This window comes from Lacerta agilis, chromosome 2 (genome assembly GCF_009819535.1).
Source record: "Lacerta agilis isolate rLacAgi1 chromosome 2, rLacAgi1.pri, whole genome shotgun sequence".
Taxonomy (NCBI): domain Eukaryota; kingdom Metazoa; phylum Chordata; class Lepidosauria; order Squamata; family Lacertidae; genus Lacerta; species Lacerta agilis.
This window is the reverse complement of record NC_046313.1, coordinates 6,542,166-6,601,945: the sequence shown is the minus strand read 5'-3', so window position 1 is coordinate 6,601,945 and position 59,780 is coordinate 6,542,166. Positions and strand designations below refer to the sequence as shown.

The 59,780-nt window shown below is 44.4% G+C and overlaps 1 protein-coding gene across 1 annotated transcript; it reads right to left on the bottom strand.

The window, feature by feature from the left end:
• Window positions 1–15,279: 15,279 nt before the first annotated feature.
• Window positions 15,280–56,691, bottom strand: LOC117043012 (keratin, type II cytoskeletal 71-like). The gene is made up of 17 exons (XM_033142635.1): window positions 56,620–56,691; window positions 53,106–53,459; window positions 49,512–49,723; window positions 46,743–46,803; window positions 43,777–43,872; window positions 41,076–41,243; window positions 39,974–40,099; window positions 38,393–38,613; window positions 36,736–36,764; window positions 28,613–28,776; window positions 27,866–28,077; window positions 27,644–27,704; window positions 22,907–23,089; window positions 21,056–21,181; window positions 19,427–19,647; window positions 16,891–16,915; window positions 15,280–15,468 (listed from the first exon to the last, which is right to left on the bottom strand). The coding sequence occupies exons 1-17, from the start codon at window positions 56,689–56,691 to the stop codon at window positions 15,280–15,282; spliced, it is 2,520 nt and encodes an 839-aa protein (XP_032998526.1).
• Window positions 56,692–59,780: the final 3,089 nt, after the last annotated feature.

Genomic DNA, 59,780 nt, shown 5'->3' with positions numbered 1-59,780 from the left:
GCGGCCTTTGTGCTTTACTTTAATTAATCTGCTTCCTCAATGTGTAATTATCTTTCAGCAAAATACTTCAAGTGGCTTGTTTACAGGTGCGTTTCACTTGCAGCTTCATCCCTTTTTATGTTTAATTATGTCAGGGAACATACCATTATTGTTAATGAACAATTTTTTTCCAGGATTACCGTCCTCCATCCAGATAGAAGGACAGACATGGGGGGAGATTGCATTCAGAGTTGCCATCAGCGTTTTGCTCAAAGGAGAACCTGAAATGAATTTGAGGGGTACCTCCTTAATCAGAAGTCACCAGGGACAGAAAAAGATATGGGATTTCTCCGGGAGGAGGACTTCCAAAAGGGCCTCTGACTTGCTAGCAGACTTTTGCCTAAAGCAAATCTGGAAGTGCATCTGGAGGCTCCTATGTTAAGCAAAACGTCTGGCATATAAGAATTGGGGGGGGGGGAGTCCGGGATGTTTTGTACACACCTAGTTGTACGTATCCCATAGAACAAGGAACTTACTAATAGCAGTAAAGGGATGCTGGCTGAAATAGGCATGACCTAAGGTTGGGAGTCTGTTGCCCTCCAGATGTTGTTGGACTCCAACTTCCATCAACCAGCAGGGGCAGTAGTCAGGGATGATGGGAACTGTAGTCAGGTTCCTTGTCCATGAATTAAAGAGACAATGGAATGGTTTCAACCTGCAGATAAAATCTTCTGCTTATGATTGACAGGCACACTGTCCAATTTCCAGTGCTTCTGAATCAGCGCTCAAGTGCTGAGCTGGCTGGGGGTAGGGGGTGGGGGAATGACACTTTCAGTCCTGGAAAAATTGGGAAATGACACTTTCGTTGTTTACTGGTTCACCCCAGTTTGGAGACATGCTGGGTTGGGATGAGATATTTGCCATAACCCTTGAGAAATTGGGAAAATCTAAATAATAATCATCATCATAATAATACCTTTATTGTCAATGTACAACCTGTGTATAATGAAATTAATGGAGGCTCCCCCCAAAAAAAACACTCAATCTCATTGCACTCTGTGTGCTTGTCACACAACACACCAACCCCGAAAGTCAGTTGCACTATATTATTTTCTGTTCATCCCACGGATAGAAACTGATTTTTTAGCCTGTTGGTACAACTGATCCTGTACTAACTGAAACTATGTTGGCTTCCCACAGAATCCCTGCAGATGTTTGTCTGAATAGGAACTCCCCAAATACCACTGAGTTTTACTGGCAGTGAAATTAGTCAAGCACACCTCCCCTGCCCACCAGATTATGCTAATAAATTGTAATGGAAATTTTAACACCCCTTCAACAATTCCCATAGATCTTTTGCCTGAGGTTCCAAATTCAGCCAAGATTTCTCTTCAGACAAAAAAATTTAGGGAGTTACACGGTGTTTCCAAAGCGAGTCTTCTTGTTTTCCTTTTAATCTTGTCAGTGACTCCGTGGGCCCAGCTGAGTTCCCACATTTTACTAGGTTTTGAGGAAAAGCTAAGTACTGTTTCGTTTAGGGGGTGAGAAAAAGGGAGCTGAAATTATAGAGGTTTAGAAAAATATTCATGGCAGAGAACTTTCTCCTCCTCATAATATCCAAACTTGTGGCCACTCAAGCGAAACCAACAAAACAGCAGTCTATTAAGGCAGCCAAATACTTTCTCTCTCACACAATTAGTAATTAACTTACAGAACTCCTTGTCAAAAGATGTGGTAATGGCCACAAGTTTGAATGGCTTTTAAATTAAATGAAGATGCATTCATGGAAGATGGCTCTATTGTATGCTATGAAGCCTCCCAGTCCAGAGTCAGCATGCCTCTGAAGACGAGTCTCTGGGAATATCAGGTAGTGGCCTTGTGCTTGAATCCTGCTTGGTGGCTTCTCACAGGCATCTGGGAGGAAAGGATGCTGGAGTAGATGGGCCATTGGCCTGATCCAGCACAGCTCCTCTTATGTTCTTGTGCTCTTACGCTTGAGGGCTTCCCACAGGGACCTGGTTGGCCATAGGAACAGGATCCTGCACTGGCTAGGTCTTCAAGTTTGATCCAGATGGGCCCTTATTCCTTCAGGACAAGGCAAACTTTGGTGCTGGAGATACTGTATTGCTGGACTCTAATACACATCAGCCCCCAGCCAGCATGGTCAATGGTTAGAGAAGGTGGGCCTTCACTGTGATTCAGTAGCACTCTTTCCTCTTGTTCTTGTAGATCAAGGGAGGTAATAGTACCACTATATTCTGCTCTGGTCAGACCTCACCTGGAATACTGTGTCCAGTTCTGGGCACCACAGTTCAAGAGGGATACTGACAAGCTGGAACGAGTCCAGAGGAAGGCAACCAAAATGGCCAAAGGCCTGGAAACGATGCCTTATGAGGAACGGCTTAGGGAGCTGGGTATGTTTAGCCTGGAGAAGAGAAGGTTAAGGGGTGATATGATAGCCCTGTTCAAATATATAAAAGGATGTCATATAGAGGAGGGTGAAAGGTTGTTTTCTGCTGCTCCAGAGAAGCGGACACGGGGCAATGGATTCAAACTACAAGAAAGAAGATTCCACCTAAACATTAGGAAGAACTTCCTGACAGTGAGAATTTGCTGCCAAGGAGTGTTGTGGAGTCTCCTTCTTTGGAGGTCTTTAAGCAGAGGCTTGACAGCCATCTGTCAGAAATGCTTTGATGGTGTTTCCTACTTGGCAGGGGGTTGGACTGGATGGCCCTTGTGGTCTCTTCCAACTCTATGACTCTATGATTCTATTATTCTTAAATCTACTTGCTTATATGTCAAACATTGGTCTGAAATCACAGGAAAGGAACAAAACGAATATGGGTCGGGGCTTGTGCCCGGTTCCATTGAGAAAGTTATTACAGACACAAGTATCCGCATCTCAAAATCAAGTTGTTAGAACTTGTATATTTTTTATCTTTTGAGTTGTTGGGTTTGTGAGAAACTTTTACATTGCCAGTAAGACTTCAGGTTTACCTCCGAGTGCAAACATCCCTCTGTTCCTGGGCTAAAACTAGGGAAGTTTTTTAATGTGTGACATTTAAATGTATTTTTAATCTCTGTTGGAAGCCGCCCAGAGTGGCTGGGGGGACCTAGCCAGATGGGCGGGGTACAAATAATAATAATAATAATAATAATAATAATAATAATAATATACACTTCACTTTGTCACTCCCTGCCCATTGACGTCAGCTAGGCACCTTCGCTATAGTCTTTTTGGCTTTTTGGTTTAGCCAAGCCCATCCACACATACAGACTATGGACAGATGTTTTAATCTGTTCCCCCCCCCAAGTTCACCATTGATTTTAATTATCTTTTGGATGTTTTAAATAGTAGTTGTTAACTTTTTTTTTTACTGATAATTTCATTAATTTATTCTTTTTGTAAACCACCTCAAGGTGGTATATAAATTTCATTAAATGAATAAAATTATATATATATCACATGTCACAGATAAATGGACAATATTATGACTTTTCTAATCCCATGGTGGCTGATCCCCACCACCTCAGTCTGCACTCAGACAGCCCCACCCCCATGCCCCCGTCTTCTTACTTCCAAACCACCCAGAGGGTGGCACTGGTTGTTGCCTTTGTAGAGCTCAGCCAGGAGGATGGGGACAAAGCTAGAATTAGCTGGCTCTGCCTGCCATTGCAGCAGCTGCCGTCTGGACTCCTTGCCTACTGCCCTACCAGTCCTAGGGGCAACCCTGAGGAAGAAGCTGACCTGGATATAAGAAACAAGTCATGGAGACGAGGCTGGTGGGGCCTCCACTGCCAGCAAGCAAGGTAATCCCAAACCTATAAAATATTATTAATTTATCACGTGGAAAAAAAAACTATTGTACTAATCAATATTTATATTATATCGACTCTACATGGTTTCATTTAAGGGATTCTGTTTATCTCTTTTATTTCCAGCATTGCTTTGTCTAAGCAATTCAGGGAGTTTATATGCCTGCTACTCTCTGACGTTTTGCTGGCCAGTGTGGTGTAGTGGTTAAGAGTGGTAGACTCATAATCTGGGGAACCGGGTTCGTGTCTCCGCTCCTCCACATGCAGCTGCTGGGTGACCTTGGGCTAGTCACACTTCTTTGAAGTCTCTCAGCCCCACTCACCTCACAGAGTGTTTGTTGTGGGGGAGGAAGGGAAAGGAGAATGTTAGCCGCTTTGAAACTCCTTCGGGTAGTGAAAAGCGGGATATCAAATCCAAACTCCTCCTCCTCCTCCTCCTCTTCTTCTTCTTCTTCTTCTTGACGGTGACCTCTTCTTCCATTTCTGTGTAAGGAGCATGTGAGTGGCAACTATTAAGTTCCATTATCAGCTCTTTCTGCTTGACTCGTTCATCCAAGGTTAGGGCATTTCGTTGTTGGCAACCGTCTGTCTCGGGAGACAATGGAGGAGTGTTTCTTGGGGGGTGAAATCTAACTGTTGGAAGCACCTGCTGTGGCTGTAGAGACCAATATGAGAGAGACATGTTTTGTTGCAGCTGGGGCAGATGAAGGCATCCAGTTGGGCTGCTGCAAAGGCACGAGGGTGTTTCTTCTCTCTGCACTCCTACTGGTGGTAATTTCTCCTCTGGTCATTGCTATGGATACACGACTTCACTGTTTGTCTCCATGCACTGCAGTTACCTGCAGGGCATTTCCACATGGCAGAGTTGATGCTGCCAACCTTCATGCCACGTGCAGAACTGGTCTTCCAATGAGCCTGGCTGACATTTTAGAGGGGATACATTTGCGTCATTTTACTTCTTGTTGGGGTTTTTTAGTTAGTCAGTCTGCTTATGGGTTTTAAACTGCTTCCCAGCAAACATTTCCAAGCATTGTACAACAGTAATGTAAAATAATAATAATAATGTAATTTAAAATTCAATGTGCATAACAAAAACAACTCTCAAATTACAAAATGTCATCTAGTGCAAAATATGACATGGCTGTTTCATGATGGATGAAGTTTTGCTTTTATTGTACTGTACTCCAGCATCTCTGTTATTGTGATATACTGTCCTGGGATCTGTTTGGATGATGAGTGGATTAGATTCGAAGAAGAAGAAGAGGAGAAGGAGGAGGAGGAGGAGGAGGAGGAGGAGGAGGAGGAGGAGGAGGAAGAAGAAGAAGAAGAAGAAGAAGAAGAAGAAGAAGAAGAAGAAGAATGAATAATAACAGCTAACAGTATAAGCTAGATCTGTAATGAACTTGGGAGAAGGAATTCTTAAATGTGGAATGTTTCCATTAAATGCACAATACTTGATTTCATAACAAGATAAAAAAAAAATCCTTCCAGTAGCTCCTTAGAGACCAACTAAGTTTGTTATTGGTATGAGCTTTCGTGTGCATGCACACAAAAGCTCATACCAATAACAAACTTGGTTGGTCTCTAAGGTGCTACTGGAAGGATTTTTTTTATTTTGTTTTGACTATGGCAGACCAACACGGCTACCTACCTGTAACTTGATTTCATATACACATACATATATACGTGCTGGATTTTGGTTTGTGTGAAATTTCCTTGCAACCATATTCCAGTGTCCAGAGAACAGTTGCCTCTTTTGGAAAGGTGAATCTGATTTAAGTGAAACTAGTTCACACACACCCTGCAGATCACTCCCTTATTTGGGTAAGATTGACTTCTTTAGCCTTAGCTGAAACCTGTTCCTCGTCATCTAATTGCTTAGAAGTGGGACACATCAATGGCATTTTTCTGTTTTCTAAAGGGCTTTGATCTGTGAATGTTATGCTCAACCACAGACAGACTCATCACCACCACTTCTGCAATGTAACTGTCCTAGAGCCATTTCCACAAGCAGGTTTGTCAACAGGCAAGGTGGTAACTCTGGGTGAGCTGTGAAGTTGTTCTAGGTAAAGGCTTTGTCCAGGCTACAGTAGGATATACTGCAAGACTGCTATGGGCATGGGGGCAACTAAATTAGGAACAATTTCAAAATGTGCAACAAGGAACCATACTGATTTGTATTGGTTCCAAAATGAGTACAGGAAGTTTCCCTTCTGCAGAGGGGTGCCCCTGAATTCACCGTGTCAAGATCCAGCCCAACCCAGATCTCAGGGATACATCCTCTGAGCAAGAGGCATGGGATTCCCACAGAGGAGCCACCACAACTGAGGAACTGGAAGAACTCACAAAAGTCCCAAGATGCCCTGAACTGATTTAGCTCATGTGTGTTTCACCCGAGCCCCACAACAACCTCCATGACAATTGCCTGATCCCTGCTTTTTCCACCTGAGCTGTGAAAGCACAGAGTTGGCCTGTTTGGCTATCAGGAAATTCTAGCACCAGGGTCCTCCTCAGGTGCCAGGGTCTCCTCAATAGGAGGGAGAAGGCGGCTGTGGACAATGGCCTAGAAGCTGTGCAGAAAGAGGAGGACTTGTCAATGAGGACAGCTCCCTGTTGAACTCTGTCTTGACCAGTACCTGGGCAATTTCAGAACTCCCTGGCTTAGCCCTGTCTCTCACACTAGGTGCTGGTTCCCAGTGTGACAGGGAATAATGTTGGTGAAGTAACAGCAGCTTAAGCACAGCTCCTCCCACCCATGTATTCATTTAGGCCCCTTTGTGAATGCCTAATAGGGTTGTAGAAACTGCACATTGTTAAGGAAAGTATTCTCACCATTGCAGGCAAAAGTGTTCTCGCAAACTTCAGTGTTTGTGTTATGTACGTTGTTTGTTTTGCAGGCAGCTTTTGACAAAAGAAAATAGCCATTCCTTTCATTTTGACGTTCTCCAGTTCTGGGAGATGATTAAGAGAACTCCTGTGATGTTTTTTGGTCCAGAGATATACAGAGCTGCTCTTCCCAACCTCACATCAAGGAAATGTCACTAGTTTTATTGAATATCTTTTGGATTTGCTCCAGGCTGTTGTTTTTAGGGGAGGCGAAATCTGAGGAACAGCCCCCAGTTTCACTTCAGAGGTGGACAACGTTTCAAAGGCACTCTCTACACATCAAGAACGATTTTATTAGAATTTACTCATTTGAATTTATAGCCTGCCATTCCTCCCAAAGATACCCAGAGCAGCAAGCACATCTGCAATAAAACCTTTTAAAAAAAGAAGCATTCTAAAAACAGTTTTATAATTTTAAAAATAGTCACAGTTTTTTTAAAAAAAAAAAAAAATCTAAGACATTCCAGAAACAGTTCAAAACATTCTCTCATCCAGTGATCTCAAGGTTGCCAGGAACAGTACCCTTCAGCCATCAAATGCCTGGGTAAACAGGAATGTTTTTAAATTCCTCCTGAAATGCAGAATTGACAGAGGCAGATGCACCTCACCAAGGAGAGAAGGAGAGCATTCCACAGATGGAGAACCACTCCTGAAAAGGCTCTGTCCCAGGTCAACACTATCTGGGCAGTTTGGGCAGATACAGATTTTTCTCTCCACCAATGCTGGGGAAACTATGGCCCTCCAGATGTTGCTGACCCTGGCTGAGATTGGCAAGAGTTGGGAACTGGAGTCTAACAACAACTGGGGGGACCAAATCTTCCCCACCTCTGCACAGTGCTATCAGTTGCGTGGCTATATCCCTCCCTCCCAGGTGAATAATGACACAGGACACATTGTATCGAATTAAATGGGTGTAAAGGCCACAACTTTATTGGTTACAGATGTTGAGCGGTATTGGCTTAGGCATTGGATCCTAACCACTATATCTGACCCCCAACCCGAGTGTTGGAGGTCTGTGAAGGGTTAACCATCAAGGGCAGCACCCCTGATGCTTATCAAGGGGAACTGCCCCTGTGATCACCGTTGGGGCGTAGCTTAGGCCCTAACCTCCCTAGGCTTCAGACGGGACCATGCCCCCGTAAACCTTTGATGGAATACCCTTCCAATGAGGGGCAGGTGATGGCGCTACCTCCCCTTTTTACCTCTATTGATGTTATCCAATGCCTAACCTCCAAAACCAAAGTTGTGACGAATTGCTACGAGGTAGGTGAAAAACCCCGATTTGGCTAGTCCAAATGGGAAAAAGTCCTACCAGGCCCCCCAGCCAAGTGAGGCAACCAACCGGAGTCCATAGCAAGGTCAATAGCTAACCTAAAGGATGGGTGGGCGGGAGAACCGATGCAGTTGGGGGCAGCGAAAGGAGAGGGGGAAGGATTCCCGCCATCTCCAGTTAAAGGGCTGTTGGCCCCTCCCCTCAGCCGACCGGATTGGTCAGCCACTGGGGAGAAGCGTCGGGAATCCTCCAATCGTGCAGGGGCTGTGTATCAGCCCCTGCCCGCATGCTCGGGTTGTGATGCCCGCAACACCACCTCCTGCGTATAGGCGGAAGTGGCTTTCTACTCTTGTCATGAAATTTTCCACCTTCTTTACCTTCTCTACAGAGTCTTTTGCAACACATCCTCATTCCTAACATCTTAGGTGGCCGCCTGTGGCACCAAGCAATTTCCATGTTGTGCTTTTAGACCTGGGAGTGACTTGTGGGTGTATTCAAAACATGATATTTAAGAAAACATGAACATGTAACTGGGAAATAGCCCTCAGATACATAGGCAGAAGTACCAATTTGGTGGGGTTCCAGCTCAGGAGAGAATTTAATGTTATTCCAGCTTTGAAGATAATGTTGCCAATCACCGTGAAGGAAACCACTTGAAAATCAGGACCATCCTTCACTGGGTGGTAATTGCAAAATAAACTAAAGATCTTGACAGTAAATTACAAGGATCAAGTTTTGAAACCAGTCTAACCAAGTAGTTTACTTTTGACTTGAACAAGTGGGAAGAGAGCAGGAAAAATATATATATATTTAAATACAGTGGAACATCGTATTATGGACAGGATCTGTTTCAGGGGCCCGTTCGTAACACGGAACTGACGTAAGCTGAAGCACCGCGTCTGCGCGCACACACAGCGTGATTTAGCCCTTCTGTGCATGCACGAAGCCCGTTTTAGTGCTTCTGCACATGTGCAAGCGGCAGAAGCCAGAAGTAGCCCGTTCCAGTACTTCTGGGTTGCTGCGGGACGCAAGACGAAAACATGCAACCTGAAGTGGATGCAACATGAGGTATGACTGTAGAATGTACAGAAGGAATCTGGAGGACAATTCACTCCAATGTAGTGGAATAATTGGAGATTCACGACAAACAAAAAAATCATAGGATCATAGAGTTGGAAGAGACCACAAGGGCCATCCAGTCCAACCCCCCTGCCAAGCAGGAAACACCATCAAAGAATTCCTAACAGAGATGGCTGTCAAGCCTTTGCTTAAAGACCTCCAAAGAAGGAGACTCCAAATTTGGCAGCAAATTCCACTGTCAAACAGCTCTCACTGTCAGGAAGTTCTTCCTAATGTTTAGGTGGAATCTTCTTTCTTGTAGTTTGAATCCATTGCTCCGTGTCCCCTTCTCTGGAGCAGCAGAAAACAACCTTTCTCCCTCCTCTATATGTCATCCTTTTATATATTTGAACACAGTAACTATATATAAGGGTCTGGTGACTTCTGTTTCAGTGTATCTGAAGAAGTGTGCATGCACACGAAAGCTCATACCAAGAACAAACTTAGTTGGTCTCTAAGGTGCTACTGGAAGGAATTTTTTATTTTATATTTTGTTTTGATTATGGCAGACCAACACGGCTACCTACCTGTAATTAAATTATGGAACTTGCTACCACAAGTTGTAGTGATGGCTACCAACTTGGATGACTTGATTAGACAAATTATAGGAGGATAAGACTATCCATGGCTACTACACATGATGGCTTCATATTACCTCCAGGATCATAGGCAGCATGCCAATAAATACCAGTCATTGTTGAACAATAATGGCGAGAAGGCACTCATGTCTTGGTTGTGGACTTCCCATAGCTTGACCACTTTGAGAAATAGGATGCTGGACTGGATGGGCCTTTGTTTGAATACAGCAGGACTCCTCTTAAATACTTTTGGTGGTAGTGAGGGGGCTGCCGGGGAGAGGAAGGAGCATGAAAGTCATCTCCCACCTATTCCATTTCACCAGCACTTCTATGGACTGAAGCATTTGAATACAGCATTTCATAGAGATGATTCAAATTTTGGATGTGAGAGCTGAACAATTTGCAGGCAATCCTATACACACCTGCCCAGAATCAAGTCCGATTCCATTTTGTAGGACTGAGAATAAGCGAATATATGATTTCCGCCATAAGAGTTGTTCACATTTTTTTTAAAAAAAAAAAAAATATATGTTTTGATTTTTGGCAGGAGTCAAATATGAAATCTCAGAAGCCATCAAATATTGTTAAATGTCAAATGCTACTGCATACCGCCTCTCAGATACTGTCAAATGCTAGGATGGCAATGAATGCTATCAATACTGAAATACAACCTCAAAGTTAAATACCAGTTCTGAAGATCAGAAAACAATTTTGGGATCAAATTCATTTCAGTTCTGGTGTTAATAAATTAGATCAGGAGCTCTGAATAAACAAAACCACCCTTGTTTAACAGGAAAAACATTGTTCTGGATGTAATGTCTAGCAACCTTCTTAGGTTATCAGATGTTCTCTCAAATGTTTAAAAAGCCTCTCCCTTATTTCAACTGGGAAATGCATTCAGAGTACTTATTATATACAGATTTTCTTTAAGCTGTCAGCATTTCTTGTACTTGAAGTCCTAAGAGTACATGCTTAGCATTTGATTCCCAAGCTAACAAATATTTCCAGATTCCTATCTGAGTTTTAGGGAGATTGCGGAAAGGAACTCAAGGGATAACCACTTGTGGTTTTAAACTGATGGGTTTTGATTAAAACCTCATGCCAAGCAAAGAATGCAACTACCTTGCCCAAGGACAGGGAGCCACCCTTCAACTCCCATCTGCCTCAGTCAGTAAAGGAGGATGAGAGTTGTAGTCCAACAACATCTGGAGGGTATAAGGTTGTACCTGACTGGAATATAGATCCTCATCCCTCCTTTACAGATGAACAGGGCAGGCACATGAATATGTAGCTGCCTCCATCATGTCTTTGTAGGCCCAGAAGTGGGAGCTAGAGAATTCCCAGCTCCCATGGTTTGCACACAGTAGGCCTTCTGAGACAAGAATTTCAGTATTCAGTGCAAGCATCTGTTTAGAACGGCTATGCTCAGTCAGCTTTGTGTGGGGCATATGAGTAACAACACACAGCGATTTTGAACCCACACTGAGAACATTTCTCTTGCCACTGAAAAACCACAGCTGACTCCTCCAATCTCGTACTTCTAGAGATGCTCGCAAGTTGCTGTGACTGGCATATTTTTGCAAATGCTGCTCCTGTGAACGGCTCATTCATTGGAACATTAGAAAGTGGCCAGAGAGGAGGATACCCAGATGACTGCAGCTCAAGTGAGCAGCTTTTGGGGTGAATAGGCCAGCTGCAGTAACACCTGCACATAGGGGCCTAGCACATGCTTTTCAAAATATTTGCAATTTGATCCATAGATCCATGAGCAGAGTATTGGTTGTGGATCCTTTCCTTGTTTTTTTTTCCCTTTGCAAACAGATGGGCAGGTGCAGGGTGGAGGGGATGTTGGCATGGTGCAAATGCACCAGCAGGAATGCCAAATGGCTGCACTAGTGTGTTTGCACCATGCTGACCCTTTTGCCAATTCACCCTTTCTCCTCTCCCTCCTGGAAAGCAACATTGGCTCTGTTCCCACTACCCCTGCCCCGCAAGCCACTTCTGGAAAGAGGGTGACCAAAATTTTCAGTGTACAGGCTGAAGTATAATATATAGATTGGTTCTTAATGTACAGTAGTCAGTTTTGAGTCACTACACAAATAGGTGGGTTTTCTTTTGTAACAACTATGGCATAAAATCGGAACACCTTGACTTTTGCCAGTGGCGTAGCAAGGGAGGGGCGTAGGGGACGGGTCGCCCCGTGTTCCAGGGGAGGGGGGTGACACTCCCTGGCCCCTCCTGCCATGCCACACTGCCCGGCACCCTGCCCCTGCTGCTCCCACAGCGACCGAGGCTGCCCCATCCGTAAAGCAGCACGGACAGGGCAGCCCACAAGCCACCGCCCGCCTGGCAGTCTGCTCGGTCGCCTTGGGAACAGCGGCGCTGGGCCAGATGGGCTGCTCATGCACGTCATTTCCGCGCATGTGCAGCCCACCTTGACGTGCGTTGCAACATCACAACGCATGCGCGACGTCACACCCGGGGGGGGTGCCTCCGCCCCGCCGCCCCGGGTGGCACGGAGGCTTCCTCCACCACTGACTTTCACAACCATAACTTTAATCATGGGCTGTAAGTGGACGGAGCAAATAATTATCCAAAGTTTATGTCCTTTAGACAAAACATCAATGTTTTAATATATTGCTGTAAACCACATAGAGGATTGTGTTAGGTTTATAGTATTTGAACAACCAAGCAGTGTGTATTTTTTAAATAAATAAATAAGGCCAGGAGTTACAACTGTGCTCAGTTGAAGTGAACATTCTGAGACCAAATTTATAAAATCAGCAGACTTTTTGCCCAACTTATAAAGATGACATGAGATGACAGCTATGCATTAGAATAAAGGTCACACTTTTGTCACTTAAACTGTATGATGTGGGATCATTAAAACATCCATTTGCTTCCTTCTTTGCTGCAAAGAAGGAAGCAAAAAGAAAAAAGCTCTAGCTAAGCACATGTTTTCTTCCAGTATTTGATTCCATGACACGTCATTAGTAAAAGATCACAAGCAACAGTTTGTATATCCATGCATTTTATTGTAGAGAACAGCAGAGACACAGGGATTGCTGGGAATGCTGAAAAGCCGAATGCCATGCTACAACAATTTTACGCACTGAGATCAGAAATAACCACCAACCACAAATATTGTAGGCATACAACCTGGAAAGAACAGTTGCGAAGAACCCCAACCTCAAGTACAGAGCTTGTGTAATATAATGCATTTTCAATGATGGCAAAAAAAATGATACATGAAGAAGGCCTTTTGGTCTTACACAATGAAGTTCACTTAAATGGAGTGTTCTTGCGATGTTATGAAAGGCAACTTTTGAGGGAAACCCATCATTTGGTATGAATGACCATAATTACTACTTATAGGGCATTTAAACATTTCTGTGGTCACTTGTCATGCCATGTAATACAGAATTAACCTGACAGGGAAAGAATGTGGTGGCATAAATTGAATCTTGAAAATAAACCAAGTCAAGTTATCCACCTCTTTTTATTTATTTATTTTTGAGGAGCACATCTCTAGTCCTCATGATGATGGGGGAAATTCTGTTTATGGTTCAGCATTCAAAAGCCGGGGACACGGGTGGCGCTGTGGTCTAAACCACGGAGCCTAGGGTTTGCCGATCAGAAGGTCGGCGGTTCGAATCCCCGCAACAGGGTGAGCTCCTGTTGCTTGGTCCCAGCTCCTGCCCACCTAGCAGTTCAAAAGCACATCAAAGTGCAAGTAGATAAATAGTGGGAAGGTAAATGGTGTTTCCGTGCGCTGCTCTGGTTTTGCCAGAAGCAGCTTAGTCATGCTGGCCACATGACCCGGGAGCTGTCTGTGGACAAACGCTGGCTCCCTTGGCCTATAGAGCAAGAGAAGCGTGCAACCCCAGAGTCATCTGCGACTGAACCTAATGGTCAGGGGTCCCATTACCTTTTACCTTTTATTCAAAAGCCCTTAGAATATGTATGTGTTTGGAGAGAAGGTGGTGCTAGTGCTTTGAGTGGTCAAGATGCTGAGCTTCTCATTCTTGGTTCATCTTTCTTGATGGACACCAATCCCTTTACTCTGTCCTTACATACTGTACTATCTCTACTATCGATCTCCAGTTTTCCCTCACCCGCTTTTCACCATTGCAGCCTTTCCCAATAAATTCTATATTCCACACACTATCCATTTTGCACTACAAATCTGTTAGAAATACTATATGAATACCGTATTTTCTGGCGTATAAGACGACTGGGCGTATAAGACAACCTCCAACTTTTCCAGTTAAAATATAGAGTTTGAGATATACTCGACTGCAGATTCTCCACCCAGCATATAAGACAACCCCTGACTTTTGAGAAGATTTTCCTGGATTGAAAAGTAGTCTTATACACCAGAATATACAGTAGTTGTTGATTTTGTGCATTTGGATTTCTGAAGTTGTTTTCTGCTTGAAATATTTTTGCTTTGTATTGCAAGAGAGTCTGACAACGATGTCGTACCATTTACATAACCAGAGTAAGAGAAGGACACTGTAGTCAAAACATATGGAGGAAACAATGAACTATACATATAGCTGAGCTATACATATCCTTGTATTAGAACGGTACAGAAGCGAAGGTGTGATAAGAGTCATTTAAGGCTGTCTACATCACAAAGAAAGACTTAAAAAAAGGACCAATGCACAAAACCTTTTTAAAGAGGTACTTGGGAATAAAAAAAAAAATGATTGATTTTATTAAGGGTATGTTTCATAAAGATGTCAGTGTCAAAAATAAAAAAGGAAGAAGAGGTGGGAAAAAGTATATGTGACGCAGCAGCAGACACCTTACTTTAAGGAAGAAGTGGATTCATTAGAGTGCAACTACAGAACAGCCCAAGGAAAGGAGGAATGTTGTTAAAAAGATTTCATGTGTCACGAAATCCTATAGCACTGGCAGGGACCCTGATCACCGCTTCAGGTAGTGCTTGCAGATTGAAAGCTACTTGATTCAAAAAAATGAGGAGTTTATATGAATCATCTTAAATGGCAGTATTTCTGAAAGGACCTACTGCTCCAGGGTAGCACACCCCTACATGAGCTCCTACTGCTCCGGGATAACACACTCCAACAGGGGCACCTATTGGTCCAGGATAACACACACCTACAGGAGCACCTACAGCTCCAGGACAACACACACCTACAGGGGCACCTATGGCTCTGGGAATACACACACCAACAGGGGCGCCTACTCCTACACAGGGTTCCCCCCCAAAGCCGAAACCTCCTATAGATGGGCCACCTATCCCAGGCTGGCAACCCACAACCCCTGGGCCACCTGCAATCCTAGGTCCAAATCCAGCTCCAAATGGGATGACACCAGGTGGTCCATAACCCCCAGACAGGTAGCCTCCATCTGGGCAACCTCCTCCTATACTCCCAGTGGCATGGCCCTTGCTGGCTGATCCTTGTGCACTTCCTGAGCTAAAACCTGCACCTGGGCCACAGTCTACCCCTATGCCAGCTCTTCCTCCTGTTGAGGGACTGTCAATGCCTACAGGAGAACTTGCTTTACAAGCAGATTGAGACGCATTCTGGGAGCTGTATCGTGTTCCCGAGTAGATTTCTGCATCTGCAGAGGCATGCCCTGCATCTACGTGGCTGTCTACAGTCCTTGGGTGGTTTCCAACACTTCTGGAGTCATTGCTCCTCTTGTATCTCCCATGGCCTCCTGCGCTATAACCTCCACGATGTCCTTCACTGTGTCCTCCACTGTATCCACCACCTGTAGGACCATGTGCACCTGAAGAAGTGAATCCAGCAGAGCCCTCTGTATAGGTTGGCTTGAAAACATCTGCAAGGAGGAAACATTCAGAAGTGAGATTGGAACAGACCCAGCCAGAAAGAGACCTGATTATCACCTTATTTTTGCAACATTGTTGTTGCTGAGATGCCATGAGGTGAAAACTGCATTGGAAATCTTCCTAGCATTCTCTCTTTCTCTGTGTGTGTGAGTGAATGAATAGCAATGGCTGAATGAAGTGGATTTCATTTGGAGTAGGTCAGTTTGAACCAGATAAGTGCAATGACGTGAAAATCAATAGTTTTCTAAACACAGTTCAGATCACCTCCAACCCTGTGGGAGTTTAACACAGAGACATGCCACCTTCAGTGTTGGCACAATCATTCATTAGCTATCCAAGTGGCCAATATTGGACAAAGTTAATGTGAGAATCAGTTCTAACTCTATGATCCATCAGTGTGCTAACAGAACTGTGCCCTCATGCTGCAGACTAGGAATTGACCAAAGAGCAAAAGTGGTTAACCAGGTGGGCTATCTTCCCAGCAGGTGGGCTGCTGCTGCTTACTGGCAGAGGGAAGGTGGTAGGGAGGTTAAAGGTAAAGGGACCCCTGACCGTTAGGTCCAGTCGTGGATGACTCTGGGGTTGCAGCGCTCATCTCGCTTTACTAGCTGAGGGAGCCAGCGTACAGCTTCCGGGTCATGTGGCCAACATGACTAAGCCACTTCTGGCGAACCAGAGCAATGCACGGAAATGCTGTTTACCTTCCCGCTGCAGCAGTACCTATTTATCTAATTGCACTTTGACGTGCTTTTGAACTGCTAGGTTGGCAGGAGCTGGGACTGAGCAACGAGTACTCACCCCGTTGCAGGGATTCGAACCACCGACCTTCTGATCGGCAAGCCCTAGGCTCAGTGGTTTAACCCACAGTACCACCTGCATCCCGGTAGGGAGGTTGGTGCAGTGCAAACACACTGGCAGAACTAATTCAGTTGCACTACACTGACCTCACTGTCACCTCAGCCCATCCCCTCTCCCTCCCAGGAAGCAATAATGACCCACCTTCTTTAAAGCTACTGTTACAGCTCCGCCCAACCCAACAAACCACTTCTGCCAAAGAGTGCACCCTATTGAGATTCCTTGGGACAAAAAAGGGAATAGTCTGATCGAGTGCTAGAAATTATTTGGGGAATGCCAAATAATCACCTGGGAAGTCTAGCCAGTGAAGCATAAAAATGGCTTGGCTTCAGCAGATCTAAGCAGGAGGAAAAAGCAAGAACCTGGAGAGGGAGTGAAGTTTTACACACACACACACACACACACACACACACACACACACACACACAAGCACTCCAGTCTCCAATTGTTAAGGATGCAGAAAAGTTATAAAGGCAGCAGATGTGAAAAAGGAAACAACAAGAGCATGTATTAGGTTGCCCTAGCCCAGCACAACCTCATTGGTTTTACTCACCTACAGCAACAAGATTTCCTGTGACTATCCTGTTGCAGAAAAAAGAAAATGCATAACTGCTGTTAGTTTACCTCGATTATGGATTTGAAGCAGAATCCACCCAGGCACTTTTGCTGCACATGCCTTTTGCAAATGCAGGGTTGAAGTCGCACCTACAACATGTCTTCATTTCAATGGAGAGCACACAGCGCATCAAGATCTTGTTTAGAAAGTGCTAGTTTCTATACAATCAGACAAGTTCAATCTTAATTAAAATCGCTTACTGCTTATCTCAGCCCAGTTGATTGCCATCTTAATCTACCAGATTGCCCCATCATGGTTTCCTATTTTGATGCCTGTGTTTCACAGAAACGTTTGAGCTCGGAACAGCATGGCCATCTCCACAGCTGGAAACACCATGGATGGAATTCAGTGTTGCTCTATGGTGAATGTCCCAATAACACAAGCATTGTCGCTTGCCAGGCAGAACGATCACACCTTTACTTCTCCCATGCACTGTTCTGTGGATGGGGCTTCTCCCAACAACACCAAGCCCATTTGGGGGCATGTGAGGGGGCATGGAGGGAGGAGGGGGAAGAAAACCCCATTGCGCAAATGGAAGCCCATTTTGCTTAGGCAAGGCCTACAGCATGTCTCCTGTCCCTGTCCCTGCATAACATTTGATGATGGAAAGTGCATTATGTGACATCATCATGTTGTGAGTTGACTTACCCAACTAGCAGCGAATGGAGAACTATACAGGGGTACCTCGGTTTATGAACTTAATCGGTTCCTGAAGTCCGTTCTTAAACCAAAACCGTTCTTAAACTGAGCCGTGCTTTCCCTAATGAGGCCTCCCACCGCCGGCGCCCTTCCACCATTCGGATTCCGTTCTTAGACCAAGGTAAAGTTCTCAAACCAAGACACTATTTCTGGTTTTGCGGAGTTTGTAAACCGAATAGTTCTTAAACTGGACTGTTCTTAAACCAAGGTGCCACAGTACTAAGGTGTGTTGTTTTTTTCTAGGACTGTTAGTGAAAGTGTGTTGAAATTGAAACAACATTGAGGTGCTAGTATAGAAGTGCCTTTGGTCCCTAATTAAGTCTCCTGCCCTCAGGCACACTGTCTCGGGATGAGTGTTGAGGTAAGGGTAAGGGTAAGGGTCAGCTGCTGGTCTTCTAAATGTGGAATGCGGGGGAATTGCTCTTCACTTCAGACAGCAAAATGCCTTGGACCTACTCTGTTCATAGGTGTGTCTTCTGTGGATAGTCCCGTGTTCCAAGAAGGGCAGCCAGGCATCAGGCTGCAGCCAGAAGATCAACAAAAGTCACCAGCACAACTTCAAATCAGGGTTGCCAACTTGAATAAAATATTGGGGGGGGGGGCAAGTAAGCCCCTCCCCACATAATCGATCACACACGGACATCATTAGAATGGCAATGCCCATCAACTTCGGAGAAGGGCTGGCCCCTAGGACTTGGCTCCTATGCTTCAGATCCAGCTGTTGGCCAGGAGCAGAGTCTTTCTCATTCACAATTTGGAATGAGCTGCTAACAGAGATTTGTGTGTACACTTCCTTAGCTGGCCTTCACTGGCAGGCAAAAATGTTTTCAGCTCCATGTCTTCATGGCTGAGTCAGGAGCAGATGGCATGGTGGGGCGATACCATTCACCTGGCCATCCTTTAGCCGAGTCACTGCTGCATGCTAGGATGAAGACAGGGTGGAAGCTGTGAGGTCAGTACAGTGCAAATGCACCAGCAGGAGCACTGGATTGGCTCCACTAGCATGTTTGCACCACACCAACTTCGTCAACCCCTCACCTCTCTTCCTCGCCATCCAAGACTGCAGCAATGACTCAGCCACACATCTTGAGGGCTGCCGATTAATTTTGCTCATAGCAAAGTTGCTCTTTAATGAAACTGGAGTCAAATCAAAAATAAATAAAGGAGACTAAAATAAATCTCAGTGTGTTTAACTAACTATAGGTGGGTAGCCGTGTTGGTCTGCCATAGTCAAAACAAAATAAAATAAAAAATTCCTTCCAGTAGCACCTTAGAGACCAACTAAGTTTGTTCTTGGTGTGAGCTTTCGTGTGCATGCACACTTCTTCAGATACACTGAAACGGAAGTCACCAGACCCTTAAATATAGTGAGGGAGTGGGGAGGGGTATTACTCAGAAGGGTGGTGGGAATGGGTGATTGGCTGATGGGTGTGGAAAACCTGTTGATGACTGTTAACAACTGCAATTAGTCTTAAAGGAAAAAGCAAGGGGTGAGATGGCTAAAGATAGCTTTGTCGTGTATAATGAGATAAGACATTGGATTCTTACCCTTCTGAGTAATACCCCTCCTCACTCTCTCACTATATATAAGGGTCTGGTGACTTCTGTTTCAGTGTATCTGAAGAAGTGTGCAAGCACACGAAAGCTCATACCAAGAACAATCTTAGTTGGTCTCTAAGGTCCTACTGGAAGGAATTTTTTATTTTATTTTGTTTTAACTAACTATGTTTAGCATGTGTGCATGTGTGCCCATATCTTTTTGTATAATTCACAGTTACCTGCACTCCTCCCCTTCCAGGAGTGTCTTATATGTAGCAATCTCAATATCCAGAGCCAACTTGGTGTTCAGAAGTTCATGGTAGTCCCTCAGCAAGCCAGCTAGGTCATCCTTGGCCTTCTGCAGGGCTGTCTGCAGCTCAATATGCTTATCTCGAGCATCTTTGAGAGCACCATCTCCACGGTGCTCAACATCACAAATGGCTGATTGCAAAACATCAACCTGTCAAACAAAACAAAAACCAAAATCTGAACTGATTTAAGAGGAAATTCTGTAGGGTTATGTGGTGATCAGGGGTGGGTGAATCAGCTAATTTCTGTTACAGGTAGGTAGCTGTGTTGATCTGCCATAGTCGAAACAAAATAATAATAATAATAATAATAATAATAATAATAATAATAATAATAATAATAATAATATTCCTTCCAGTAGCACCTTAAAGACCAACTAGGTTAATTGGATTTTAAGGTGCTACTGGAAGGAATTTTTTCTTTGTTTGTTTCAGCTAATTTCTGTTTCACTCAGTTTCTCATTTTTCTACCATTCAATTCAGAGTCATTAACAAAAAATGTTTAAGTTCCGATTGGAGGGAAAGGGTCAAAACCATGAAAGAAGCCACCCACTTAAATCTAGACAGTTCAAAGAGTGGCCAAGGCAAAAGAAGAAGGAAGGTCTGAACTTTCCCCACTCTGCAAACCACTTAGATTTTGGAAGCCATCTTGGAGGCCTGTTGTCATATTTTAAATTGTTAGCTATCAGTAGCAGCACCTGTGGTGGGATGGAACTGACCTCCTGACACTAGTATCAGAGCTGTTTACCTGGACGTGGCTGGGGCGGGGCAACAGTGAGGTGAAAGTCATATGGTTGCACTGGTGAGAACACTGGATTGGTGGTGGCATCCCTGATGGTCCAACTACCCAACGCTGGCCTTCCTGACACCCACCCCACTTCATCCAGGGCAGAAGCTTTGCTCCACCATTTGCTCTGCTTCTGATATTGATATTGATGCTGATATCGAAACAATGGCAAATAAAATGACCAGTCAGATTTTGCTACAATGTTACTGAGGGCAGCTCAGTAGAGCGGAAAGAGAAGCAGGCCAAATTGACCAAAGAAGCTAGCATTTCCCCCTTCCAAAGTTTCTGTTCTCAGAAACATCTTCAAGGGGAAAACGTTCTTCAACACTGAAGATAAGGGGTGATATGATAGCCATGTTCAAATATATAAAAGGATGTCATACAGAGGAGGGAGAAAGGTTGTTTTCTGCTGCTCCAGAGAAGCAGACACGGAGCAATGGATTCAAACTACAAGAAAGAAGATTCCACCTAAACATTAGGAAGAACTTCCTGACAGTAAGAGCTGTTTGGCATTGGAATTTGCTGCCAAGGAGTGTGGTGGAGTCTCCTTCTTTGGAGGTCTTTAAGCAGAGGCTTGACAGCCATCTGTCAGGAATGCTTTGATGGTGTTTCCTGCTTGGCAGGGGGTTGGACTGGATGGCCCTTGTGGTCTCTTCCAACTCTATGATTCTAAGTTCTCAAGCAATAGTAAGGTGTTTTTGTTTAGTCTGATGTCACTTGTAGATATGGTATGGTTGACATAAAGACATAGCACGTGCCAAGTTCTCTCCTACCTGCTTTTTAATAGCATCATTCTCAGACTGCAACTTATTGACCAGCCTGGTCAGATCTGCAATCTCGTGCTGGTTTATCTTCAGATTGTCTGAGTATTTCCCTCTTTGCTCCTGGAGCTCTTGGAACTGGTACCCAGAAAGGAGAAGGATGTTAATAAGAGAATTGTCACCAAGTGAAATCTGAAAGCTCCTCCTTGGGTGAAACACGTGAAGGATGCTTGAGTTTCAGTAGGGTCTACCAAAAGTTTGTGATGAAGGGGAACTGCACATATGTAGATTGTTATTTCTTAAAAATAAATTGAATTCCACACTTATAACAAAACATATATACATCTCACCTTATAAGAACAGTATAGAAACAAAACAAATAATAATAATTGGAGAAAGTATGAATTATAACTAACAAATATTCCCAGAAAAGATTACAGAGAAACTGTTGAGGACTGTGAAAGACTTCGAGACCAACCATGTCCGCCCATGTTTATAAAACAATGAAATAATAAGTAAAGGTAAAGGGACCCCTGACCATTAGGACCAGTCATGGACGACTCTGGGTTTGCGGCACTCATCTTGTGTTGCTGGCCAAGGGAGCCAGTGTACAGCTTCCAGGTCATGTGGCCAGCATGGCGAACCAGAGCAGCGCACGGAAACGCTGTTTACCTTCCCACTGGAACGGTACCTATTTACTGTATCTACTTGCACTTTTGATGTGCTTTCAAACTGCTAGGTGGGGAGGAGCTGGGACCGAGCAACGGGAGCTCACCCCATCGCGGGAATTTGAACCGCCTACCTTCTGATCAGCAAGCCCTAGGCTCTGTGGTTTATACTGCCAAAAACCAATCACATCTACACTGGTTACCAGCTTGCTCCCCATCCCCCGCCAAAAAAATCACTTAGAATGAGATTTGGATGTTTCTTCTTGAGCAAAATATGAAAATAATTTTGAGGAAAGGTTGAGGTTGCTTTTTTAAAGAAATCTAATAATGCTTCACATTGGTAGGTTGGAGGGCTCCCACAACTTTGAAATTGGAGTGTGCTTGCAGTACTTTTGGTTCATTACCACCTTTTAATCCCTCTACATCATCAATATATGCACACTGAGAAATTGTGACAAAAAAGCAATCTTAATGGAATCTTAAGTATAGTCAGGGCTTTCTTTCAGTTGGAACTCACCAGAACTCAGTTCTGGCACCTCTCTGGTGGGCGCCATTTCCATTCAAAGAGGACAAGGGAGGTGTTCCTGGTGAGTTCTAGCTCCTCTTTTTCTAGAAAAATAGTACTGAGCATAGTGTCTTGCTGATGTGCACAGGCCCTCTTTCACATTGGTTAAGACAAAAAGCAAAAAGGTTCTTTGACCCAGCCATATATAGGACCCTGTACAGAATTCAGAAATTCCATAATGCCATTGGTTCCACTTCAGAAACATGATCAGCCTAATTTGTAATATCATCAGTTTAGATGAACTAAATTTTGGAAGCACTCCCAGACTTGCATCCAGTAGTTTTCTCATTGTCATGACAGTACATGTGTGGTCTCAAAAGAAGAGAAGAAGAAGAAGAAGAGTTTGGATTTGATATCCCGCTTTTCACTACCCGAAAGAGTCTCAAAGCGGCTAACATTCTCCTTTCCCTTCCTCCCCCACAGCAAACACTCTGTGTGATGAGTGGGGCTGAGAGACTTCAGAGAAGTGTGACTAGCCCAAGGTCACCCAGCAGCTGCATGTGGAGGAGTGGAGACGCGAACCCGGTTCCCCAGATAACGAGTCTACCGCTCTTAACCACTACACCACACTGGCTCTCAAAAGCTGCCTGCTCTCCCAGTTCAGTGCAATGCACCTCTGTCCTGGCTTACCCTGTTTTCATACAAAGCATTGACTTCTTCTTTGCTCCTTTGGGCGATGCTCTGATACCAGGCCTCAACATTTTTGATGATGCAGTCAACATCCAAGCCTCGATTGTTGTCCATTTGCAAAAGGATATTGGTGTCACAGACGTGGCCATCCAACTGTGCTAATTCCTGCAATTCACAGAAAGTCTGCATGTGAACAAGAAATCAAGGAATCTCACACTTCTAGTGTTGGTTTCTAAAAAGCGAATTAGATTGGCAGATGGCACCCACAAATCTAGAAGTTCTGGCCTAATGAACCTAAGGTTCAACAGATATGAAGTGTAAAAGCACTCTGCATTGGGCTCAACGACAGTGGTAGTAGTACTGAGGGTTTTTTATTTTTTAAAATGTGTTTTTATTTATTTTCCAATATCGTTCCAATAACATCCTCATTACAACAATACCAATTTTATCCAATTAATATAGTTATTCAAATGTCAAATTATACAATTTAATCAAACGGCTTGCTAGATTTGGTGGTTTTGTTCTTCTACATTTTTTCTGCATTCCAAAATCTTAATAATTCCCATTACATTCAGATATAATAATCCCTTATATAACAGCTACAATTATATAACAGCTACAACGCCAATTGAGCAGCAGCACCTCTTCCAGCGGGGAAAGCCGCCAGATCTCCAGTGGGGAGGAGAGGGAAGGAACCAGCCTGGTGGGGAGAAGGCTTGGGGATGTTGCTGAGACCCTGTGCTCACCTCGCCTGGCTGGCCAGGAGGGAGGCACACCATTTCTGGCCCCCCAGTTGTGCAGAGGGATGAAATGCAAGGAGGGTAGGAGGAGACTTGGGGTGCCGAAGTTATTATGCTGCGGGAGAAGCCAGAAGGGGCCACTCCCGGATTCTGCCAGTGACTGAGACAGACATGCATTTTGTAGCTCTGCACTGTAAATAGTTTGCACAATAAAACTGCAAAAGACTGTTTGGGCTCCTGCTCCATTACTCGTGAGGCACCATCACGTGAACCTTACAGTACTTTAGGTAATTTATATAATTTCAAGTGAGGAACTCTAACTGTAATCCTTCTTCTTTCCTGTGTGTGACAGTTTCCCCCCATGATGTTTTCCCGTCCATATATATATCTTTCATTCCTACAACTGCTGGTGGTTCCCATCATGCCTTGGGAGAAGCAGTTATCTCACAGTTTCCAAAAGTCACTGCGTCACTTCATCCTGTAATTTGGCTTCCAGTAAACAAACAGTCTTTGCCATTTTTCCAGCCTAGGAAGAACGGTCTGAATCCAGACTGCAAATAGTTAATCTGAAAGCTTCTATTCCCGCAGCTGGTAGACTCCTTTCCTCCCTGCCACTGATTTATGGCCAATTGTCCTTATCTCAAACATATTCCTTTGTGGATAACAGAGGTTAGGGAAGACTTTGCTCCATATTTTCAAAGCGTAGCATTCCCATCTTCCCTCTCAGTTCCCTCCTCTCACACACACAGTTCCAGTTTTGCTAAATGCCATATTTATATTCCAATTTCTTCCTTCCTCACTTGTACAGATAGTTTTTTTAAAAATTAAAAAAACTTGCATTCCATGGAGAATTGCCGTACCATAACTGTAGAGAAAAACTTTGATATAAGCAAACTGTGGGCTCCCCTCCCCACAGTGTCTCTTTCACTGAATGAAATCCCCTCTCAGTCCAAACCTTTTAAATCCTTGTAGCTGAGTTCATTTTTGCAGTTTCTTATCTCATCATCTCTAGCACACGCCTGTAGTTTACTCCAATTTTTAAAAACCCAATTAGCAGGATAACCTGTGCTTCCAACTGAAGAGGAATGCAGAAAATGCCATTCCCCCATCATTTTGTGATTCTCTCCCTTCCTCCCTCCCTCCCCCTCTCTCCAGTGTTGGGAGAGGCATCCATCCCCAGGCGCACAAGAAACAGGAAGTCGGTAGTAGTATTGCTAATGTGTGTTTGGACTGACTCTGGCTCTGAAAATATCATTTAGTTCATCTTAAGCTCCTCAATTCTTAAGCAGCTTATCTCAAAGAATGCAATTCTCCAAAGACAATTCTCCAGATCCTCCAAAGACAGTGAACTGATGCAGCCCCATACTCTTGACTGCTGATTTCATGAAGCTGTTCCTTCTCTGTTAATAAGACAGAGCTTTCCTTTTCAGAGCTGCTGTTCCCACACTAGTTCCAGTGTTCCTTATACCTGTATGTACCACCATCCGTTTGAGAGCAGCTGCTCTGCAGCATCTCCCAACTCAGTTGGCATTATAGGATACCCAGTCGCTAGGCCTGACCCACACAATTGGTCCCTGCCCATATGGTTGTGTCATCCAGGTGTAGTACCGAGCTGTAGAGGAGCAACTCACAAAGGAGCAACTCTCGCACAACTGGAGACACATCTAGACTAGGGTTCAGGAACTTGTGGTTCTCCAGAAATTGTTGGACTCCAACTCCCATCAACTCTAGCCAGCATGAACAGAGTCAGGGACGATGGGAGCTGGAATCCAGAAACACTTGTGGGGCCACAGGTTCCCCATGCCTGATCTAAGGGGTATTCACTTAGTTTCTCTTTTGTCTGCACATATCAATCACTTCTGAGAAACCTATTCACCATTTCCATGGGACACTGCCTTTCCACTGTGAGTAGTAATTCACCAAGGAGATTGCACTTGATTCTCATTCTCCCTCATTCTCCCTCTAGAAGACCAAGGTCGTTACTTCAAACAAACCTCATGTCTGTCTCCATAGCATAAAGAGCTACAAATTATGTTTACACATTCAGTCCATGAGTCTCTATATCTAAGACTGAATCATACTTACCTCCAAATACATACATCTGCGGAATTCAAATTCCCGTGTCAGCAAATCCAGTTTTCCCTCCAGTTCTGTCTTGCTTAGAGCGAGAGAGTCTACATCCTAAAGAAGATGGAACTGCTAATTAAACATGAACAATTGCTGAGATAATAATGACAAGGCCAGCTGCAGGTTGGAAATGCCCAGAACAAGTAACTAAACATTCAGAACAGGCAACTGCATATGCCCAACTGCAAGTCCATGAAGGAAGAAGAAGAAGAAGAAGAAGAAGAAGAAGAAGAAGAAGAAGAAGAAGAAGAAGAAGAAGAAGTAGTTTGGATTTGATATCCCGCTTTATCACTACCCGAAGGAGTCTCGAGCGGCTAACATTCTCCTTTCCCTTCCTCCCCCACAACAAACACTCTGTGGGGTGAGTGGGGCTGAGAGACTTCAGAGAAGTGTGACTAGCCCAAGGTCACCCAGCAGCTGCATGTGGAGGAGCAGAGACGCGAACCCGGTTCACCAGATTACGAGTCTACCACTCTTAACCACTACACCACACTGGCTCTCAAGATAAACTAAGATGCTCTCTTTTATGACTGAAATACACACAAGCCTTCAAGAAATGACAGACCCAAGAATTAGAGTGGGAATAAATACACACACACCTTGTTCAAGGTGAATATTCTCAGGGTTCATGAATATTCAACAGGTATTTGATGCTTGGCAATCCAGAATAAACAGAATGCAGTACAGGTGGTGACCATTTTGCATGGGGGTCCTATTCCTGACCCCCACACGTGTTGGTGAAGCACACATAGGTTCACCCTGTCTGTCCGTCCGTCCCCATTCCACCCCTGCCCGCTTTTCGGGCCAATTCCAGGTCATGTGCCCAGCTGTGTGTCAATCAGATGCACATAAAATGATCACTGCCTGTAACTGGTAAGCACTAACAGTAAAAGCAATTGACAGCACCTGACACACAGCATTGATTATCTGACCATCTTTCATGGCAAACAAACAGAGCCTTTGTCAGTATCTGAACAGACAGGCAGAAAGTAAACAGTATTTTAAAGAGTTTTTAAAATCTGCAGAAATATAGTCTCGGAGAGACCCTAATCTAGACGCAGGGCCATTGCTTAGCAACATAGAGATTCTAGGCCTGATGGCTCCATCTGACCAAAGACTTTGCTCCAAAGGTTCTTACATGAGCAAAAAAGCTTTTCCAAGGGTTTCCCTACAAATTGCTCTGATTTTTTCATCCTGCTGCAACCCCCTAACCCATACCCAATCCCTTGTAGTTCTAGAGGGCGTCCTAACCCTTGGGAACAGATTTTGGGAGGGTGCAGGAGGTTGGGGTGGTAGAAGAATCAGAAGCACTATTATATGAAGAGTTCTGTTTGCTCTTGTCTGGATCCAACCCAAAGAGACTTGTGTGGAGAGGCTGGAGAAAGGCAGATTAGGCCTCTGGAGCACTTTCCCATTTCCTGGCTTTTGGCCCTAACCTCAGGGAATAAATCTGGCCAGGTCAAAAGGTATCTGCATGGTGCTGAGACTCCTCTGGCAGATGGCATTCTGAGGGTGACACATAGGTGCCAACTCCCTGGGGCTCTTTGTGCCCAAGCATCCACACAAAAAATCCCCATGAAGGGTTCGGACAACTACAAATTTCAGTGTCAGGGCCATGCACGTTGCATGGCACCCACGACCCTTGTCATCCATGGTTGCAGGACCAAGCTGACACTCCTGGGGTGACGTGAGAGATTTCCTGCTCAGAGGGATGCCTGCCATGTGGGAAATGGCAAAGTGCAAGTCAAAGGTTGAATTGCTGGCAGGGGCTCAGTGTTGCCCCCAGGACACTGATGTAAATAAACGAAGGACTTAATTTGCAGTGAGACTTTATGCTCCATGTGAAAACCACTGAATCTGAACACCTTACCTTCTTGAGTAGTACAAATTCATTTTCTGCTGTTGTACGCCTTTTGAATTCCTCTTCATATCTGTTGAAACATGAAGGAAGAGCTCTGTGAAACTCAAAAGCACCTTTCTGTACCCCATATAGTAAGGTGCACAAGAGCCCTGTTCAGATGTTCAAAGATATCTAATAATAATAATAATAATAATAATAATAATAATAATAATTGCTTAAAATGCAAATTACTTGCACTTCAGTTCTTCTACCAGTTGTTGGATGGCAGCCTCTTCACTTGCTAGATGTTGTCTTTCATTCAGTAAACAGTCTAGCTCCTTCTTCATGTTGGAGAGGAAACTTTCATAGAACGGTTCAAGGTTTTTCTTTGCTGGTGTGACATGCTCTTGCAGGAGGTTCCACTTTGTTTCAAGAACCTTGTTCTGCTGCTCTAGGGTTCGTACCTGTTTCAAAACAAAGAAACACCCAAATGATACCAAAATACAGTCAATCAGAAAATAAACCAAAGAGAAAACCTGCTTTCAGAACAGGCATTTAAATTGCCTTTTTGTGTGCGTTGCATTTAAAGAATAAAGGAACCCTGTTGGATTTGTCCAAAGAGCTATTTGACCAGCTCTGGGAAATACAGAAGCAGAATATGAGCATTATAGCATTGCCCCATTGTTTTTTCCTCTTGATTCTGGAGGCACTATATATAACACAGTGACTCTGTCAGTTGCTAGTGAAAACTTTATCCTTCATGAATTTGTCTAATTGCATGAGATTATATAATTTTTTATAATTCATTATAATTTTTATAATTCATTTCAGCCTCTACATAATACCATGTGCGACCATGTGCACGCAGTTCGATCCCTTTGGTTGCTTGCATGATGATGCAGAGCAATTTTTTTAAGTGATCCGAACTAAAAGTACCCATGTCGTGGGCCTGATTAGGCTTCTTATTTCGAGTTAAGTCGAAAACATTTGTCTTCTCACCTTATCAATGAAGCCAGCAAACTGGTTGTTGAGGTTCTTCATCTCTTCCCTCTCATGATTTCGTACGACATGTTCCTGCGGATCAACTCCCAGATGTAAAGGCTTCAGGAGCTTCTCGTTGATCCTGACTCCATGGATGCCATCCCCCCTGAAGTTAGAATATCCTGCGAAAGGCCCGCAACTTCCAACAGAGTCATAAATTCTGGGGCCGTAATGACCCACCCTGCCACCAAACCCCATGCCGCCATAGCCACCAAAACATCCAGCACCATAGCCACCATAAGAAATTCTTCTGCCTCCGCCCAGGTTAGAAAGACTTTGACTGCTGAAGCCAAGGACCCCATATCCATTTCTGACTGGATGGCGTACAGAGGCGACGTATGTCCTGTGCCCGCCTAGTCCACACACAGCAGACGCCGAACTGAATCCCCTTCCTCCCATGAAGGTCCTTGCAGCAGACATGTGATGAGTCATTGCAACAAGCTGGGATAGGCTAGTTCCAAGAAGGCAGGTGCAGCAGAAGCAAAGTGGAGAGAGCAATCCTCTGGCACAATACCTCAAAGCCAACTCTTATATACAGCTGAGGAGTTGGCCTTGATTGGTCTAACATTTTAATTTAGGAGAATGCCTGGGTTTGGCCTGCCTCAGGCCCAGGAATGCCCTTCAATGTACAAAACGTAATAGTGAATGCAAACTTAAGAAATAATGAGAATTTTTTAAAAGAAATTGCTTTGTTTGCAAGCTTGGCTTGTAGGATATTACACTTGAGAATCATTTCCCTCAAATGCATTAATTATACTTTAGACAGAAAATTATTTAAGGGAGTCTTCCTCTGTCGTTGACCACAGTTGATAACATTCTGCAGAGTTGCAAGTCAAGGCTGTGCTTTTAGGATCTTAATTTTATTGCTACTGTCCCTTTCTCTCTGAGCAACTGGTGGAACTCATGTTTGCTGCTTCTTTGCCATCCATCATACCGCGCACACAAAATAGCTATCCTCAAACTTTGTTTGTACAAAAGGATAAATTAAAATGTGATTTACCACTCCTATTTGAATAAATGTAGACTTAATAAAATGCACAGGTGTGTCAAGCACTCAATAGAAATGCACATAGAACTGTAGACTAGGGAAATGATGGATTCTTATGTCCCAGTTTTATTTACAAAGCTCTTTCCTTATCAGTGGGACAAAAATGAGTGTCACATTGTGACTAAAGCAGCAATCTGTTCTTCTGTGAAAGTTCCATTATGCACAGCTTTGTGCCACTTATTTATTTATTTAAGTATCATAGAATCATAGAAGAGCTGGAAGAGACCACAAGGGCCATCCAGTCCAACCCCCTGCCAAGCAGGAAACACCATCAAAGCATTCCTGACAGATGGCTGTCAAGCCTCCGCTTAAAGACCCCCAAAGAAGGAGACTCCACCACACTCCTTGGTAGCAAATTCCACTGCCGAACGGCTCTCACTGTCAGGAAGTTCTTCCTAATGTTTACGTGGAATCTTCTTTCTTGTAGTTCGAATCCATTGCTCCGTGTAGAAGGAACGCAGGTATAACCAGCTTTCTTTGTTTGACTTAAGCCATATCTGCATTGTACATTTAAAGCCATTGTACATATAAGCAGCCATGGCTTTCTCCAAAGAATCCTGGGAACTATAATTTGTTAAGGGTGCTGAGAGTTGTTAGGAGCAGCCTATTCTCCCCATAACAACTGCAATTCCCAGAGTTTCCTGGGTAGAGGATTGATTGTTAAACTACTCTGGGAATTGCAAGGCAGGCATCTATAGTGTTGGTCCTTAGGTACCCACTTCAAATTCACTTGTTTCCCCCAGACTTTCCCAGAGGGTGATCCAGCTGTGTTCATGTATTCATCTGAATGACCGATTCGTGGTGTATTCTCTATTTGTTTTATGGTTGCAGTTTTATGGCTGATTTTTATGCTGCTCACCACCACGATAATTTTCTTTCTCTCAATAGGTTTTGTGTCTCAATGGGATGCTGTGAACTGGGTAGACTTGATTGACAGAGGCAGTAGACAATAGGTACAAAGCTGAGACAGAGGTCTGCACCCAATGGGCATTGCTGTAGTGAGAGGAGGCAGAGAAGGGAGCGCCAAACTCTAGGCTAGCCCTGACCTTAGTTAGGAAAGACACAGGGTGCTTGCATGGGCCTTCTAACCAAGTGGGGGAGGTTGGGCTCAGGCCAACTCCATTTGAATAAAGTAGAGAGGTTAATGGTGAGGATGGGGGTAGAGGTTGATGAGAAGACAGCAGCCTGAGCATGGGCCTGAGCTTGGGATTAGATCAGTTTCCACCAAACTTGGGTCTCCAGCTGTTTTGGGACAACAATCCCATCATCCCTGACCACTGGTTCTGCTAGCTGGGGATGGTGGGAGTTGTAGCTGGAGACCCAAGTTTGGGAAACACTGGGTTAGACCTACACTGGCATTATGGGTAGCATCAGTGGCAGCTTCTGAGGACTGTGTGATGTGGAACAGGAGGGCCAAGGAAAGGGCTGAATAGCTGAATTTGTCCTAGTGCTATAAGGCTTGGGGTGGATTGGTGGGAATGAGAAGATCTGGCGGTTATTGGCTGGGCAGGTAAGATGGAAATAAGGTGGGTGGGCCAGGAGGCAGTTCATGGCCTCAGTCCTCATAGCTGATTGTGTTGAGTGGGTGTGGTGAGAGTAGCTGTTCATCTTTGGATCTTTCTGTGAAATGTTCAGTTGGGTATTGGGGGTGGAGGGTTTTGGTGGTTTTTTTTAAAGAGGAGCAAGGCCAGAGCTGAGCTGATGACAGGGGTTGGTGAGCAGCATGAGCAAGGAGCCACTGTCTCCCCTGACTTGCTCAGTGCTGGTGGCATATAATTTTTTGCTAAATAAATAATTGCTAAAAGAAATGAGATGTGGTTCAGTGGACCGCTAGTGCACTGATAAAACAATGTAAAACAACAAACATGATAAATTGTACATACAACTTGGTGGTATGGGGTACCAACATTCAAGAGTGCATGCTGCAGAACAAGAAATACTGATGTGATCATATCTAGGTGATCAAGATTACTTTGTTACTGTGCATTAGGAATGGTGGCAGAAGCAAAGAAACTGTAACAACTAAAAGACAAGGGCAAACTATGCATGTTCCCAAATGTGGAATTTATTTTGCAAATCAGAGTTAAACCACAAGAATGTGGAATTTGCATTTTATTGTTTACGTTGATTCCTTTTTATTGGGATTTGTAAACCGATTCCAAATTTCTGATATGCTCTATGCAGCAGTATATAAATTAACTACATTAAAAAAAACCCAATTCATGAGGCATGGAATGCAGGGCAGAATGAATCCCCGAAGCAATAAAGGAACTGAAAATAGGACATTATCCTCTCCTTCCTAAGTGTTCTCTTCCTTTGTTTCGGTGCCTAGGACAGAACAGATGAAAGACAATTCCTCCGGTTTCTTGTAGCTCTTTTCACATGAGATTAATTAAATTTGCTTAGAGGGGGAGGCTCTGTATCTGCAGTCACAACAAACCCTAAGGTGACACGTAGGTTATTACAAGACAACCCACCCCCCACCCTCAGGTATCTTTGGAATGTTAAAATAGCTTACTGTACTGGGTGTGGACTTGGAATTAATCTGAGGACAAGAGATGGGAAAGGGAAAGGCACAAACTTTGCTTTCGATGGTGAGTTATAATATGAAACGTGTTATCATCTTGTCTGACAGGAAAAGCTGACCCACACATGAGGCAAAGTGAGGCGGTTGCCTTGGGCAGCAGGTTCTATGGGGCAGCAGATCCCAATGGAAACCTTTCTTACCTCCTGGTGAGCTCCCGTTGCTCAGTCCCAGCTCCTGCCCACCTAGCAGTTCGAAAGCACGTCAAAGTGCAAGTAGATAAATAGGTACCACTCCAGCGGGAAGGTAAGCGGCATTTCCGTGCGAGGCTCTGGTTCGCCAGAAGTGGCTTAGTCATGCTGGCCACATGACCTGGAAGCTGTATGCCGGCTCCCTCGGCCAATAAAGCGAGATGAGCGCCGCAACCCCAGAGTTGGACACGACTGGACCTAATGGTCAGGGGTCCCTTTACCTTTACCTTTCCACTGTAGATCTTCACTTACCCCTTACCTAGTGGAGAAGAGGCACCATTTTGAGGTTCACCTTGGTGCCAAAATATATTGATCTGGCCCTGCTAGGAGAACAACATGGAATAATCTGCTCTGGACATGACTGCCCCATTACTCTTTGATGATGGGGAATGTAGATATTGCTGCTGCAAATCTGTCTCCCATCTCTAGATTTACCCATCCTTAACAGAGATAAATAATAACACACACATACACAAATGAGCAGTATTGTTTCATCATATAATTTATTGTATATACAGCAGAAAAGAGTTGTCTCTTGTAACAAAAAACAGCTGGTGGTGGAGTGTTGCATTTGCAAATTACAGATGCTCACAAAGGAAAATTCGGCCTGATACACACACTGGAGATTTAAAACAGAATGCATTTTGTGCACAGAAACAACTTCAGACGTGAAATAGAGGGTGAAATAAATATTGTATATTCATTCCCCACATTTCCAATCCCAGCAGGGCAACATAGGATGGCTGAAAACATTCTTTTTAAGCCAACACTGAAAAAGACACCAAAAACCTAATAATGCAATGCAATGATGAAACAACAGCAAGGAGGTGCTTATTGTGTTGGCACAGCCCCTCCACACACAATCCTCCCGCCTTTTGGCATCACATCCTCCCGTTCACATGCCTGCCATTTTTTACGTAAACTCTCGAACTGCAGGGAATGGAAGCCTAGTGGAACAGTTCCCAAGCAGTTGCAGGTATGTGTTAAAAGATGGGGGATAGACTCCTAGAGAAGGACCACAACTAATTTAGTACTCAATAAACTTCTCTCTTTTCCTGAAAATTGACTTTGCTTATTTTGTGTAGCTGCAAATCCAGAGGGTCTGGATCAATGCTCCAGGGGGGTGGGTCACACATTTTAGAAAACTACCAATCCACTGATCCCAACTGCTAGAGACCGAGGTTGTAATGTCTCTGGGAAAACCCTGGACCTCGGCAATGAGGAAACAACATTGCCAAAGCAGTCCTTACTAAGCTGCAGCCATTGTTTATTAAAGAATCATACACAGCGATGATACCTCCCCACAAGGAGGGAGGAAAACAACTGAATGAGTGAATGGGGGGGAACAGGTTACAACTAAAATACCTGTATCCCAGCTAATAGGATTCAGGTGTACACAATCAGATTCCACACTTAAAGACACATACATCAGAGGTTCCTACAAGCCCCACAAAGTTGATGGGCATTGCCATTCAAATGGTGCGTGTGCACCATGTCTTGTGGTCGATTACACAGGGCGGGGCTTACCTGCCCCCTCCCATATTCTATTCAAGTTGGTACCTCTGTCCCATGCTTTTGAGCATGCCCTGAAGCATCGGTTCATTTTCTACTGGGTGACAAGTCAACTAGTAAGCTGAGTCATTTTTTTGTGACTCTATAACAGTGTTTCACTCCCACTTTGGTTGCAAAAGGTTGAAAGGTCAGCAAGGGGGGGGGGATGAGGAAGTACATAAGCCAGGGCTTTGCAAGCATTCATTGTGGAGACTCACATGACTCTTCAAAACGCACAATGTTTGCAAAACCTTAATGGGTTTTCAAGGCCAGAAGAGTAACATTTGGCCATCCTGGGCTTATAAAATGTTGCCATTCACTGCAGAGATTTCCACACATGCATGGGAATTCCTAAAGGGGCTTGGGGACTTTGAATACCAAGGCCAGGAAAGGGGGCCCTGGAGCACTGCTGCCAGCCCTGGGCTAGTTGGGTTATTGATGTGATTCCCTGTGAAACATTATTTGTTCCTGTTGAACTCAGGAACTCGGCCCACACATGGCAGCCTTTCTGCAAAATCATAGAACTTTTAATGGAGGTCAAGTAATTATTTTAAACCCACAATCCAGACATCTTAATTTGTTCTGGACTACCTCTTGGACAATCTCTCAGCCTCAGCTCCTCATCTGTGAAATGGGACCAACATAGGCTCCATCACAGGAGTTACTGCAGGAGGAAGGAACCACTGTGCACATGGAAATTCCTATCGAAGTTAATAATAATAATAATAATAATAATAATAATAATAATAATAATAATTCTTGTGTTGTGGTTTATAAGATGCATTTCTTATTGGAAGCCTCTTTCTTTTCTTCTTCTTACGTAATTTGGTCCTAGCCTTGGGAACTGAGCTGCTGTTCACATCCTGCTGCTTTTGCTGAAGCACGGTGACATTTTCGTACCATGGTTGCCTGAATGTGCGTGACAGCATGCACCAGCTGCGTTACCAGCACTGGAGTAGCCACTGACACATCTACCTCCTACAATGGCAGTGGTACAGCCACCATTTGCACAGTTAGCACCTCTGGGTCTCTGAGCTGCTCTGGAGGCATCGCTGTTGCCACCACCACTGGTGGTGTGGTACCCACCGCCTGGGCTGAAATCTTCACTTCCAAGGATGTACAGCCTACCCACAGTGTTAGGTACATTTCTCGATGTGTATCCTGCCACATAGCACTCTGCACCTCTGAGGTTCGACTTCTGTCTCTTCCCTGGGCCTCCAGGACTATATTTCCCACTTCTGCTGCTGAGCCCTCTGCTTAGAGAGGCATATGCTGGTTCGTTGCCACAGTCATCAGCTACTTTACCTGGGTTAGGAAGCACCGCTGCAATAGGAATCACAGTCATGATCACAATAGCATTCTTGGTTAGTTGGGTACAGCAATAATGGAACTTCCCCAGAGATCTAATATATATTTGGGGAGGCCTTACAGCTCTTTGCAGTTGAGTTTTGTATGCATTGCGTCCCACCGGTGCAAATTCTGGCATCTCAAGGGCTTTACCTTAATCTTAGAGAGATGCTGTCAGTTTGAGATAGAGAATGGTACTGTGGCAGAGACAGGGTTGCCATATTTTGAAGAGCAAAAAAGAGGGCACATTAGCCGACTTCTACTTTTAACTATGGATCACTATGACGACTCTACCCTTGAAAAACAGGACGTATCCAGGAAAAAGATGGCAACCTATGTACATGCAGCAGAACGTGGTGGTGGAATAGACCATTGCAAATCACAAGTTTTGAATTAAAAATCTAATACCTGTCTCCTCCCTGCTGTGTATCAGGGGCTGGACTAAGGAGGAATGGTGGGGGCTGCTCCCCTTCTCCTGAATCTTCCCGAGAACAAGAGGACAGTATAGATTTAGAACAGTGGTTTGCAGAAGGGCATAGTTCAGAGGCTGCAGAGGGGAAAAGCTGGGAAATATTGGAAGAGGAACAGCAGGAAGAAGAAACACCCGGGGAGAGACAGCTGACAGACTCAGTGTCTTTGGAAAGCATTCCTGACCCCCCCTCCCAAGACTAGATGGGCATTGAGGGTACAGTGGTGCCTTACAAGACTAAATTAATTTGTTCCGCGAGTGTTGTCGTATAGCGGAAATTTCGTCTTGTGAAGCACGGTCAGAGGAAGTGCGGTTTTACGGGGGGGATCACAAAACGTTTTCGTTTTGCGAGTCACGGCCATAGGAAAATTCATCTTGTGGGTCACCCTTTCGTTAGCGAATGCCTTTCGTCTAGCGAGTTTTTCATCTAGCGAGGCACCACTGCGAGGTAGAACAGAAAGCTCAGATTAGCCAATGCAGGGGTGATGTGGAATAGGAGAGATGAAGGGGGAGAAACTTTACTTGGACCAACACTATTATCTACAGAGAGACCGTATGCCTTTGTCTCTTTCTGTGATTTTTTTTTTTTTTTGAATAAACTACTTGTTAAGAACTCTTCTTTTTTTATCTGCTTCTTTGCTGCCACAGTGGAAAGGATACAATTCCCTGAAGCCTGACACTGTGCTAGCTTTCTACTTGCAAATAATGTTGATGCTGGTGTCTGTTTGTTTTGAAGGGACAATTTCCCCCTTGGCAGTCTAAAGTAGTCCAGCCTCCTACCACTTTAGGACACTTAACACCTTATTTCCACCTCATTCTGTTGCACGTGACAAAGCCACTTCTAGAGAGCAATCTTTGGAATTCCAACAAGTAAGCTTTGCTATTACTTACCTACACTTGCAAGGTTCCCCGAAAATATCCTGTTTGGGAAAGAGATGTAATATAGATCACGTGAGAAACTGCATTTTCTAATAGAGGTAGGGATTATATTCTGATAACTATTTATCTTTCCCGTTTATCCATCACCCTCTCCACTTACAAAATGTATAAACTACTTTTCCCTGTAGAAAATGATCAAAGTGGTAGACAAAAAGGCAACAGCAAATATAACAGGATACATGGAACCAGGGCCGTCTCATCCATAGGGGCTAGTGGCGCCGGCCCCCCTCCCCAACCCGCCCCCGCCCCCACGGGATATAGCAATTAAGGATAAATTGACATGTGCTATTAAGGTAAGATGGGGAATATGCAGGAGAAATGATTTTGAGGAGATATGGAAGGTGTTTGTAGAACTTGTACTGTCGAAGGGGTCAAACCATCGCAAGAGGTGTTGAAATTTTGGGAGGTTGGATAGTTACAATGGAATGGTCTCATGGATGGGGTACACATGTTATTCTTATTTATTTATTATTATTACTTCATCAAAATAATAATTATTATTTTTAAAGCCCTGTGTGGGCCACTGCCACATTATACTTGAAGAAGCCACCCAACATACACTGAACAGGGAGCTGCAGGCCATCTTTAGAGTGTACCTGTATATGATATAGGCTTTCTATCTCCTGTTTGTTTCATTCATATTTTACACTCAAAGGTAGCAGTAGCAGTCCATGGCTATTCCTCTTGAGCACCCAGCCATTCCCTTCTGTTCCTCCATCACCTCTCCTGGTCCCCTAGCCTTGCTCCCTTTGGTTTGTTGGAGGATGCTATTGCATCATCAGTGTTGAAGTGAGATTCAGTTGCCAGTCCAGTTGATTTCAGTACATGAAACTGGAAGGGGAAACTTCTCCTCCTTCTCCTTGCCTTAGGCAGTAACATGTCTTGGGCCGGTTCTGCATTCAAGATCTATGCTTGATAAATCTGACATGTGCACCTAAAAAGGTGCCAAAGTTTACACAGGGGACACTGCCTGGTGGTGGGTTTCCCTCAGAGAAAATTTTTATTAAGGGATATGGCCTCAATATGGTTGGACAGTGTTCTTGAAGCTACTAGCTCGAGAACAGTGTTCTCGAAGCTCAATGGTTGGACAGTGTTCTTGAAGCTACTAACATGAGTTTGGCCAAACTGCGAGAGGCAGTGAAGGATAGGCGTGCCTGGCGTGCTCTGGTCCATGGGGTCATGAAGAGTCGGGCACAACTGAATGACTGAACAACAACAACAATGGCCAAATATGTGCGGTTCAGTGGATATTCTGTGCATCTAGGATTTTAGCCAAATAAAGGATATGCAATTGCAATGGCAAAGAAAGGCATAGTGAAACCATGTGCAGGTTCTACCAGTAGAGGTTGATTCCGGGATGGGGTGGAATGGCTTGCAAAAACCCTGCACACAGGAAACTAGCATGTCTGAGATAAAGGTTTTAGTCCCTAATGTACTTGCTTTCTTATGCCGGTATATAGGTATATATTGTAATTACCCTGCCCACCATCATTAGTGGTACAGTTCCAGTTATGCATGTTATAACTGGTCCTGGATTCAGTTGAACTAGACAGCTTAGACAGTGACAGTAACTTTTTCTATATCCCGTAGGAAAGTAGTCAAGGAATACCTGTTTTCTTCTCCCTCCAGCAGTGACTTGTATGTAGCTATTTCAATATCCAGTGCCAGCTTGTCATTCAGAAGCTCCTGATAGTTGCGTAGCATGCATACCAACTCATCTTTAGACCGGTTCAAGGAACTGTGTAGATCGTCGTATTTCTCTTGTGCATCTTTAAGGCTGCAGTCACCACGGTGCTCAGAATCAGAAATGGCCAACTGTAGACATGCAACCTGCCAATTGGTAAAGCAAGAGGTGCTACTTTCCCTCAGGCACAGGCTCACTGAAAACGGACATTCATCCTTTGAAATCAAATTTCCACTCGTCGTCGTCAGATTCATCTGAGAACTTTAAATTTTCAACCTATCAAGATGTACATTCAAAATTCCAGCATGCTGCTAAAAAAATAATAATCAGTGTATCTCTAGTGAAGGAAGGGAGAAGCTGTGGACCGTTGGATCTTGCTAGTCTACAACTTCCATCAACCCTGACAATTGCCGTGTTTGCTACAGATGGTGGGAGTTGGAGTTCAATGACATCTGGAGTGCCTAAAGTTCCACATACCTAGTCCAAATTTGAAGGAAGCCAGCATGCCATGTTTACTCAACGGTAGTGGGAATTAGGTTAATACTGTCTTGCATTCTTTGCATACCCAGACTGTCAGGGAACCCCCCTCGCCCAGGCAGGTAGCGTTCCCGGGTCATTTGCATTACAGGGAACCACCCCCTCCAGTTCGTAGTTCGTCGTCCTCCTCCCCGAGTGGAGGAAGCGGTCGCTCCTCCAGTGGGGAGGGGGAGATGGAAGTAGGAAGTCGGGGCAGGGGCTGTGACAGGATCAGAGAGCCTCAGCACCAAGCAGGAAGCGGGGAACAGGGACCTTTTCCCGCGCCCCGATTTCGCAGGGAGGAAGGACGTGGAAGGGGGAGTCGGGGGTTCAGGATCCCGCGCCTCTTATGTTGGACTAAAAACCGGAAACGGACATTCCCGGACTCTGCAGAGGGATGAGCTGGACGTCTTTACTGTAACTCCACTGTAAATATCTGCACAATAAAGAACTTAGTTTGTAGAAGTTCGGAGTCAGCCTGTTTCCTCAGGAGCAACCACTGAGAGTCCTTACACAGACAAAGACCTCCCGACCCCAGGCGACACCCAGTCCGGCTAGGCAAAAACACTCCAGGAGAGTGCAAAGTAAGGCTGGTGTGGGGTGTGGCCTGGGCAGAATCCCAAGTGTCAGATATAGAGGGCTAGAGGGCTGCATCTGCGGCTATAAAGCAATGCAACGAGTTTTGCATATATTACTGAGTTGCTGGACATCAGTAGCAAACCGAGATAGAGCCGATACCACACACATTGTATCCTCTGAATTGGGGGCAACCAGCTGGCTTTAAACCATGCCCAACTATTCAGATAAGATTCTTTAAAAAAAACAACTTCATTTGTCCTGTTTTTACTGCATCGAACCTTTTATACATACATATATATATGGAAATGTGTGTATAGGACAGCTGGGATAGCTTCCTGCTGGTAACAAGAGGTTGCTGTGCCAAATTCCCCACCCCTCACTCCCAGACAGTGGATGTTTTCCCTTGTTTACCTGCTTCTTGGTTTTTCCCAGTTCACACTGCAGTCTCTGTACCATCCGGCTGAGCTCTGCAATCTCTCGCTTGTTGATCTTCAGATCGTTGCTAATTTGGCATCTTTGGTCCTGGAGTTCCTGGTACTAAATGCTCGTAAAATAAGTAACCATGATGTACAAACATCATGCCATTAAATTGCTTTCCACAGGCACTTCACATCTAATACCTAAAGATCCTTTTCACGCATACAGCACAGTAAAAGGCCTCGGTCCAGGATACCTGAAGGAGCGTCTCCGCCCCCATCGTTCTTCCCGGACACTGAGGTCCAGCGCTGAGGGCCTTCTGGCGGTTCCCTCACTACGAGAAGCCAAGTTACAGGGAACCAGGCAGAGGGCCTTCTCAGTAGTGGCACGCGCCCTGTGGAACACCCTCCCATCAGATGTCAAAGAGACTTTTAGAAGACATCTAAAGGCAGCCCTGTTTAAGGAAGCTTTTAATGTTTAACAGACCATTGTATTTTAATATTTTGTTGGAAGCCGCCCAGAGTGGCTGGGGAAACCCAGCCAGATGGGCGGGGTATAAATAAATTATTATTATTATTATTATTATTATTATTATTATTATTATTATTATGTTTTCCAAGAAACAATGTCATCCAACTGTCAGGAAGGGTACTTCCATTTCTGAGTAGTTCCATTCACTAAACCACATATAGTAAACTTGGTGTCCTCCACCTGTTGTTGGACTCCAGCTATCAACATATATGTTAGCTGTCAAAGGCCAAGGTAAAGAAGAAGCTACGTACTGAAGGTGCCAGATGCACCTCTGTGGGGCAGCAATTCCACAACTTAGGGGCTGCCACAGAGCATCTCCTCTCCCAGAGTGCCACCATCATCTCCAAACTTCTGAGATCAGTGACGCTACCAGGAGCCCCGCTTCTGGCTAACCTTAACAGATGTGATTGTAAGAGTTGAACAATTCCAGTAAAGTTCCTTGTTGTCACACATTCTAGTCTTGCATGGTTGTTATAACCTTTGCAGTCACAAATACATTTTGCATTTTGTAACAATATTATGAGCCCCGTGGGCTTCCGTACAAGACGTCAGTATGGTTACTCACTCTGCTTCGGTACAAAGTATTCACTTCTTCTTTGCTCCTTTGTGCAATGCTCTGATACCAGGATTCGACATTCTGGAGGATGGCGTTCATGTCCAGGTCTCGATTGTTATCCATCTGCACCATGACTGAAGCTTGACACTGAATCTGATTTTCCAGCAGAGCAACCTCCTAAGGTTTGAATATCCAGTAAGTGTTCTCCATTCTTCACATTCCCGAACAGTTAAGAAAATAATTTACTGGTGTCTGTGTTATAAATGCTTAAGCTTAAGGAGATTTATATGTTTATTTTGAGCATTTATTAACCCCCCTACCTTTCAAAAATACGAAATACAAAACACAATAGCAAAACTATTATAACAAAACCCCAATATAATCAATAGCATATTAGAGGGAGCAACATAAAACCAAACACAGGGGATAACGACATGCAATTAGAATGTCTGAATGAATTAAAAATAATGTATTTGCCTGCTGCTGAGATGACATCAAGGGAGGTGCTAGGCAAGTGTCCCTGGGGAGGGCATTCCACAACTGGAGGTGACCCAGTTAGGAATTCTGTGAGCCCAGGTGTCTGCACTGGGCCTACTGGGGCATTTGCCAGGACCCACCAGGGAAGCGTATCCTGTAGCAAGGCTAGCACTACAATGGGGCAGCCATATACCAAACAGCTACCAATCTAAACAGCTGTTTGGCTCCTAGCTCATTATGCTGTTGCCAATGGATAAGCCCAGCCAGTACAGAGGGGGAGGCTGTTGGCTGCAGCAGTGCCACTACGAGGGAGAGCAGTAGTGGTGGGTGCCAGGAGGTTCTCCAAAACTGGAGCCAGACCTGAATACCATGTACAGAACAAACAAACAAACCCCAAACCAACCAACAGCACCCGTTACAATGCTATTATTGAACCATGGGTCATTACAGTAATACAATGGTACTTATAAACCCAGGAAAACAGAAAGAGTAGACAGCCATTGCGGAAGTGTAGAAAAGATCGCCAGTCTTTAGGACAACCCAACCCATTTTGGTATGATACATGCCATCTTCAACTTGTGGGCTGTTTCCAGAAGTAGAGATACACTATAGGAAGCATACAGGTCCTGGATGCAGATTAAACAGTTATTTGACATTCCCCAAGTAATCTGCCTTTGTGAACCCCTTCAATTAACCTGAGAAGATTTATATATTCTGGGAGTCAAATAAACTGAACATTATATAACAAATGCTTCTCCTTGGGCTGAAAATAAAGGCAATATCTATCTCTATCCCAGTCTATTCCATGGCCCCAGAATGGCTTACAGGAGTTCTCCTCATGTTAAGGGTGAAAACGGTTTGGGGGAATTATAAGGGTCAGATGAAAATAAATAAGCTGAACTACCCACACCATGCCACCAACCAGTTGGAAATGCCATCCAAATGAACAATCCCACCGCCAAAAATGTCATTTGGGAATGCCGAATGTGTGAGATCAACTTTTGCCAATCCGTTGCTCTCCAGGTCTTGCTGGACTACATCTCTGACTGCTGGCCATGCTGGCTAGGGCTGATGAGAGCTGGAGTCCAGCAACATCTGGAGGGCAACAGGTTGGGGAAGGCTGTGTGAGTTAGCTAGTGGGAAGCCATTGGCTGGAATCTCTATGTGAAGACCATATTTACATTATGTTAGTTTCATAGATCTCCAGTGGAAACGTTCAAAAAGTGAGGATCAAAGGGCAGTCAGCAAGTTCAATGGGGGAAACTGCGAAACGAAAATGGAAGCATTGACTTCTGGGTTTTCGGCGTTCAGCTTCCGAAACGTTTGGCAGCCAAGATGTTCGAAAACCGAGGTTCCACTGTATTAGAACTAGGGCCATGTACTCTTTCTGCATAGTGGAGGATGAGCATACAGTGTGGTGACTCCCAGGCCCTATGTCAGGTGTGGGAAACCTGTGACCCTCCAAACATTGCTGAACTGCAACTCCCATCATTCCTGGCCATTGGTTATTCTTGCTAGGGTTGGTGGGAACTGTAGTTGGTGGGAACTTCAGCAACATATAGAGGGCCAAAGGTATCTCATATGAGAAAAGGCTCAGAACCTGGACTTTCTCTAGAAGCTAATAGTGCCTATTTCATTGGGAGATAACCAGTGAGTGGATTTCTTACCTCCTTTTATATACCGTATATATACCGTATATCGCGGCGTACAAGACGACTTTTTAATCCCGGAAAATCTTCTCTAAAGTCGGGGGTCGTCTTGTATGGCAGCAATGTCATGCGACGCGTCGCGTGGTTCCGCCCCGCCGCTGCCTGCGTGCATGTGCCATCTCAGCGTGCGTGCGTGTGCCGTCTCAGCCACCATGGAGCACGACGGGCTCCTGTACGACGAGAGGGGAGGCTCTCCCCACTGCTCCAGCCGCCGCCGCCACCTCAGCCGCCATGGAGCCCGAGCTGGGTGAGTATACCCCAAACATGAAAAGTTGGGGGTCGTCTTATATTCCCAGTCACCTTGTACGCCGCGATATACGGTATGTGTGTGTGTTTTTTATTAAATTTTCTGTTTTACAATTTGAAATACTCATTTTACATCCTTAAGATATCAATGACTTCCCTTCTTCTCTTTCCATGGTTCATTTTACATACCATAAATCCCTGCATATTTTACAAAAAAAACCTATACCAATCAGTATTCCATTATTGCATCCATCAAAACTTATTTAGGATTTTTTTACCTCCTTATGCACACGCCTCAGGAATTCAGCCTCCCTCTTCATTGTTTCCACCTTGGCTTCCAGCTCCACCTTCTCCAAGAAAGCACAATCTACATCCTGCAAAGTGGAGACAGGAAACCTTCAGATGCTTTTGGCTCAAACACAGTCAAAGAAGGTAGGTAGCCGTGTTGGTCTGCCGTACTCGAAACAAAATAAAAATAGAAAAATTCCTTCCAGTAGCACCTTAGAGACCAACTAAGTTTGTTCGGCGCATGCACATGAAAGCTCATACCAAGAACAAACTTAGTTGGTCTCTAAGGCATTTCCGTGCACTGCTCTGGTTTGCCAGAAGCGGCTTAGTCATGCTGGTCACATGACCCAGAAGCTGTACGCCGGCTCCCTCGGCCAGTAACACGAGATGAGTGCCTCAACCCCAGAGTCGGACACGACTGGACCTAATGGTCAGGGGTCCCTTTACCCTAAGGTGCTACTGGAAGGAACTTTTTTTGTTTGTTTGTTTCGACAGTCAAAGAAGTTATTGCTATTCATTGGGATCTCTTGGGGTGTGCATGGGCTGTATATCTACCCTGATTTACAAGGTGAATTGGGGTGATTCGGGGAAGGTTCTCAAATTTCTGAGTTGGACTGTGCTTTTGACAAGGTTCCTTCAGTGGATCAGAGATGCCCTAAGCTTCCCAGTGGCTCTGTGACCTCAGCTGTCTAAACGAAATGCAGAGCAGTTGATTCATTTACTGAGACATGAAACACTGGCATATCCATACCATGTACTTAAACTACACATCCAATGTGCACATTTAATGCTCCTTGAGCTCATGCAAAGAATCCTGGGCATTGTATTTTGTTAAGGGTGCTGTCAAGAGAAAACTACTGCCCACAATATTCTTGGGGGAAGTAATGTATGTTGGAGATTTGCCCCCAAGATCACATGACTCCTGAGAATTGTAATGGTTGAATGGTCCCAGAGATTCTCATATCCAGGGATGCTATTAAAAAAAGTAAAGGTAAAGGACCCCTGACAGTTAAGTCCAGTTGCAGATGACTCTGGTGTTGCAGCACTCATCTTGCTTTACAGGCCGAGGGAACCGGCGTTTGTCCACAGACAGTTTTCCGAGTCATGTGGCCAGCATAACTAAGCCACTTCTGGCTCAACAGAACACCGAATCCAGAGCAGCCCATAGAAACACAGTTTACCGTATTTTTTGCTCCATAGGAGTCACTTTTTTCCTCCTAAAAAGTAAAGGAAAATGTCTGTGCATCTTATGGAGTGAATGTGTGGTCAATCTATGGCTCCCTTTCCGATCCCGCCCCCTTGCCCAGGCCTCCATTGTTGAATGTCCTGCAGACAGAAGCTGTTTGGTTCCCCAGCGACATGTGACTGGCTGATTACCGTAGATTTTCTGTCTGGAAACTGTAGAAACGGCTCCCTTTCCTTTCCTAAAGAAGTTGCAGAACTGTGAGTTGAACCCCATAAAAAGAGGATTTTTTCCCTTTGCAAAGTAAGCTCAACAACTTTGAGCTGTTCCTCAAAAAACCAGGGCTTTTTCCCTTTGCAAAAGAAGCTGCACAACTGTGAGCTGATCCTAAAAACCCCCGGGGCTTTCCCCCTTTCCCCCTCTAAAAACTAGGTGCGTCTTACAGTCAGGTGCATCTTATGGAGCAAAAAATATGTTACCTCCCTGCCAGAGCAGTACCTATTTATCTACTTGCACTTTTTGGCATGCTTTCGAACTGCTAGGTTGGCAGGAGCTGGGACCAAGCAACAGGAGCTCACTCTGTCGCGAGGATTTGAACCGCTGACCTTATGATTGGCAAGTCCAAGAGGCTCAGTGGTTTAGACCACAGTGCCACCCGTGTCCCTTAGGGATGCTGTTACTGCCCCCTGAAGGCACCAGCAGCAGTCATTATTGCTCCTGCCACCACTGAGACAACGTCAGCAGAAAAGATCAGACAGTGTCTGCAGAAATGAGGAAGACTGGGGTTGGGGTTGGGTCAATTTTGTGGTAATTTTGAACTTCATACAGTTCTGAGTTCAGTTCAAAATTACCCTGGAAATAAGTGGGGAAGTTTGTACATCAAAACTATCTCCACCCCCCAAAACACACCTTATGAGCTTTGGCTACATCAAAGAGAGAGAGAGAGAGAGAGAGAGAGAGAGAGAGAGAGAGAGAGAGAGAGAGAGAGAGAGAGAGAGAGAAAGAAAGAAAGAAAGAAAGAAAGAAAGAAAGAAAGAAAGAAAGAAAGAAAGAAAGGTGATGCATGGTTGAAACTCAAAACTGCTTAACTTACAGTGCTTCTAGACAGCCTGTTTATTAAGCATTTATCCTGATATGTTTTCAGGGAGATTAGACAATGCTGACAGTTTAAATGCGCAACCAGAATTTGCCAATGTGTGATTGAATCCCACCTGAAAATAGTGAGTCACTCTGGAAGCACTCATAGATTAATTGAATCACACTGTGGTACCCCCCAGCCAAGGGAGATTAAAAAAAAAAAAAAACATCAGTGCAGGCTTATGGGTGAAGTGGAGAATAGAATAGAATAGAATAGAATTTTATTTACAGCCATAGGCCCGTACAAGTAAAACACATAGATAACAACTTGTGCAAGTGAGAACAACAGTCGCTAAAACACCACAGTAACAATAAAATACAATAAAATAGAATGGCATACTAAGCCTTAGCTAGCTTGTAGTGCTCCTACAAGTGGAGCATTCTACTTGTGGAGGTTCTAACCCATTTATGATTTTGATTATTCCTCTAAGGCAGGCAGAGGGAAAGGGTATGTTTTTCTCCTATGAAAAGAAAAGAGAATTTGCATGCTGCATGAGCACAGATGAATGCAAATACAGATTTTGATGTACCTCTGTGTGCACCGTCTTTGAGCATTAACTGAGGTTAAAAGTATGCACAGACTCTCTTTTATGAAATGCCAGTACAAATCGCCCTACAGCAACCTGAATTTCTGACCTTCTTAAGCAGAACAAAATCATTCTCTACAGCCGTGCGCCTGTCGATTTCCTCCTCGTACCTGTATGGAGACAGCAGAGAAAGAGGGCATGCCATGACTTGGTTGTTCAACAGTGGAAGCCCAAAGACTTGCAAATCTTATGATGTGCACAGACTGAATTACATGGAAGTAAGAAGATCAAACCTATCCATTCTTAAGGAAATCAGCCCCGAATGCTCACTGGAAGGACAGATCCTGAAGCTGAGGCTCCCGTACTTTGGCCACCTCATGAGAAGAGAAGACTCCCTAGAAAAGACCCTGATGTTGGGAAAGATGCAGGGCACAAGGAGAAGGGGACGACAGAGGATGAGATGGTTGGACAGTGTTCTCGAAGCTACTAACATGAGTTTGGCCAAACTGCGAGAGGCAGTGAAGGATAGGCGTGCCTGGCGTGCTCTGGTCCATGGGGTCACGAAGAGTCGGACACGACTAAACGACTAAACAACAACAGGAGCAGACAGCTGCATCCTATCCTATGTTCATGACACGTTTGGGGTCTTGCTCACTGCAATAGATGGGGAGGGAGCAAGCGAAAGAATAGGTATGGGGAAAGGGGAAAGTATGCATGAGTGTGCTAACTCCACCAACCCACATGTCCCATGATGTTTGTGTGTGCAGTGAGGAAAGGTAAGGTTACCGGGTGTCCCCGTTTCCCAGGGACATTCCCCAGATTTACAAATCAGTCCCCTGACAAAACCCACTGAATTCAACTGAAGTTGAAAAGTGTCCCTGGATTCATTGAAACAAATCTGGTAAGCTTAGCATATGGTCCCACAGCATCTTCTTTTAACAAACACACAGGCATGAATGTCTGCAAGGCGACACCACACTAACGTCATTAGGCCACTTCTCTATGGGGGTGGGCAGATCAGTCTGTGTCTGTTTCCATTTGTCTTTGTCAGGAAAACCCCCTCCCCGCGGCTGCCGGTGTCGCGGGAGCGTTTGGACTACAGAGACCCACGTCAGCTGTTCACAAGCTCCTCCTCCCCGTCCTTGGCAGGAAGCGACCATTCCTCAAGCGGAGAAGGGGAGGTGGAGCCAGGAAGGCGGTGCAGGGGCTTGGAAGGGGTCAGAGAGCCTCAACACCGCAGGGAAAGTGGGGATAGGGGTCAGGTTCCCATGCTCCAGGTCAGGATGCAGGAAGGACGTGGGAGAGGGAGGCGAGGGTTCAGGATCCCACGGCTTTTTTGCTGGACAAAGAACTGAAAGACTTCATTCCGGGACTCTGCGGAGGATTGAGATGGACGCTTGAATTGCTACTGCACTGTACATAGCTTTCACAATAAAGAACTTAGTTTTTAGAAGTTCTGCCTGGCGTCGCATTACTCATGAGCAACCACTGAACATCCTAACAGTCTTCACATTTGTTTACCCGTCAATACATCCTGCTGTATTCTGAGGTTAACTAATCATCAAGTTTGGTTTTTTTTAAAAAAGCTTCTCTCAAAAAATGGATTCTTATACATAATTCAGGACAATGGATATTGTAAGTTTTAAACGCATTGTGCATTTGCTTCTGTCTACATGTGCCAACCCTCGGTACTTTGCACATGTTGAAAAAAATACAATGGGTGGAATTCAACATTGTTGTGTTGCAAATTTTCCATCTGTGCATGCATTGCCCCTTGCCAGATGGAACAATCCCTCTCCCCTCCTCCTGTTCCAGGGATTATCCTTACACCCCCCTCAAGCAATTTTTTGGGGGGTCTATGCTGACAGCATCAGTTAGGTGAACCCTGCCCATTAGTTTAATGCACTTGCAATAATGAAATATTGTAAATTGCTATGTGTACAAGGGAACACCCTGTCCACTTATTTATATCTGTAAAGAGTAGGGAGCTGTGTTACTGCATTTTATTTTATTTTATTATTTATGTAGAGATTTCTTTTTCTCTCATCCTTCCATCCTACCCCTTCTAGTGGCTAGAGCAACTTACAACAATTTTATTTTATTTTTGTAAATATTTTTTATTAATTTTTCATTAATAACATATTAAATCATGCCACATCATGTCCCCCCCACCCCCAAAAGGCCAATTATATATTCCGAATTAAATAATTTAATGGGACTTCCCATGTTCTGGCTGATCCGGAGAAAATCTTTTTTTGTTTTTGTTCCTGCGTTTTCTCTGTTGTTTATTCCCAATACAGTGGTACCTCAGGTTACAGATGCTTCAGGTTACAGATGCTTCAGGTTACAGACTCCGTTAACCCAGAAATAGTACCTCGGGTTAAGAACTTTGCTTCAGGATGAGAACAGAAATCGTGTGGCGGTGGCATGGCAGCAGCAGGAGGCCCCATTAGCTAAAGTGGTACCTCAGGTTAAGAACAGACCTCCAGAACGAATTAAGTAAGTTCTTAACCCAAGGTACCACTGTATCATAGTTCCGATCTTAACCCCTTCTTATCATCACAGTCACTGGTATAGGACTTTTCCAGCGTACTTGTTAAGTACGATGGACTTACAACTTACAACAATTTTAAATCACACGGATTTAGAGAAAACATTTCAGCACAGAGTTCACAAGCATCAAATTTAAGCAGCATCCCTATTTCTGCAGCTATGCTGATCCAATGTAAGGAAAAAATATAGAAGACAAATACTGTAGATTGTTCTTTCTCTTCTGCAAGTATGCTTCAGCCTCTAAACACTTAAACCAAAGTGTTAAACCAAATCTTTGGCACAATGAAGCTCCACCAGCGCATGACCACGCATCGCCAATACCTACCTGCATTTAAGCTCCTCTATGCTCTGCTGTATGTTCTGCAGCTGCGGTTCCATTTGCTCCTTTTCATTCTGCAAGAAGTCCAGCTGCTTGCGTAGGCCGCAGATGCATCTTGCAAAAAGGGAATCGAGATCTGTCCTAGCAGGTGGCATGTGCTGTTGCAGGACATTCCATTTGGTTACCAAAACCTTGTTCCTCTGCTCTAGGCCTCGGACCTGAAATCAAAGAAGGGAAAATCTGAAATGCAAGGGGATGGAAGGAGGGATTGTAGGGGAGAGGGATAAGCCACACACAGTTATTTTGCATTAGTCTTCCAAATTTCACTCTGGGTAACAGTTAGTCGCACATCAATGTTGTTATGTCATGGGTGGACACAGCAGACGACACAGTGATTTCCAAACAGCTCTTGTTTATTCTCAGGCAGAACTGAGATGAAGGCCTCAGCAGCCTGCTTATATAGAACTCAGCTACAAAGCAACAGTAACAACTTTCCGCAGTTAACCAATCCCTGAACGTCACTTTACAATCCTTCTTTTGCATATGCGGACCTGAGTGAAAACTGCAGCAGAATGAACTATATACACACACCCCTAGTGGCCTAGGGTGAGAACTTCAATACATTAACAAATGTATTCTTGCAGGACATCTTGCAGGAGAGGGCATCTGTCAGGAGATCCCTTCTGCATGGTGTCAGAACTGTGGTGACATTGTACTTTTGGGACTCCCTCTGTTGAATGGCAGGCAGGTGTCTTTAATGTTGCCATTTTGGCACCTGCTAAAGACATTGTTTTGTTTCAGCAAGCATTCTAAATAAAAATGATGTACATGAGGAAATGGAGCAAAGTCACCACTGAAAAAATGCCTTCCCATAGAACCTAAAAGCAACATAAAATCAAATGTAAATAGAGGGACCTTCAGAAGAATAAGTGTTAATTAAAGACAAGAAAGAAGCTAAATTCAAGTGGCATAGTTGTGTTGTCAAGAGCATGTTGAGGTAAAATGCTCCAGTTCCTATTTTGTCATAGATTATCAATGGGTTGCCTTTGGCAAGTCATTCTATTTCGGCCTCAGCTGCAGCGCTTAAGAAAAGCTGTATCTATCTCAGGCATAGGCAAACTCGGCCCTCCAGATGTGTTGGGACTACAACTCCCATCATCCCTGACCACTGGTCCTGTTAGCTAGGGATGATGGGAGTTGTAGTCCCCAAACATCTGGAGGGCCGGGTTTGCCTATGCCTGATCCATCTGTCTATCTATCACCCATCTTCCCACCATCTGCCTATCAATACACCCACCCACACCAGTTTTGCAGATTTCTCAGAAAATGAATAGATTTGTTTATGGTGGACTCTCCTCCACTGAAGGCTTTTCAACAGAGGCTGGGATTCTTTAGCTTTATTTCCTGCGTTGCAAGAGGTTGGACCAGATGACCCTTGTGGTCTCTTCGAAATCTACAGTTCTATGGCTATTGCTACAGTTAGTGCAACAGTCTCAGAAAGACTAGTGGGTCAAAGGATGACACACCTTCTTTAATATTGTCAGAATAGTGTATCGCACCTGTCCTTAAAAACAGATGCCCATCTATTTACCCCTATACACAGCTCTTTTCTTTTTACCTTTTCTCTCTCTCCCACGTATTATTTGCCACATTGCTCTTATAGATGTGCACAGCATGTGTACTTTGAAAATTAATTGCAACGGCATAGCTGCTTACAGTAATGCATGTTGTGACGTTGTACAAAGCCTTGCAGCTGAAAATCTATAAGAACAGTGTGGAAGATTATATCCAGCTGTCCAGCTTTGTCAGTTCTAAGGATGGGTGAATCTGACAATTTCAACTTTTCTATTTCTCACTTCCCCAATGTTAAGTCAATTCTTCATATCTGCAATCAGTTTACATTGGAGGGGAGCCCTCAAGAAAATTCACCTGCATTTTAGTGTCGAGGTATCCTAATATGCCCGTTTTTGTATGCAATTTTGCCCAAGCTACACGTTTTAGCAAAGTGATTTTCCCTAATACAAACAAAATAAAATAAAAAATTCTTTCCAGTAGCACCTTAGTTGGTCTCTAAGGTGCTACTGGAAAGAATATTTTATTTTATTTTGTTTTGACTATGGCAGACCAACACGGCTACCCACCTGTAACTTTCCCTAATACAATGCATTTTGTATGCTATTTTCACTCATTCATGCAATACTTATCCCAGGATGTGCATTTTTGTACACATGGCTGGAGAACTGCGCTGCAAAATTTGAAGAAAGACAACTTTCTGTGTTTTGGTTTGCTTTTTCTTTTGGAAAGTGCAGATTAGGCAGACTCACTTTTCATGGGTGAACTGAACTGAATTTTACCCCCATCCCTACTCACTCCCCATATAATGCTTTAACATAGTAGCCGCTTTATTATTCTGTCTGTCTATCTATCCATCTATCTATCTATCTATCTATCTATCTATCTATCTATCTATCATCATTATCATCTATCTATCTATCTATCTATCTATCTATCTATCTATCTATCATATATTACCTATCTATCTATCTATCTATCTATCTCATCTATTATCTGTCTATCATCTATCTATATCTATATCTATCTATCATCATCATCATCATCGTCTATCTATCTATCTATCTATCTATCTATCTATCTATCTATCTATCATCTATCATCTATCTATCATCTATCTATTTATCATCTATCTATCTATCTATCTATCTATCTATCTATCTATCTATCTATCTATCTATCATCTAATGCTTGCACTTTCGAACTGCCCATCATTGTGTGGAATTCCATCAAATGCCTAAATAATTCACACAGGACATTTTCTTTTGACTGCTACACCTGAAGTGTCCACCAGATTTCATATTATGGTGAACTGGGACTGTCCTGGCTATTTCAAGGAATCAATCTAGAGGAATTAGAGGGAAGAAAAAAGCTTTTCCACAATTAGCAAAATTACGCAGGGGTTCATTACATTTGACAATGGTAGAGTCTGCTGTAACAATAGCATCCACCCCAACATCATCAAAATACTGCAAGAATTCTGCTTCAGGATTCTCTAACAGGTATCAGATGCCACACTTAGATTTTTTTTTAAAGTATGAACACAATTTACTTTTAAAAATGCAGTATGGTCAGTTTATTTTAGACTTGGTTCACTTTGGTGCACATGGTACATTAGCATTCAGGATATTTGGCATTCATTCAATACTTAATATGATACAAGTAGATAACTAATATGCAAGTACACTATTCATAGCTGAATCTTGCAGTCATTTTGTATCAAAATGAATAAATACTGAAGTGAGCAAAAATAGCAGACCCCTGTCCCCTTCCCCATACACACGCACCATACCTCAAAGAGCCCTGGCATAAAATTGCTTCAGATCAAAACATTCCTTTCATGTGCAAACTTTTGTGGTATCTGAACACAGACCAAGCACCTGCTCTTGGATTGACTCCTCCCACCACATGTTGCATTGGGTCATCTACCAGCTACTGCCCCATAGAAAGAAACCTCATTTGTCACTTCCTACTTCATGAGTGAATGAGTGAATGAATGAATGAATGACTAGTCATTCATACTCTGACCTGATCAATGAAGCAAGCAAACTGGTTGTTGAGAGATTTCATCTGTTCCTTCTCTTTAGTGCGTATTTTCTGGATCTCAGGGTCAACTCCTATACAGAGTGGTTTTAGGAGGTGTTTGTTGATGCTGACTTCATGGAAATGGTCATTTTGACCGCTGCCAGCATAATTTCTGAGCTCAACGTAGCTTCTTGGAATGCCACAATAGCTCTGACCACCATAGGTAATGTGATGTCCAGCAGCAAGACCTCCATAGCCCCCAATCTGGTAGCCTCCAACGCAAGAAATTCTTCTGATTCCACCTATGGTTGAGAGACTCCTGGTGCTATAGCCACCAAGTCTACTTCTTCCACCAGGCTGGGATATAGAAGATGCACGCAGTCTACATCTGCTTAGACAACATATGTCAGAGGCAGAAGAGGACCTTCTTCTTCCATGGATGGAGTTTGCCATGTATAGTTGTCGGCTCATGCCCAAGCCTTGTAAGACAACGTCGGTGCAGCAGAAAAGCAAGAAAGGGTCCCCTCTAATATGACACTCTCAAGCTTCTGCTTTATATCTGTTTGCAATATATGGGCTTGGTTAATTCAGAAAAAAAGTAATATGAGGCCTTCCTTTGGGTTTGGTTTTTGCCTGCCAGCAATTAAAACACCATTGCAAAACAGCAAAGTAAACATAAATTCCCCAGCGAAATGCTAAGGGGGATCTACCTAAAATGCTTAGTTTGCAAAGCTGCTGCACAAGAAATTATGCATTTTAGGAACTCTCTGAATTAATTATAGTTTAGCAAATTTATTCTAGGTTTGGTAATTCCAATACTAACTTGCTGGAACAGCCTTGCTAGGTGGCTTTCTATACATCTCGTGGCTCCCAATTTAATATGACTATAAAAATTATGTGATGCCCAATTGCTTATTTACATTTAGACACCTCTCTGTTGTAATATTATTAACAGGTAGCACAGCCTGTTCTGTTAGCAACGCCATTCTGTTAGAGTTGCTACCACCCAAATACAAATTAGCCAATATGTTTGAGACACTGTCTTTCAGCCTAACTGACCATCACAGGGTTGCCATAAGCAACATATAAGGGAGAGAACTAAGAGAACTACCCTGGGGGATGGTAGGTTTGAAATGTGATAAAAATGAATTACAATCACACGTGAAAGCAATTGGGGCTGCCACCTTACTGAAGCTAAGCTGGTCTGGGGGTCTGGTATGTGCCTGGATGGGAAACCACCTAAGTATCCCACATGCACCATCTTCCAATGATGTCAGGAACGTGGGCTCCCAGAGCGCAGGGGAAGAGTCAGACTCAGAAATTGAAGTAAGTGAACGAGGGACTGACTCTGCAGATGAGAGCTGGCTGACTGAGTCGAGAAAGGGCAGTTTGACTCCCCTTCCCAGGGAAGACTCTGTTAGCTCTCAAGAAGAGGAAGAGTTGGAAGGCGGCCAGAGCGTTGCTAGGCAATAAGCAGATAAGCAGAGGTCTAAGACTCTGTCAAGTGGATGTGGGGAGAGCGGAGGCCAGCCTCTCAGTCCCCATTCGAGGAGAATGGATAAGATCAGAGGGCAATGGAAGGGCAAGAGGGGAAAGGCAGGAGTTTGGCATCCTTCCTGCTGTGCCACTCTGGACAGCTTCCAACAAAATATTGGAATACAATAGTCCTTCAGATATTAAAAGCTTCTCTAAACATGGCTGCCTTCAGATGTCTCCTAAAAGTCTGGTAGTTGTTTTTCCCCTTTGACATCTAGTGGAAGGGTGTTCCACAGGGCAGGCGCCACTACCAAGAAGGCCCTCTGCCTGGTTCCCTGTAACTTCACTTCTTGCAGTGAGGAAAACACCAGAAGGCCCTCGGTGCTGGACCTCAGTGGAGATGCTCCTTCAGGTATATTGGACCGAGGCTGATTAGGGTTTTAAAGGTCAGCACCAACACTTTGAATTGTGCTCGGAAACGTACTGGGAGCCAATGTATGTCTTTCAAGACTGGTGTTATGTGGCCCCGGCAGCTGCTCCCAGTCACCAGTCTAGCTGCCGCATTCTGGATTAGTTGTAGTTTCCGGGTCACCTTCAAAGGTAGCCCATTTAGAGTGCATTGCAGTCGTCCAAGCGGGAGATAACTAGAGCATGCACCACTCTGGCGAGACAGTCTGCGGGCAGGAAGGGTATCAGCCTGCGTACCAGATGGAGCTGGTAAACAGCTGCCCTGAACACAGAATTGACCTGCACCTCCATGGACAGCTGTGAGCCCAAAATGACTCCCAGGCTGCACACCTGGTCCTTCAGGGGCACAGTTTCCCCATCCAGGACCAGGGAGTCCTCCACACCTGCCCGCCCCCTGTCCCCCCAAAAAGTACTTCTGTCTTGTCAGGATTCAGCCTCAATCTGTTAGCCGCCATCCATCCTCCAACTGCCTCCAGACACTCACACAGGTACCCTCATCCAGAATCTTGCATACACATAGAACTCCTCTAAGTGTGGGCTTGCCCATTCATGCCCATTCATGGAGAGGGCAGCTATGCATGCACACCCTTGCCCTTTCACGTGGCATTAACGATGAAGCCTTTGTGAGCAGGAGAGCTCCAAGCTGCTGCTAGGAGTGAGTCAGATGGAAATAAGGATGTTGGTTGCTGTTGTGATGTTGCACCCAATATTATTGCTAGGTGACATTGTGGGTGGGTTCTGCTTCCTCTCAGAATCTGACAGATGACCAGAGCAGAATGCAACATCCAGCCTTTCCTTGCAAGCCATGACTTGACTTTCTTGCTCAAGTCGATTGGATTGATTTACTTTGAGATGCAGATGTGCAACCATCTCCCCTGAGCAAATTTGCCAGTACTTGAGGGCGTTCTTCCAAATTTTTGGATGAGTCACCTGCGGAGCGACCCTCAAATTAATTCTAACTTTTACTTTAGGTGAAAAGCAACATTTTAGGTGAAATCCTACCAGCGCTCAAATTATTTTGGTGAGTGAATGGCCACCATCACCCTGTTAGGGTATTGGTACAGACCGAGCTGCAAAAGCAGCAGAGAGGCTGGTATGAGTTGTGTTTTTCCCATGAGAAAGACAGCTGTTTTGTCTGCTTTCTCAATCATGTGATGTTATTGTATATCTTTACTTTCACTTTCAGTTCTGGCTCAAGAGAGATGCTAGATGCGTTATGCACAGCTCTGACTTACTGAACTGGCAAGCAGAGACATACTATGCATCTTATCTACAATAAAATAGTTAAGCCTTAATGGCTTGTGTGTGTTATTCTTCACCCTGGGGAACAATGGCATATCAATGTGCCACTGGACTCGAGTAGCCAGGAATGCACTCAGGCTTTGTCCCTGCCTGGGGGGGGGGTCAGTCTCACAACTTGCCCCGGGCGGGACGTTTGCTAACAGACCCTTACCTTTGGTGAAATGCTCGTCACTGGAAAAGTTTTTAAGAAAATTGCAGAGAGGGCATGCTTTGATCCCAAATGTCAGAAGTCAGGGAGTGGAGTTTCAACATTTCATTAAGCCTCCCCCACCTTATCTGCAGGGTCGGTGCATCCTGTTTTGCTGCTTGAGGTGCGATGGGAAATGCTGCCCGGTCCTGCCATTGCGGCCTCTCCTGCCGCCACCATATCTGCCGCTGCCTCCCCTGCCCACTCTGCTGCTGCCGCACACCCTGCCTCATCTACCACCACCATCAGCACTGATCTGTGACAATGTTGTGCTGATTTGGGGTGAGATCTCACTCCGAATCCACACCAATGCTGACGCTTCTGTGCTGCTGGTGGAGGCAGCGGTGCCGGCAAGGAACCTCACCTTGCCTAACAGCTGAGCTGGCCCTGCTTACCTGCCATAACTTTTCTTTTAACCCAGGCCTTCAGCCCTTAATTTAGAAGTTTTTAAGTGAATATGGCCTCTGTTAGTGGAATGGAATATATTAGATCCATCTATTTCTATTCTATCATTGAATTTGGTTTTAAGTCAATTTTGTAAATCACTTGGGGTCATTTTTTTTTGGGGGGGGGCGATAAATGAAGTAAATGAATAACCTTCAAGCCCTGTCCTCTCTGGTGGGACTTCTCTTTTTGTGGCATACTATGGTTCCAATTGTACAGGCAATATGTCAGGATCTGGGGAGTGGCTAGTCCCCAGCATCCCTTCATCCTTGGCCAGGTGCTCAGAGAAACACTTCAGAAAACAGTAAGATGGTCACTATGCATATCTGGCTTAACCAAACTGTTTCTTTTCTAGAAATGAATATCAGACAAGAAGGAGTAATAGTCACCAACTTGGGTGGCTTTAAAAGGGAAGGATAGAGGATAAGGCTCTTAGTTGTTGTTCAGTCGTTCAGTCGTGTCCGACTCTTCGTGACCCCATGGACCAGAGCACGCCAGGCACCCCTATCCTCCACTGCCTCCTGCAGCTTGGCCAAACTCATGCCAGTCGCTTCGAGAACACTGTCCAACCATCTCATCCTCTGTCGTCCCCTTCTCCTTGTGCCCTTCATCTTTCCTAACATCAGGGTCTTTTCTAGGGAGTCTTCCCTTCTCATGAGGTGGCCAAAGTACTGGAGCCTCAACTTCATGATCTGCCCTTCCAGTGAGCACTCAGGGCCGATTTCTTTAAGAATGGATAGGTTTGATCTTCTTGCAGTGCATGGGACTCTCAAGAGTCTCCTCCAGCACCATAATTCAAAAGCATCAATTCTTCGGCGATCAGCCTTCTTGATGGTCCAGCTCTCACTTCCGTACATTACTACTGGGAAAACCATAGCTTTAACTATACGGATCTTTGTCGGCAAGGTGATGTCTTTGCTTTTTAAGATGCTGTCTAGGTTTGTCATTGCTTTTCTCCCAAGAAGCAGGCGTCTCCTAATTTCATGACTGCTGTCACCATCTGCAGTGAAGGCTCTTAGTAGCTTCTTGCTATTATGGGTGCGTCCTTCCTCCAGTGGCCGAGACGGTCTGAATACCAGATGCTGGAAATCACTAGTGGCAAGAGCAGAGCGTTTTTGTCAGCTGGAACTCAGGTCCAGCACCTCCCAGGTGGGCTCCATTGCCATTCTAAGAGGACGAGGGAGGTGTCCATGGTGAGTTTTGGCCATAGCTGTCAACTTTCCCCTTTTTCTTGCGAGGAATCCTATTCGGAATAAGGGGATTTCCCTTTAAAAAAGGGGGAAAGTTGACAGATATGGTTTTGACACTTCTTTTTCTAGACAATTAGCAGTGGGCAAGAGCATTGTTGCACTCATATTCTGCTTATGGGCTTCTCATAGGCATCTGGTTGACCACTGTGGGACAAGGACGCTGGACTAGATGGGCCATTGGTCTAATCTGGCAGGGATATTCTTGTGTTCAGAGGAGGAGGCAGAGCAGAGCAGCGTGATTTAAAAGTGCCCTCCAGTGGAGTTCTCTCAAGTATGTCTGCCCTGCTCAGAATCTGTCAAAGGTGTTGGGAATTAAAACCTGTAGAACCAGAAGCATGTATTTCTTTGATGTTGGAAATGTCGTTCTACTTCTTGCATATGGGGTTTACTTTTCATCTTCTTTCTACCTCATTATTATTATTATTATTATTTTTAAAACCAAGCTTCTTACCACTATGGAATAGCCAGAAGTCAAAAAAACACCTCTTCTCTCACTGATGCAACAGATGCTAATCATAGCATTATTACAGCTGACAGACTCGTGTGTGAAAACAGTCAGCACATACTATAAAATCAACACCATTGAGGGGGCCGCACATATCTGTCAACATCCTACATCGGAAGATGCCCTCAGGTGTGAACCACCTTTCAGGTATGCTGCTCCAGACACTAAGAACAACCAGAGAAAGAAATTTCACAACTTGTTCTGTTTCCTGGCAAGGTGTACAATTATGTAGTTATTACATGCATGTGAGAGGGGCAAACAAGTGGAACAAATTAGACAAACACCTTTGCTTCTACCCTTTATCCTAACCTGTGATTTTTGCAGACTACAGATTCTTGAACAATGCAAGACAAATGGCATGCTAGTGATTCAGTTTCAAGGGATACTTTTAAAGAACACTGGATAATACCCAGTGGCCTCACTCAGCTGGTAAGATGTCTATCAGCAGAACAAGGAGAGAAGCCATTTTTATTAAACCCTCCAACCCCCCCTAAATCTGGTCCAGATGATTGAGGTGTATCAGGGGTGAGTGACTGCTGGAGAGAGAATTGAAAATTGCTTTAATCTTTATTCCATTGACAAAAGCTTAATCACCAGGTGAGTGACACTGCTGGATATGCAAACCCATATAGCACGATCCTTCTCTAGGATGGGGGGGGGTGGAGATGCAAAGCCTTGATTCTTCCTCCCTGGTGAGCATGTGTATAAAATAACACAGCAACCCATTATAAGAAACAAGAAGCTCAAGCACCTTTCCCCTCTCATGCAAATGGAAATGGATCAAGCCTAGCAATGTGGTAAAATTCAGATTCCATGCCCCTCGCTCCAAAGACAGAGCTCAGAGTTCAGCTCAAACATCTCTGAAATGCATTACGTCAACCAGACCACTTATTTATCTACTTGGTGACATTCTCAAAGAACTTCTATAGGTTCACAAGGCACAACTTTCCCTTGCAGAAGCCATGCTGCTTCTGCTTTAGCTAGGCTTGTTCTTCTTTATGCATTGTTATTTTAACAATACTTCCCACCAGTTTTTCTGGGGCAGA

Coding starts and splice junctions, on each gene's coding strand:
- LOC117043012 (XM_033142635.1), bottom strand. CDS start 56,691: ATGGCAGGACCGGGCAGCATTTCCCATCGCACCTCAAGCAGCAAAACA. Junction 53,460..56,619: donor GCACCGACCCTGCAGATAAG/GTGGGGGAGGCT, acceptor TCTATATCCCAG/CCTGGTGGAAGAAGTAGACT. Junction 49,724..53,105: donor TTGCTTGCTTCATTGATCAG/GTCAGAGTATGA, acceptor CTTTGATTTCAG/GTCCGAGGCCTAGAGCAGAG.